Below are 70,026 nucleotides of genomic sequence, written 5' to 3'. Positions count from 1 at the left end.
AGTGTCCTTCGTTTGGGAGAAAAATGCAAAGGTACAAGACAGCTTATCCTTGCCAATATCTCTCTTTTGCAAAGAGCTGCGCATTGGAAAATTCAGGGCTATGCCGTGTAGATGATGGCCTAACAGGAGGCTTTAAAATTTTCTTTCTAGTGTCCTTCGTTTGGGAGAAAAATGCAAAGGTACAAGACAGCTTTTCCTTGCCAATATCTCTCTTTTGCAAAGAGCTGCGCATTGGAAAATTCAGGGCTATGCCGTGTAGATGATGGCCTAACAGGAGGCTTTAAAATTTTCTTTCTAGTGTCCTTCGTTTGGGAGAAAAATGCAAAGGTACAAGACAGCTTATCCTTGCCAATATCTCTCTTTTGCAAAGAGCTGCGCATTGGAAAATTCAGGGCTATGCCGTGTAGATGATGGCCTAACAGGAGGCTTTAAAAAAATTTTCTAGTGTCCTTCGTTTGGGAGAAAAATGCAAAGGTACAAGACAGCTTTTCCTTGCCAATATCTCTCTTTTGCAAAGAGCTGCGCATTGGAAAATTCAGGGCTATGCCGTGTAGATGATGGCCTAACAGGAGGCTTTAAAATTTTCTTTCTAGTGTCCTTCGTTTGGGAGAAAAATGCAAAGGTACAAGACAGCTTTTCCTTGCCAATATCTCTCTTTTGCAAAGAGCTGCGCATTGGAAAATTCAGGGCTATGCCGTGTAGATGATGGCCTAACAGGAGGCTTTAAAATTTTCTTTCTAGTGTCCTTCGTTTGGGAGAAAAATGCAAAGGTACAAGACAGCTTTTCCTTGCCAATATCTCTCTTTTGCAAAGAGCTGCGCATTGGAAAATTCAGGGCTATGCCGTGTAGATGATGGCCTAACAGGAGGCTTTAAAATTTTCTTTCTAGTGTCCTTCGTTTGGGAGAAAAATGCAAAGGTACAAGACAGCTTATCCTTGCCAATATCTCTCTTTTGCAAAGAGCTGCGCATTGGAAAATTCAGGGCTATGCCGTGTAGATGATGGCCTAACAGGAGGCTTTAAAAAAAAAATTCTAGTGTCCTTCGTTTGGGAGAAAAATGCAAAGGTACAAGACAGCTTTTCCTTGCCAATATCTCTCTTTTGCAAAGAGCTGCGCATTGGAAAATTCAGGGCTATGCCGTGTAGATGATGGCCTAACAGGAGGCTTTAAAATTTTCTTTCTAGTGTCCTTCGTTTGGGAGAAAAATGCAAAGGTACAAGACAGCTTTTCCTTGCCAATATCTCTCTTTTGCAAAGAGCTGCGCATTGGAAAATTCAGGGCTATGCCGTGTAGATGATGGCCTAACAGGAGGCTTTACAATTTTATTTCTAGTGTCCTTCGTTTGGGAGAAAAACGCAAAGGTACAAGACAGCTTTTCCTTGCCAATATCTCTCTTTTGCAAAGAGCTGCGCATTGGAAAATTCAGGGCTATGCCGTGTAGATGATGGCCTAACAGGAGGCTTTACAATTTTATTTCTAGTGTCCTTCGTTTGGGAGAAAAATGCAAAGGTACAAGACAGCTTTTCCTTGCCAATATCTCTCTTTTGCAAAGAGCTGCGCATTGGAAAATTCAGGGCTATGCCGTGTAGATGATGGCCTAACAGGAGGCTTTAAAATTTTCTTTCTAGTGTCCTTCGTTTGGGAGAAAAATGCAAAGGTACAAGACAGCTTATCCTTGCCAATATCTCTCTTTTGCAAAGAGCTGCGCATTGGAAAATTCAGGGCTATGCCGTGTAGATGATGGCCTAACAGGAGGCTTTAAAATTTTCTTTCTAGTGTCCTTCGTTTGGGAGAAAAATGCAAAGGTACAAGACAGCTTTTCCTTGCCAATATCTCTCTTTTGCAAAGAGCTGCGCATTGGAAAATTCAGGGCTATGCCGTGTAGATGATGGCCTAACAGGAGGCTTTAAAATTTTCTTTCTAGTGTCCTTCGTTTGGGAGAAAAATGCAAAGGTACAAGACAGCTTATCCTTGCCAATATCTCTCTTTTGCAAAGAGCTGCGCATTGGAAAATTCAGGGCTATGCCGTGTAGATGATGGCCTAACAGGAGGCTTTAAAAAAAATTCTAGTGTCCTTCGTTTGGGAGAAAAATGCAAAGGTACAAGACAGCTTTTCCTTGCCAATATCTCTCTTTTGCAAAGAGCTGCGCATTGGAAAATTCAGGGCTATGCCGTGTAGATGATGGCCTAACAGGAGGCTTTAAAATTTTCTTTCTAGTGTCCTTCGTTTGGGAGAAAAATGCAAAGGTACAAGACAGCTTTTCCTTGCCAATATCTCTCTTTTGCAAAGAGCTGCGCATTGGAAAATTATGGGCTATGCCGTGTAGATGATGGCCTAACAGGAGGCTTTAAAATTTTCTTTCTAGTGTCCTTCGTTTGGGAGAAAAATGCAAAGGTACATGACAGCTTTTCCTTGCCAATATCTCTCTTTTGCAAAGAGCTGCGCATTGGAAAATTCAGGGCTATGCCGTGTAGATGATGGCCTAACAGGAGGCTTTAAAATTTTCTTTCTAGTGTCCTTCGTTTGGGAGAAAAATGCAAAGGTACAAGACAGTTTTTCCTTGCCAATATCTCTCTTTTGCAAAGAGCTGCGCATTGGAAAATTCAGGGCTATGCCGTGTAGATGATGGCCTAACAGGAGGCTTTAAAATTTTCTTTCTAGTGTCCTTCGTTTGGGAGAAAAATGCAAAGGTACAAGACAGCTTTTCCTTGCCAATATCTCTCTTTTGCAAAGAGCTGCGCATTGGAAAATTCAGGGCTATGCCGTGTAGATGATGGCCTAACAGGAGGCTTTAAAATTTTCTTTCTAGTGTCCTTCGTTTGGGAGAAAAATGCAAAGGTACAAACAGCTTATCCTTGCCAATATCTCTCTTTTGCAATGAGCTGCGCATTGGAAAATTCAGGGCTATGCCGTGTAGATGATGGCCTAACAGGAGGCTTTAAAAAAAAAATTCTAGTGTCCTTCGTTTGGGAGAAAAATGCAAAGGTACAAGACAGCTTTTCCTTGCCAATATCTCTCTTTTGCAAAGAGCTGCGCATTGGAAAATTCAGGGCTATGCCGTGTAGATGATGGCCTAACAGGAGGCTTTAAAATTTTCTTTCTAGTGTCCTTCGTTTGGGAGAAAAATGCAAAGGTACAAGACAGCTTTTCCTTGCCAATATCTCTCTTTTGCAAAGAGCTGCGCATTGGAAAATTCAGGGCTATGCCGTGTAGATGATGGCCTAACAGGAGGCTTTAAAATTTTCTTTCTAGTGTCCTTCGTTTGGGAGAAAAATGCAAAGGTACAAGACAGCTTATCCTTGCCAATATCTCTCTTTTGCAAAGAGCTGCGCATTGGAAAATTCAGGGCTATGCCGTGTAGATGATGGCCTAACAGGAGGCTTTAAAAAAAAAATTCTAGTGTCCTTCGTTTGGGAGAAAAATGCAAAGGTACAAGACAGCTTTTCCTTGCCAATATCTCTCTTTTGCAAAGAGCTGCGCATTGGAAAATTCAGGGCTATGCCGTGTAGATGATGGCCTAACAGGAGGCTTTAAAATTTTCTTTCTAGTGTCCTTCGTTTGGGAGAAAAATGCAAAGGTACAAGACAGCTTTTCCTTGCCAATATCTCTCTTTTGCAAAGAGCTGCGCATTGGAAAATTCAGGGCTATGCCGTGTAGATGATGGCCTAACAGGAGGCTTTAAAATTTTCTTTCTAGTGTCCTTCGTTTGGGAGAAAAACGCAAAGGTACAAGACAGCTTTTCCTTGCCAATATCTCTCTTTTGCAAAGAGCTGCGCATTGGAAAATTCAGGGCTATGCCGTGTAGATGATGGCCTAACAGGAGGCTTTACAATTTTATTTCTAGTGTCCTTCGTTTGGGAGAAAAATGCAAAGGTACAAGACAGCTTTTCCTTGCCAATATCTCTCTTTTGCAAAGAGCTGCGCATTGGAAAATTCAGGGCTATGCCGTGTAGATGATGGCCTAACAGGAGGCTTTAAAATTTTCTTTCTAGTGTCCTTCGTTTGGGAGAAAAATGCAAAGGTACAAGACAGCTTATCCTTGCCAATATCTCTCTTTTGCAAAGAGCTGCGCATTGGAAAATTCAGGGCTATGCCGTGTAGATGATGGCCTAACAGGAGGCTTTAAAATTTTCTTTCTAGTGTCCTTCGTTTGGGAGAAAAATGCAAAGGTACAAGACAGCTTTTCCTTGCCAATATCTCTCTTTTGCAAAGAGCTGCGCATTGGAAAATTCAGGGCTATGCCGTGTAGATGATGGCCTAACAGGAGGCTTTAAAATTTTCTTTCTAGTGTCCTTCGTTTGGGAGAAAAATGCAAAGGTACAAGACAGCTTATCCTTGCCAATATCTCTCTTTTGCAAAGAGCTGCGCATTGGAAAATTCAGGGCTATGCCGTGTAGATGATGGCCTAACAGGAGGCTTTAAAAAAAATTTTCTAGTGTCCTTCGTTTGGGAGAAAAATGCAAAGGTACAAGACAGCTTTTCCTTGCCAATATCTCTCTTTTGCAAAGAGCTGCGCATTGGAAAATTCAGGGCTATGCCGTGTAGATGATGGCCTAACAGGAGGCTTTAAAATTTTCTTTCTAGTGTCCTTCGTTTGGGAGAAAAATGCAAAGGTACAAGACAGCTTTTCCTTGCCAATATCTCTCTTTTGCAAAGAGCTGCGCATTGGAAAATTATGGGCTATGCCGTGTAGATGATGGCCTAACAGGAGGCTTTAAAATTTTCTTTCTAGTGTCCTTCGTTTGGGAGAAAAATGCAAAGGTACATGACAGCTTTTCCTTGCCAATATCTCTCTTTTGCAAAGAGCTGCGCATTGGAAAATTCAGGGCTATGCCGTGTAGATGATGGCCTAACAGGAGGCTTTAAAATTTTCTTTCTAGTGTCCTTCGTTTGGGAGAAAAATGCAAAGGTACAAGACAGTTTTTCCTTGCCAATATCTCTCTTTTGCAAAGAGCTGCGCATTGGAAAATTCAGGGCTATGCCGTGTAGATGATGGCCTAACACGAGGCTTTAAAATTTTCTTTCTAGTGTCCTTCGTTTGGGAGAAAAATGCAAAGGTACAAGACAGCTTTTCCTTGCCAATATCTCTCTTTTGCAAAGAGCTGCGCATTGGAAAATTCAGGGCTATGCCGTGTAGATGATGGCCTAACAGGAGGCTTTAAAATTTTCTTTCTAGTGTCCTTCGTTTGGGAGAAAAATGCAAAGGTACAAGACAGCTTATCCTTGCCAATATCTCTCTTTTGCAATGAGCTGCGCATTGGAAAATTCAGGGCTATGCCGTGTAGATGATGGCCTAACAGGAGGCTTTAAAAAAAAAATTCTAGTGTCCTTCGTTTGGGAGAAAAATGCAAAGGTACAAGACAGCTTTTCCTTGCCAATATCTCTCTTTTGCAAAGAGCTGCGCATTGGAAAATTCAGGGCTATGCCGTGTAGATGATGGCCTAACAGGAGGCTTTAAAATTTTCTTTCTAGTGTCCTTCGTTTGGGAGAAAAATGCAAAGGTACAAGACAGCTTTTCCTTGCCAATATCTCTCTTTTGCAAAGAGCTGCGCATTGGAAAATTCAGGGCTATGCCGTGTAGATGATGGCCTAACAGGAGGCTTTAAAATTTTCTTTCTAGTGTCCTTCGTTTGGGAGAAAAACGCAAAGGTACAAGACAGCTTTTCCTTGCCAATATCTCTCTTTTGCAAAGAGCTGCGCATTGGAAAATTCAGGGCTATGCCGTGTAGATGATGGCCTAACAGGAGGCTTTACAATTTTATTTCTAGTGTCCTTCGTTTGGGAGAAAAATGCAAAGGTACAAGACAGCTTTTCATTGCCAATATCTCTCTTTTGCAAATAGCTACGCATTGGAAAATTCAGGGCTATACCATGTAGATGAAGCACTAACAGGAGGCTTTAAAATTTTCATTCTAGTGTCCTTCGTTTGGGAGAAAAATCCAATGGTACAAGACAGTTTTTCCTTGCCAATATCTCTCTTTTACAAAGAGCTGCGCATTGGAAAATTCAGGGCTATGCCGTGTAGATGATGGCCTAACAGGAGGCTTTAAAATTTTCTTTCTAGTTTCCTTCGTTTGGGAGAAAAATGCAAAGGTACAAGACAGCTTTTCCTTGCCAATATCTCTCTTTTGCAAAGAGCTGCGCATTGGAAAATTCAGGGCTATGCCGTGTAGATGATGGCCTAACAGGAGGCTTTAAAATTTTCTTTGTAGTGTCCTTCGTTTGGGAGAAAAATGCAAAGGTACAAGACAGCTTTTCCTTGCCAATATCTCTCTTTTGCAAAGAGCTACGCATTGGAAAATTCAGGGCTATACCGTGTAGATGAAGCACTAACAGGAGGCTTTAAAATTTTCATTCTAGTGTCCTTCATTTGGGAGAAAAATCCATTGGTACAAGACAGCTTTTCCTTGCCAATATCTCTCTTTTGCACAAAGCTGCGCATTGGAAAATTCAGGGCTATGCCGTGTAGATGATGGCCTAACAGGAGGCTTTAAAATTTTCTTTGTAGTGTCCTTCGTTTGGGAGAAAAATGCAAAGGTACAAGACAGCTTTTCCTTGCCAATATCTCTCTTTTGCAAAGAGCTGCGCATTGGAAAATCCAGGGCTATGCCGTGTAGATGATGGCCTAACTGGAGGCTTTAAAATTTTCTTTCTAGTGTCCTTCGTTTGGGAGAAAAATGCAAAGGTACAAGACAGCTTTTCCTTGCCAATATCTCTCTTTTGCAAAGAGCTACGCATTGGAAAATTCAGGGCTATACCGTGTAGATGAAGCACTAACAGGAGGCTTTAAAATTTTCATTCTAGTGTCCTTCGTTTGGGAGAAAAATCCAATGGTACAAGACAGCTTTTCCTTGCCAATATCTCTCTTTTGCAAAGAGCTGTGCATTGGAAAATTCAGGGCTATGCCGTGTAGATGATGGCCTAACAGGAGGCTTTAAAATTTTCTTTCTAGTGTCCTTCGTTTGGGAGAAAAATGCAAAGGTACAAGACAGCTTTTCCTTGCCAATATCTCTCTTTTGAAAGAGCTGCGCTTTGGAAAATTCAGGGCTATGCCGTGTAGATGATGGCCTAACAGGAGGTTTTAAAATTTTCTTTCTAGTGTCCTTCGTTTGGGAGAAAAATGCAAAGGTACAAGACAGCTTTTCCTTGCCAATATCTCTCTTTTGCAAAGAGCTGCGCATTGGAAAATTCAGGGCTATGCCGTGTAGATGATGGCCTAACAGGAGGCTTTACAATTTTATTTCTAGTGTCCTTCGTTTGGGAGAAAAATGCAAAGGTACAAGACAGCTTTTCCTTGCCAATATCTCTCTTTTGCAAAGAGCTGCGCATTGGAAAATTCAGGGCTATGCCGTGTAGATGATGGCCTAACAGGAGGCTTTAAAATTTTCTTTCTAGTGTCCTTCGTTTGGGAGAAAAATGCAAAGGTACAAGACAGCTTATCCTTGCCAATATCTCTCTTTTGCAAAGAGCTGCGCATTGGAAAATTCAGGGCTATGCCGTGTAGATGATGGCCTAACAGGAGGCTTTAAAATTTTCTTTCTAGTGTCCTTCGTTTGGGAGAAAAATGCAAAGGTACAAGACAGCTTTTCCTTGCCAATATCTCTCTTTTGCAAAGAGCTGCGCATTGGAAAATTCAGGGCTATGCCGTGTAGATGATGGCCTAACAGGAGGCTTTAAAATTTTCTTTCTAGTGTCCTTCGTTTGGGAGAAAAATGCAAAGGTACAAGACAGCTTATCCTTGCCAATATCTCTCTTTTGCAAAGAGCTGCGCATTGGAAAATTCAGGGCTATGCCGTGTAGATGATGGCCTAACAGGAGGCTTTAAAAAAAAATTTCTAGTGTCCTTCGTTTGGGAGAAAAATGCAAAGGTACAAGACAGCTTTTCCTTGCCAATATCTCTCTTTTGCAAAGAGCTGCGCATTGGAAAATTCAGGGCTATGCCGTGTAGATGATGGCCTAACAGGAGGCTTTAAAATTTTCTTTCTAGTGTCCTTCGTTTGGGAGAAAAATGCAAAGGTACAAGACAGCTTTTCCTTGCCAATATCTCTCTTTTGCAAAGAGCTGCGCATTGGAAAATTATGGGCTATGCCGTGTAGATGATGGCCTAACAGGAGGCTTTAAAATTTTCTTTCTAGTGTCCTTCGTTTGGGAGAAAAATGCAAAGGTACATGACAGCTTTTCCTTGCCAATATCTCTCTTTTGCAAAGAGCTGCGCATTGGAAAATTCAGGGCTATGCCGTGTAGATGATGGCCTAACAGGAGGCTTTAAAATTTTCTTTCTAGTGTCCTTCGTTTGGGAGAAAAATGCAAAGGTACAAGACAGCTTTTCCTTGCCAATATCTCTCTTTTGCAAAGAGCTGCGCATTGGAAAATTCAGGGCTATGCCGTGTAGATGATGGCCTAACAGGAGGCTTTAAAATTTTCTTTCTAGTGTCCTTCGTTTGGGAGAAAAACGCAAAGGTACAAGACAGCTTTTCCTTGCCAATATCTCTCTTTTGCAAAGAGCTGCGCATTGGAAAATTCAGGGCTATGCCGTGTAGATGATGGCCTAACAGGAGGCTTTACAATTTTATTTCTAGTGTCCTTCGTTTGGGAGAAAAATGCAAAGGTACAAGACAGCTTTTCATTGCCAATATCTCTCTTTTGCAAATAGCTACGCATTGGAAAATTCAGGGTTATACCATGTAGATGAAGCACTAACAGGAGGCTTTAAAATTTTCATTCTAGTGTCCTTCGTTTGGGAGAAAAATCCAATGGTACAAGACAGTTTTTCCTTGCCAATATCTCTCTTTTACAAAGAGCTGCGCATTGGAAAATTCAGGGCTATGCCGTGTAGATGATGGCCTAACAGGAGGCTTTAAAATTTTCTTTCTAGTTTCCTTCGTTTGGGAGAAAAATGCAAAGGTACAAGACAGCTTTTCCTTGCCAATATCTCTCTTTTGCAAAGAGCTGCGCATTGGAAAATTCAGGGCTATGCCGTGTAGATGATGGCCTAACAGGAGGCTTTAAAATTTTCTTTGTAGTGTCCTTCGTTTGGGAGAAAAATGCAAAGGTACAAGACAGCTTTTCCTTGCCAATATCTCTCTTTTGCAAAGAGCTACGCATTGGAAAATTCAGGGCTATACCGTGTAGATGAAGCACTAACAGGAGGCTTTAAAATTTTCATTCTAGTGTCCTTCATTTGGGAGAAAAATCCATTGGTACAAGACAGCTTTTCCTTGCCAATATCTCTCTTTTGCACAAAGCTGCGCATTGGAAAATTCAGGGCTATGCCGTGTAGATGATGGCCTAACAGGAGGCTTTAAAATTTTCTTTGTAGTGTCCTTCGTTTGGGAGAAAAATGCAAAGGTACAAGACAGCTTTTCCTTGCCAATATCTCTCTTTTGCAAAGAGCTGCGCATTGGAAAATTCAGGGCTATGCCGTGTAGATGATGGCCTAACTGGAGGCTTTAAAATTTTCTTTCTAGTGTCCTTCGTTTGGGAGAAAAATGCAAAGGTACAAGACAGCTTTTCCTTGCCAATATCTCTCTTTTGCAAAGAGCTACGCATTGGAAAATTCAGGGCTATACCGTGTAGATGAAGCACTAACAGGAGGCTTTAAAATTTTCATTCTAGTGTCCTTCGTTTGGGAGAAAAATCCAATGGTACAAGACAGCTTTTCCTTGCCAATATCTCTCTTTTGCAAAGAGCTGCGCATTGGAAAATTCAGGGCTATGCCGTGTAGATGATGGCCTAACAGGAGGCTTTAAAATTTTCTTTCTAGTGTCCTTCGTTTGGGAGAAAAATGCAAAGGTACAAGACAGCTTTTCCTTGCCAATATCTCTCTTTTGAAAGAGCTGCGCATTGGAAAATTCAGGGCTATGCCGTGTAGATGATGGCCTAACAGGAGGTTTTAAAATTTTCTTTCTAGTGTCCTTCGTTTGGGAGAAAAATGCAAAGGTACAAGACAGCTTTTCCTTGCCAATATCTCTCTTTTGCAAAGAGCTGCGCATTGGAAAATTCAGGGCTATGCCGTGTAGATGAAGCACTAACAGGAGGCTTTAAAATTTTCATTCTAGTGTCCTTCATTTGGGAGAAAAATCCATTGGTACAAGACAGCTTTTCCTTGCCAATATCTCTCTTTTGCAAAGAGCTGCGCATTGGAAAATTCAGGGCTATGCCGTGTAGATGATGGCCTAACTGGAGGCTTTAAAATTTTCTTTCTAGTGTCCTTCGTTTGAGAGAAAAATGCAAAGGTACAAGACAGCTTTTCCTTGCCAATATCTCTCTTTTGCAAAGAGCTACGCATTGGAAAATTCAGGGCTATACCGTGTAGATGAAGCACTAACAGGAGGCTTTAAAATTTTCATTCTAGTGTCCTTCGTTTGGGAGAAAAATCCAATGGTACAAGACAGCTTTTCCTTGCCAATATCTCTCTTTTGCAAAGAGCTGCGCATTGGAAAATTCAGGGCTATGCCGTGTAGATGATGGCCTAACAGGAGGCTTTAAAATTTTCTTTCTAGTGTCCTTCGTTTGGGAGAAAAAAGCAAAGGTACAAGACAGCTTTTCCTTGCCAATATCTCTCTTTTGAAAGAGCTGCGCATTGGAAAATTCAGGGCTATGCCGTGTAGATGATGGCCTAACAGGAGGTTTTAAAATGTTCTTTCTAATGTCCTTCGTTTGGGAGAAAAATGCAAAGGTACAAGACAGCTTTTCCTTGCCAATATCTCTCTTTTGCAAAGAGCTGCGCATTGGAAAATTCAGGGCTATGCCGTGTAGATGATGGCCTAACAGGAGGCTTTAAAATTTTCTTTCTAGTGTCCTTCGTTTGGGAGAAAAACGCAAAGGTACAAGACAGCTTTTCCTTGCCAATATCTCTCTTTTGAAAGAGCTGCGCATTGGAAAATTCAGGGCTATGCCGTGTAGATGATGGCCTAACAGGAGGTTTTAAAATTTTCTTTCTAATGTCCTTCGTTTGGGAGAAAAATGCAAAGGTACAAGACAGCTTTTCCTTGCCAATATCTCTCTTTTGCAAAGAGCTGCGCATTGGAAAATTCAGGGCTATGCCGTGTAGATGATGGCCTAACAGGAGGCTTTACAATTTTATTTCTAGTGTCCTTCGTTTGGGAGAAAAATGCAAAGGTACAAGACAGCTTTTCCTTGCCAATATCTCTCTTTTGCAAAGAGCTACGCATTGGAAAATTCAGGGCTATACCATGTAGATGAAGCACTAACAGGAGGCTTTAAAATTTTCATTCTAGTGTCCTTCGTTTGGGAGAAAAATCCAATGGTACAAGACAGTTTTTCCTTGCCAATATCTCTCTTTTACAAAGAGCTGCGCATTGGAAAATTCAGGGCTATGCCGTGTAGATGATGGCCTAACAGGAGGCTTTAAAATTTTCTTTCTAGTGTCCTTCGCTTGGGAGAAAAATGCAAAGGTACAAGACAGCTTTTCCTTGCCAATATCTCTCTTTTGCAAAGAGCTGCGCATTGGAAAATTCAGGGCTATGCCGTGTAGATGATGGCCTAACAGGAGGCTTTAAAATGTTATTTCTAGTGTCCTTCGTTTGGGAGAAAAATGCAAAGGTACAAGACAGCTTTTCCTTGCCAATATCTCTCTTTTGCAAAGAGCTACGCATTGGAAAATTCAGGGCTATACCGTGTAGATGAAGCACTAACAGGAGGCTTTAAAATTTTCATTCTAGTGTCCTTCATTTGGGAGAAAAATCCATTGGTACAAGACAGCTTTTCCTTGCCAATATCTCTCTTTTGCACAAAGCTGCGCATTGGAAAATTCAGGGCTATGCCGTGTAGATGATGGCCTAACAGGAGGCTTTAAAATTTTCTTTGTAGTGTCCTTCGTTTGGGAGAAAAATGCATAGGTACAAGACAGCTTTTCCTTGCCAATATCTCTCTTTTGCAAAGAGCTGCGCATTGGAAAATTCAGGGCTATGCCGTGTAGATGATGGCCTAACTGGAGGCTTTAAAATTTTCTTTCTAGTGTCCTTCGTTTGGGAGAAAAATGCAAAGGTACAAGACAGCTTTTCCTTGCCAATATCTCTCTTTTGCAAAGAGCTGCGCATTGGAAAATTCAGGGCTATGCCGTGTAGATGATGGCCTAACAGGAGGCTTTAAAATTTTCTTTCTAGTATCCTTCGTTTGGGAGAAAAATGCAAAGGTACAAGACAGCTTTTCCTTGCCAATATCTCTCTTTTGCAAAGAGCTACGCATTGGAAAATTCAGGGCTATACCGTGTAGATGAAGCACTAACAGGAGGCTTTAAAATTTTCATTCTAGTGACCTTCATTTGGGAGAAAAATCCATTGGTACAAGACAGCTTTTCCTTGCCAATATCTCTCTTTTGCACAAAGCTGCGCTTTGGAAAATTCAGGGCTATGCCGTGTAGATGATGGCCTAACAGGAGGCTTTAAAATTTTCTTTGTAGTGTCCTTCGTTTGGGAGAAAAATGCAAAGGTACAAGACAGCTTTTCCTTGCCAATATCTCTCTTTTGCAAAGAGCTGCGCATTGGAAAATTCAGGGCTATGTCGTGTAGATGATGGCCTAACTGGAGGCTTTAAAATTTTATTTCTAGTGTCCTTCGTTTGGGAGAAAAATGCAAAGGTACAAGACAGCTTTTCTTTGCCAATATCTCCCTTTTGCAAAGAGCTGCGCATTGGAAAATTCAGGGCTATGCCGTGTAGATGATGGCCTAACAGGAGGCTTTAAAATTTTCTTTCTAGTGTCCTTCGTTTGGGAGAAAAACGCAAAGGTACAAGACAGCTTTTCCTTGCCAATATCTCTCTTTTGCAAAGAGCTGCGCATTGGAAAATTCTGGGCTATGCCGTGTAGATGATGGCCTAACAGGAGGCTTTACAATTTTATTTCTAGTGTCCTTCGTTTGGGAGAAAAATGCAAAGGTACAAGACAGCTTTTCCTTGCCAATATCTCTCTTTTGCAAAGAGCTACGCATTGGAAAATTGAGGGCTATACCATGTAGATGAAGCACTAACAGGAGGCTTTAAAATTTTCATTCTAGTGTCCTTCGTTTTGGAGAAAAATCCAATGGTACAAGACAGTTTTTCCTTGCCAATATCTCTCTTTTACAAAGAGCTGCGCATTGGAAAATTCAGGGCTATGCCGTGTAGATGATGGCCTAACAGGAGGCTTTAAAATGTTCTTTCTAGTTTCCTTCGTTTGGGAGAAAAATGCAAAGGTACAAGACAGCTTTTCCTTGCCAATATCTCTCTTTTGCAAAGAGCTACGCATTGGAAAATTCAGGGCTATACCGTGTAGATGAAGCACTAACAGGAGGCTTTAAAATTTTCATTCTAGTGTCCTTCATTTGGGAGAAAAATCCATTGGTACAAGACAGCTTTTCCTTGCCAATATCTCTCTTTTGCACAAAGCTGCGCATTGGAAAATTCAGGGCTATGCCGTGTAGATGATGGCCTAACAGGAGGCTTTAAAATTTTCTTTGTAGTGTCCTTCGTTTGGGAGAAAAATGCAAAGGTACAAGACAGCTTTTCCTTGCCAATATCTCTCTTTTGCAAAGAGCTGCGCATTGGAAAATTCAGGGCTATGCCGTGTAGATGATGGCCTAACAGGAGGCTTTAAAATTTTCTTTCTAGTGTCCTTCGTTTGGGAGAAAAATGCAAAGGTACAAGACAACTTTTCCTTGCCAATATCTCTCTTTTGCAAAGAGCTGCGCATTGGAAAATTCAGGGCTATGCCGTGTAGATGATGGCCTAACAGGAGGCTTTAAAATTTTATTTCTAGTGTCCTTCGTTTGGGAGAAAAATGCAAAGGTACAAGACAGCTTTTCCTTGCCAATATCTCTCTTTTGCAAAGAGCTACGCATTGGAAAATTCAGGGCTATACCGTGTAGATGAAGCACTAACAGGAGGCTTTAAAATTTTCATTCTAGTGTCCTTCGTTTGGGAGAAAAATCCAATGGTACAAGACAGCTTTTCCTTGCCAATATCTCTCTTTTGCAAAGAGATGCGCATTGGAAAATTCAGGGCTATGCCGTGTAGATGATGGCCTAACAGGAGGCTTTAAAATTTTCTTTCTAGTGTCCTTCGTTTGGGTGAAAAATGCAAAGGTACAAGACAGCTTTTCCTTGCCAATATCTCTCTTTTGCAAAGAGCTGCGCATTGGAAAATTCAGGGCTATGCCGTGTAGATGATGGCCTAACAGGAGGTTTTAAAATTTTCTTTCTAGTGTCCTTCGTTTGGGAGAAAAATGCAAAGGTACAAGACAGCTTTTCCTTGCCAATATCTCTCTTTTGCAAAGAGCTGCGCATTGGAAAATTCAGGGCTATGCCGTGTAGATGATGGCCTAACAGGAGGCTTTAAAATTTTCTTTCTAGTGTCCTTCGTTTGGGAGAAAAACGCAAAGGTACAAGACAGCTTTTCCTTGCCAATATCTCTCTTTTGCAAAGAGCTGCGCATTGGAAAATTCAGGGCTATGCCGTGTAGATGATGGCCTAACAGGAGGCTTTACAATTTTATTTCTAGTGTCCTTCGTTTGGGAGAAAATGCAAAGGTACAAGACAGCTTTTCCTTGCCAATATCTCTCTTTTGCAAAGAGCTACGCATTGGAAAATTCAGGGCTATACCATGTAGATGAAGCACTAACAGGAGGCTTTAAAATTTTCATTCTAGTGTCCTTCGTTTGGGAGAAAAACGCAAAGGTACAAGACAGCTTTTCCTTGCCAATATCTCTCTTTTGCAAAGAGCTGCGCATTGGAAAATTCAGGGCTATGCCGTGTAGATGATGGCCTAACAGGAGGCTTTACAATTTTATTTCTAGTGTCCTTCGTTTGGGAGAAAATGCAAAGGTACAAGACAGCTTTTCCTTGCCAATATCTCTCTTTTGCAAAGAGCTACGCATTGGAAAATTCAGGGCTATACCATGTAGATGAAGCACTAACAGGAGGCTTTAAAATTTTCATTCTAGTGTCCTTCGTTTGGGAGAAAAATCCAATGGTACAAGACAGTTTTTCCTTGCCAATATCTCTCTTTTACAAAGAGCTGCGCATTGGAAAATTCAGGGCTATGCCGTGTAGATGATGGCCTAACAGGAGGCTTTAAAATTTTCATTCTAGTTTCCTTCGTTTGGGAGAAAAATGCAAAGGTACAAGACAGCTTTTCCTTGCCAATATCTCTCTTTTGCAAAGAGCTGCTCATTGGAAAATTCAGGGCTATGCCGTGTAGATGATGGCCTAACAGGAGGCTTTAAAATTTTATTTCTAGTGTCCTTCGTTTGGGAGAAAAATGCAAAGGTACAAGACAGCTTTTCCTTGCCAATATCTCTCTTTTGCAAAGAGCTGCGCATTGGAAAATTCAGGGCTATGCCGTGTAGATGATGGCCTAACAGGGGGGCAGATGTATTAACCTGGAGAAGGCATAAGGAAGTTATAAACCAGTGATATGTGCAAGGTGATAAAGGCACCAGCCAATCAGATCCTAACTGTTAATTTACATATTGGAGCTGATTGGCTGGTGCCTTTATCACCTTGCACATATCACTGGTTTATCACTTCCTTATGCCTCCTCCAGGTTAATACATCTGCCCCAGGAGGCTTTAAATTTTTCTTTCTAGTGTCCTTCGTTTGGGAGAAAAATGCAAAGGTACAAGACAGCTTTTCCTTGCCAATATCTCTCTTTTGCAAAGAGCTGCGCATTGGAAAATTCAGGGCTATGCCGTGTAGATGATGGCCTAAGAGGAGGCTTTAAAATTTTCTTTCTAGTGTCCTTCGTTTGGGAGAAAAATGCAAAGGTACAAGACAGCTTTTCCTTGCCAATATCTCTCTTTTGCAAAGAGCTACGCATTGGAAAATTCAGGGCTATACCGTGTAGATAAAGCACTAACAGGAGGCTTTAAAATTTTCATTCTAGTGTCCTTCGTTTGGGAGAAAAATGTAAAGGTACAAGACAGCTTTTCCTTGCCAATATCTCTCTTTTGCAAAGAGCTGCGCATTGGAAAATTCAGGGCTATGCCGTGTAGATGATGGCCTAACAGGAGGCTTTAAAATTTTCTTTCTAGTGTCCTTCGTTTGGGAGAAAAATGCAAAGGTACAAGACAGCTTTTCCTTGCCAATATCTCTCTTTTGCAAAGAGCTGCGCATTGGAAAATTCAGGGCTATGCCGTGTAGATGATGGCCTAACAGAAGGCTTTAAAATTTTCTTTCTAGTGTCCTTCGTTTGGGAGAAAAATGCAAAGGTACAAGACAGCTTTTCCTTGCCAATATCTCTCTTTTGCAAAGAGCTGCGCATTGGAAAATTCAGGGCTATGCCGTGTAGATGATGGCCTAACTGGAGGCTTTAAAATTTTCTTTCTAGTGTCCTTCGTTTGGGAGAAAAATGCAAAGGTACAAGACAGCTTTTCCTTGCCAATATCTCTCTTTTGCAAAGAGCTGCGCATTGGAAAATTCAGGGCTATGCCGTGTAGATGATGGCCTAACAGGAGGCTTTAAAATTTTCTTTCTAGTGTCCTTCGTTTGGGAGAAAAATGCAAAGGTACAAGACAGCTTTTCCTTGCCAATATCTCTCTTTTGCAAAGAGCTGCGCATTGGAAAATTCAGGGCTATGCCGTGTAGATGATGGCCTAACAGGAGGCTTTAAAATTTTCTTTCTAGTGTCCTTCGTTTGGGAGAAAAATGCAAAGGTACAAGACAGCATTTCCTTGCCAATATCTCTCTTTTGCAAAGAGCTGCGCATTGGAAAATTCAGGGCTATGCCGTGTAGATGATGGCCTAACAGGAGGCTTTAAAATTTTCTTTCTAGTGTCCTTCGTTTGGGAGAAAAATGCAAAGGTACAAGACAGCTTTTCCTTGCCAATATCTCTCTTTTGCAAAGAGCTGCGCATTGGAAAATTCAGGGCTATGCCGTGTAGATGATGGCCTAACAGGAGGCTTTAAAATTTTCTTTCTAGTGTCCTTCGTTTGGGAGAAAAATGCAAAGGTACAAGACAGCATTTCCTTGCCAATATCTCTCTTTTGCAAAGAGCTACGCATTGGAAAATTCAGGGCTATACCGTGTAGATGAAGCACTAACAGGAGGCTTTAAAATTTTCATTCTAGTGTCCTTCGTTTGGGAGAAAAATCCATTGGTACAAGACAGCTTTTCCTTGCCAATATCTCTCTTTTGCACAAAGCTGCGCATTGGAAAATTCAGGGCTATGCCGTGTAGATGATGGCCTAACAGGAGGCTTTAAAATTTTCTTTGTAGTGTCCTTCGTTTGGGAGAAAAATGCAAAGGTACAAGACAGCTTTTCCTTGCCAATATCTCTCTTTTGCAAAGAGCTGCGCATTGGAAAATTCAGGGCTATGCCGTGTAGATGATGGCCTAACTGGAGGCTTTAAAATTTTCTTTCTAGTGTCCTTCGTTTGGGAGAAAAATGCAAAGGTACAAGACAGCTTTTCCTTGCCAATATCTCTCTTTTGCAAAGAGCTGCGCATTGGAAAATTCAGGGCTATGCCGTGTAGATGATGGCCTAACAGGAGGCTTTAAAATTATCTTTCTAGTGTCCTTCGTTTGGGAGAAAAATGCAAAGGTACAAGACAGCTTTTCCTTGCCAATATCTCTCTTTTGCAAAGAGCTACGCATTGGAAAATTCAGGGCTATACCGTGTAGATGAAGCACTAACAGGAGGCTTTAAAATTTTCATTCTAGTGTCCTTCGTTTGGGAGAAAAATCCAATGGTACAAGACAGCTTTTCCTTGCCAATATCTCTCTTTTGCAAAGAGCTGCGCATTGGAAAATTCAGGGCTATGCCGTGTAGATGATGGCCTAACAGGAGGCTTAACAATTTTCTTTCTAGTGTCCTTCGTTTGGGAGAAAAACGCAAAGGTACAAGACAGCTTTTCCTTGCCAATATCTCTCTTTTGCAAAGAGCTACGCATTGGAAAATTCAGGGCTATACCCTGTAGATGAAGCACTAACAGGAGGCTTTAAAATTTTCATTCTAGTGTCCTTCGTTTGGGAGAAAAATCCAATGGTACAAGACAGCTTTTCCTTGCCAATATCTCTCTTTTGCAAAGAGCTGCGCATTGGAAAATTCAGGGCTATGCCGTGTAGATGATGGCCTAACAGGAGGCTTTAAAATTTTCTTTCTAGTGTCCTTCGTTTGGGAGAAAAATGCAAAGGTACAAGACAGCTTTTCCTTGCCAATATCTCTCTTTTGCAAAGAGCTGCGCATTGGAAAATTCAGGGCTATGCCGTGTAGATGATGGCCTAACAGGAGGTTTTAAAATTTCTTTCTAGTGTCCTTCTTTTGGGAGAAAAATGCAAAGGTACAAGACAGCTTTTCCTTGCCAATATCTCTCTTTTGCAAAGAGCTGCGCATTGGAAAATTCAGGGCTATGCCGTGTAGATGATGGCCTAACAGGAGGCTTAACAATTTTCTTTCTAGTGTCCTTCGTTTGGGAGAAAAACGCAAAGGTACAAGACAGCTTTTCCTTGCCAATATCTCTCTTTTGCAAAGAGCTACGCATTGGAAAATTCAGGGCTATACCATGTAGATGAAGCACTAACAGGAGGCTTTAAAATTTTCATTCTAGTGTCCTTCGTTTGGGAGAAAAATCCAATGGTACAAGACAGTTTTTCCTTGCCAATATCTCTCTTTTACAAAGAGCTGCGCATTGGAAAATTCAGGGCTATGCCGTGTAGATGATGGCCTAACAGGAGGCTTTAAAATTTTCTTTCTAGTTTCCTTCGTTTGGGAGAAAAATGCAAAGGTACAAGACAGCTTTTCCTTGCCAATATCTCTCTTTTGCAAAGAGCTGCGCATTGGAAAATTCAGGGCTATGCCGTGTAGATGATGGCCTAACAGGAGGCTTTAAAATTTTATTTCTAGTGTCCTTCGTTTGGGAGAAAAATGCAAAGGTACAGGACAGCTTTTCCTTGCCAATATCTCTCTTTTGCAAAGAGCTACGCATTGGAAAATTCAGGGCTATACCGTGTAGATGATGGCCTCACAGGAGGCTTTAAAATTTTCTTTCTAGTGTCCTTCGTTTGGGAGAAAAATGCAAAGGTACAAGACAGCTTTTCCTTGCCAATATCTCTCTTTTGCAAAGAACTGCGCATTGGAAAATTCAGGGCTATGCCGTGTAGATGATGGCCTAACAGGAGGCTTTAAAATTTTCTTTGTAGTGTCCTTCGTTTGGGAGAAAAATGCAAAGGTACAAGACAGCTTTTCCTTGCCAATATCTCTCTTTTGCAAAGAGCTGCTCATTGGAAAATTCAGGGCTATGCCGTGTAGATGATGGCCTAACAGGAGGCTTTAAAATTTTATTTCTAGTGTCCTTCGTTTGGGAGAAAAATGCAAAGGTACAAGACAGCTTTTCCTTGCCAATATCTCTCTTTTGCAAAGAGCTGCGCATTGGAAAATTCAGGGCTATGCCGTGTAGATGATGGCCTAACAGGGGGGCAGATGTATTAACCTGGAGAAGGCATAAGGAAGTGATAAACCAGTGATATGTGCAAGGTGATAAAGGCACCAGCCAATCAGATCCTAACTGTTAATTTACATATTGGAGCTGATTGGCTGGTGCCTTTATCACCTTGCACATATCACTGGTTTATCACTTCCTTATGCCTCCTCCAGGTTAATACATCTGCCCCAGGAGGCTTTAAATTTTTCTTTCTAGTGTCCTTCGTTTGGGAGAAAAATGCAAAGGTACAAGACAGCTTTTCCTTGCCAATATCTCTCTTTTGCAAAGAGCTGCGCATTGGAAAATTCAGGGCTATGCCGTGTAGATGATGGCCTAACAGGAGGCTTTAAAATTTTCTTTCTAGTGTCCTTCGTTTGGGAGAAAAATGCAAAGGTACAAGACAGCTTTTCCTTGCCAATATCTCTCTTTTGCAAAGAGCTGCGCATTGGAAAATTCAGGGCTATGCCGTGTAGATGATGGCCTAACAGAAGGCTTTAAAATTTTCTTTCTAGTGTCCTTCGTTTGGGAGAAAAATGCAAAGGTACAAGACAGCTTTTCCTTGCCAATATCTCTCTTTTGCAAAGAGCTGCGCATTGGAAAATTCAGGGCTATGCCGTGTAGATGATGGCCTAACTGGAGGCTTTAAAATTTTCTTTCTAGTGTCCTTCGTTTGGGAGAAAAATGCAAAGGTACAAGACAGCTTTTCCTTGCCAATATCTCTCTTTTGCAAAGAGCTGCGCATTGGAAAATTCAGGGCTATGCCGTGTAGATGATGGCCTAACAGGAGGCTTTAAAATTTTCTTTCTAGTGTCCTTCGTTTGGGAGAAAAATGCAAAGGTACAAGACAGCTTTTCCTTGCCAATATCTCTCTTTTGCAAAGAGCTGCGCATTGGAAAATTCAGGGCTATGCCGTGTAGATGATGGCCTAACAGGAGGCTTTAAAATTTTCTTTCTAGTGTCCTTCGTTTGGGAGAAAAATGCAAAGGTACAAGACAGCATTTCCTTGCCAATATCTCTCTTTTGCAAAGAGCTGCGCATTGGAAAATTCAGGGCTATGCCGTGTAGATGATGGCCTAACAGGAGGCTTTAAAATTTTCTTTCTAGTGTCCTTCGTTTGGGAGAAAAATGCAAAGGTACAAGACAGCTTATCCTTGCCAATATCTCTCTTTTGCAAAGAGCTGCGCATTGGAAAATTCAGGGCTATGCCGTGTAGATGATGGCCTAACAGGAGGCTTTAAAATTTTCTTTCTAGTGTCCTTCGTTTGGGAGAAAAATGCAAAGGTACAAGACAGCATTTCCTTGCCAATATCTCTCTTTTGCAAAGAGCTACGCATTGGAAAATTCAGGGCTATACCGTGTAGATGAAGCACTAACAGGAGGCTTTAAAATTTTCATTCTAGTGTCCTTCGTTTGGGAGAAAAATCCATTGGTACAAGACAGCTTTTCCTTGCCAATATCTCTCTTTTGCACAAAGCTGCGCATTGGAAAATTCAGGGCTATGCCGTGTAGATGATGGCCTAACAGGAGGCTTTAAAATTTTCTTTGTAGTGTCCTTCGTTTGGGAGAAAAATGCAAAGGTACAAGACAGCTTTTCCTTGCCAATATCTCTCTTTTGCAAAGAGCTGCGCATTGGAAAATTCAGGGCTATGCCGTGTAGATGATGGCCTAACTGGAGGCTTTAAAATTTTCTTTCTAGTGTCCTTCGTTTGGGAGAAAAATGCAAAGGTACAAGACAGCTTTTCCTTGCCAATATCTCTCTTTTGCAAAGAGCTGCGCATTGGAAAATTCAGGGCTATGCCGTGTAGATGATGGCCTAACAGGAGGCTTTAAAATTTTCTTTCTAGTGTCCTTCGTTTGGGAGAAAAATCCAATGGTACAAGACAGCTTTTCCTTGCCAATATCTCTCTTTTGCAAAGAGCTGCGCATTGGAAAATTCAGGGCTATGCCGTGTAGATGATGGCCTAACAGGAGGCTTAACAATTTTCTTTCTAGTGTCCTTCGTTTGGGAGAAAAACGCAAAGGTACAAGACAGCTTTTCCTTGCCAATATCTCTCTTTTGCAAAGAGCTACGCATTGGAAAATTCAGGGCTATACCCTGTAGATGAAGCACTAACAGGAGGCTTTAAAATTTTCATTCTAGTGTCCTTCGTTTGGGAGAAAAATCCAATGGTACAAGACAGCTTTTCCTTGCCAATATCTCTCTTTTGCAAAGAGCTGCGCATTGGAAAATTCAGGGCTATGCCGTGTAGATGATGGCCTAACAGGAGGCTTTAAAATTTTCTTTCTAGTGTCCTTCGTTTGGGAGAAAAATGCAAAGGTACAAGACAGCTTTTCCTTGCCAATATCTCTCTTTTGCAAAGAGCTGCGCATTGGAAAATTCAGGGCTATGCCGTGTAGATGATGGCCTAACAGGAGGTTTTAAAATTTCTTTCTAGTGTCCTTCTTTTGGGAGAAAAATGCAAAGGTACAAGACAGCTTTTCCTTGCCAATATCTCTCTTTTGCAAAGAGCTGCGCATTGGAAAATTCAGGGCTATGCCGTGTAGATGATGGCCTAACAGGAGGCTTAACAATTTTCTTTCTAGTGTCCTTCGTTTGGGAGAAAAACGCAAAGGTACAAGACAGCTTTTCCTTGCCAATATCTCTCTTTTGCAAAGAGCTACGCATTGGAAAATTCAGGGCTATACCATGTAGATGAAGCACTAACAGGAGGCTTTAAAATTTTCATTCTAGTGTCCTTCGTTTGGGAGAAAAATCCAATGGTACAAGACAGTTTTTCCTTGCCAATATCTCTCTTTTACAAAGAGCTGCGCATTGGAAAATTCAGGGCTATGCCGTGTAGATGATGGCCTAACAGGAGGCTTTAAAATTTTCTTTCTAGTTTCCTTCGTTTGGGAGAAAAATGCAAAGGTACAAGACAGCTTTTCCTTGCCAATATCTCTCTTTTGCAAAGAGCTGCGCATTGGAAAATTCAGGGCTATGCCGTGTAGATGATGGCCTAACAGGAGGCTTTAAAATTTTATTTCTAGTGTCCTTCGTTTGGGAGAAAAATGCAAAGGTACAGGACAGCTTTTCCTTGCCAATATCTCTCTTTTGCAAAGAGCTACGCATTGGAAAATTCAGGGCTATACCGTGTAGATGATGGCCTCACAGGAGGCTTTAAAATTTTCTTTCTAGTGTCCTTCGTTTGGGAGAAAAATGCAAAGGTACAAGACAGCTTTTCCTTGCCAATATCTCTCTTTTGCAAAGAACTGCGCATTGGAAAATTCAGGGCTATGCCGTGTAGATGATGGCCTAACAGGAGGCTTTAAAATTTTCTTTGTAGTGTCCTTCGTTTGGGAGAAAAATGCAAAGGTACAAGACAGCTTTTCCTTGCCAATATCTCTCTTTTGCAAAGAGCTGCGCATTGGAAAATTCAGGGCTATGCCGTGTAGATGATGGCCTAACTGGAGGCTTTAAAATTTTCTTTCTAGTGTCCTTCGTTTGGGAGAAAAATGCAAAGGTACAAGACAGCTTTTCCTTGCCAATATCTCTCTTTTGCAAAGAGCTACGCATTGGAAAATTCAGGGCTATACCGTGTAGATGAAGCACTAACAGGAGGCTTAAAAATTTTCATTCTAGTGTCCTTCGTTTGGGAGAAAAATCCAATGGTACAAGACAGCTTTACCTTGCCAATATCTCTCTTTCGCAAAGAGCTGCGCATTGGAAAATTCAGGGCTATGCCGTGTAGATGATGGCCTAACAGGAGGCTTTAAAATTTTCTTTCTAGTGTCCTTCGTTTGGGAGAAAAATGCAAAGGTACAAGACAGCTTTTCCTTGCCAATATCTCTCTTTTGCAAAGAGCTGCGCATTGGAAAATTCAGGGCTATGCCGTGTAGATGATGGCCTAACAGGAGGTTTTAAAATTTTCTTTTTAGTGTCCTTCGTTTGGGAGAAAAATGCAAAGGTACAAGACAGCTTTTCCTTGCCAATATCTCTCTTTTGCAAAGAGCTGCGCATTGGAAAATTCAGGGCTATGCCGTGTAGATGATGGCCTAACAGGAGGCTTTAAAATTTTCTTTCTAGTGTCCTTCGTTTGGGAGAAAAATGCAAAGGTACAAGACAGCTTTTCCTTGCCAATATCTCTCTTTTGCAAAGAGCTGCGCATTGGAAAATTCAGGGCTATGCCGTGTAGATGATGGCCTAACAGGAGGCTTTAAAATTTTCTTTCTAGTGTCCTTCGTTTGGGAGAAAAATGCAAAGGTACAAGACAGCTTTTCCTTGCCAATATCTCTCTTTTGCAAAGAGCTACGCATTGGAAAATTCAGGGCTATACCGTGTAGATGAAGCACTAACAGGAGGCTTAAAAATTTTCATTCTAGTGTCCTTCGTTTGGGAGAAAAATCCAATGGTACAAGACAGCTTTACCTTGCCAATATCTCTCTTTCGCAAAGAGCTGCGCATTGGAAAATTCAGGGCTATGCCGTGTAGATGATGGCCTAACAGGAGGCTTTAAAATTTTCTTTCTAGTGTCCTTCGTTTGGGAGAAAAATGCAAAGGTACAAGACAGCTTTTCCTTGCCAATATCTCTCTTTTGCAAAGAGCTGCGCATTGGAAAATTCAGGGCTATGCCGTGTAGATGATGGCCTAACAGGAGGTTTTAAAATTTTCTTTTTAGTGTCCTTCGTTTGGGAGAAAAATGCAAAGGTACAAGACAGCTTTTCCTTGCCAATATCTCTCTTTTGCAAAGAGCTGCGCATTGGAAAATTCAGGGCTATGCCGTGTAGATGATGGCCTAACAGGAGGCTTTACAATTTTATTTCTAGTGTCCTTCGTTTGGGAGAAAAATGCAAAGGTACAAGACAGCTTTTCCTTGCCAATATCTCTCTTTTGCAAAGAGCTACGCATTGGAAAATTCAGGGCTATACCGTGTAGATGAAGCACTAACAGGAGGCTTTAAAATTTTCTTTCTAGTGTCCTTCATTTGGGAGAAAAATCCATTGGTACAAGACAGCTTTTCCTTGCCAATATCTCTCTTTTGCACAAAGCTGCGCATTGGAAAATTCAGGGCTATGCCGTGTAGATGATTGCCTAACAGGAGGCTTTAAATTTTTCTTTGTAGTGTCCTTCGTTTGGGAGAAAAATGCAAAGGTACAAGACAGCTTTTCCTTGCCAATATCTCTCTTTTGCAAAGAGCTGCGCATTGGAAAATTCAGGGCTATGCCGTGTAGATGATGGCCTAACTGGAGGCTTTAAAATTTTCTTTCTAGTGTCCTTCGTTTGGGAGAAAAATGCAAAGGTACAAGACAGCTTTTCCTTGCCAATATCTCTCTTTTGCAAAGAGCTGCGCATTGGAAAATTCAGGGCTATGCCGTGTAGATGATGGCCTAACTGGAGGCTTTAAAATTTTCTTTCTAGTGTCCTTCGTTTGGGAGAAAAATGCAAAGGTACAAGACAGCTTTTCCTTGCCAATATCTCTCTTTTGCAAAGAGCTACGCATTGGAAAATTCAGGGCTATACCGTGTAGATGAAGCACTAACAGGAGGCTTTAAAATTTTCAGTCTAGTGTCCTTCGTTTGGGAGAAAAATGCAAAGGTACAAGACAGCTTTTCCTTGCCAATATCTCTCTTTTGCAAAGAGCTGCGCATTGGAAAATTCAGGGCTATGCCGTGTAGATGATGGCCTAACAGGAGGCTTTAAAATTTTCTTTCTAGTGTCCTTCGTTTGGGAGAAAAATGCAAAGGTACAAGACAGCTTTTCCTTGCCAATATCTCTCTTTTGCAAAGAGCTGCGCATTGGAAAATTTAGGGCTATGCCGTGTAGATGATGGCCTAACAGGAAGCTTTACAATTTTATTTCTAGTGTCCTTCGTTTGGGAGAAAAATGCAAAGGTACAAGACAGCTTTTCCTTGCCAATATCTCTCTTTTGCAAAGAGCTGCGCATTGGAAAATTCAGGGCTATGCCGTGTAGATGATGGCCTAACTGGAGGCTTTAAAATTTTCTTTCTAGTGTCCTTCGTTTGGGAGAAAAATGCAAAGGTACAAGACAGCTTTTCCTTGCCAATATCTCTCTTTTGCAAAGAGCTGCGCATTGGAAAATTCAGGGCTATGCCGTGTAGATGATGGCCTAACAGGAGGCTTTAAAATTATCTTTCTAGTGTCCTTCGTTTGGGAGAAAAATGCAAAGGTACAAGACAGCTTTTCCTTGCCAATATCTCTCTTTTGCAAAGAGCTACGCATTGGAAAATTCAGGGCTATACCGTGTAGATGAAGCACTAACAGGAGGCTTTAAAATTTTCATTCTAGTGTCCTTCGTTTGGGAGAAAAATCCAATGGTACAAGACAGCTTTTCCTTGCCAATATCTCTCTTTTGCAAAGAGCTGCGCATTGGAAAATTCAGGGCTATGCCGTGTAGATGATGGCCTAACAGGAGGCTTAACAATTTTCTTTCTAGTGTCCTTCGTTTGGGAGAAAAACGCAAAGGTACAAGACAGCTTTTCCTTGCCAATATCTCTCTTTTGCAAAGAGCTACGCATTGGAAAATTCAGGGCTATACCCTGTAGATGAAGCACTAACAGGAGGCTTTAAAATTTTCATTCTAGTGTCCTTCGTTTGGGAGAAAAATCCAATGGTACAAGACAGCTTTTCCTTGCCAATATCTCTCTTTTGCAAAGAGCTGCGCATTGGAAAATTCAGGGCTATGCCGTGTAGATGATGGCCTAACAGGAGGCTTTAAAATTTTCTTTCTAGTGTCCTTCGTTTGGGAGAAAAATGCAAAGGTACAAGACAGCTTTTCCTTGCCAATATCTCTCTTTTGCAAAGAGCTGCGCATTGGAAAATTCAGGGCTATGCCGTGTAGATGATGGCCTAACAGGAGGTTTTAAAATTTCTTTCTAGTGTCCTTCTTTTGGGAGAAAAATGCAAAGGTACAAGACAGCTTTTCCTTGCCAATATCTCTCTTTTGCAAAGAGCTGCGCATTGGAAAATTCAGGGCTATGCCGTGTAGATGATGGCCTAACAGGAGGCTTAACAATTTTCTTTCTAGTGTCCTTCGTTTGGGAGAAAAACGCAAAGGTACAAGACAGCTTTTCCTTGCCAATATCTCTCTTTTGCAAAGAGCTACGCATTGGAAAATTCAGGGCTATACCATGTAGATGAAGCACTAACAGGAGGCTTTAAAATTTTCATTCTAGTGTCCTTCATTTGGGAGAAAAATCCAATGGTACAAGACAGTTTTTCCTTGCCAATATCTCTCTTTTACAAAGAGCTGCGCATTGGAAAATTCAGGGCTATGCCGTGTAGATGATGGCCTAACAGGAGGCTTTAAAATTTTCTTTCTAGTTTCCTTCGTTTGGGAGAAAAATGCAAAGGTACAAGACAGCTTTTCCTTGCCAATATCTCTCTTTTGCAAAGAGCTGCGCATTGGAAAATTCAGGGCTATGCCGTGTAGATGATGGCCTAACAGGAGGCTTTAAAATTTTATTTCTAGTGTCCTTCGTTTGGGAGAAAAATGCAAAGGTACAGGACAGCTTTTCCTTGCCAATATCTCTCTTTTGCAAAGAGCTACGCATTGGAAAATTCAGGGCTATACCGTGTAACTGATGGCCTCACAGGAGGCTTTAAAATTTTCTTTCTAGTGTCCTTCGTTTGGGAGAAAAATGCAAAGGTACAAGACAGCTTTTCCTTGCCAATATCTCTCTTTTGCAAAGAACTGCGCATTGGAAAATTCAGGGCTATGCCGTGTAGATGATGGCCTAACAGGAGGCTTTAAAATTTTCTTTGTAGTGTCCTTCGTTTGGGAGAAAAATGCAAAGGTACAAGACAGCTTTTCCTTGCCAATATCTCTCTTTTGCAAAGAGCTGCGCATTGGAAAATTCAGGGCTATGCCGTGTAGATGATGGCCTAACTGGAGGCTTTAAAATTTTCTTTCTAGTGTCCTTCGTTTGGGAGAAAAATGCAAAGGTACAAGACAGCTTTTCCTTGCCAATATCTCTCTTTTGCAAAGAGCTACGCATTGGAAAATTCAGGGCTATACCGTGTAGATGAAGCACTAACAGGAGGCTTAAAAATTTTCATTCTAGTGTCCTTCGTTTGGGAGAAAAATCCAATGGTACAAGACAGCTTTACCTTGCCAATATCTCTCTTTCGCAAAGAGCTGCGCATTGGAAAATTCAGGGCTATGCCGTGTAGATGATGGCCTAACAGGAGGCTTTAAAATTTTCTTTCTAGTGTCCTTCGTTTGGGAGAAAAATGCAAAGGTACAAGACAGCTTTTCCTTGCCAATATCTCTCTTTTGCAAAGAGCTGCGCATTGGAAAATTCAGGGCTATGCCGTGTAGATGATGGCCTAACAGGAGGTTTTAAAATTTTCTTTTTAGTGTCCTTCGTTTGGGAGAAAAATGCAAAGGTACAAGACAGCTTTTCCTTGCCAATATCTCTCTTTTGCAAAGAGCTGCGCATTGGAAAATTCAGGGCTATGCCGTGTAGATGATGGCCTAACAGGAGGCTTTAAATTTTTCTTTCTAGTGTCCTTCGTTTGGGAGAAAAACGCAAAGGTACAAGACAGCTTTTCCTTGCCAATATCTCTCTTTTGCAAAGAGCTGCGCATTGGAAAATTCAGGGCTATGCCGTGTAGATGATGGCCTAACAGGAGGCTTTACAATTTTATTTCTAGTGTCCTTCGTTTGGGAGAAAAATGCAAAGGTACAAGACAGCTTTTCCTTGCCAATATCTCTCTTTTGCAAAGAGCTACGCATTGGAAAATTCAGGGCTATACCGTGTAGATGAAGCACTAACAGGAGGCTTTAAAATTTTCTTTCTAGTGTCCTTCATTTGGGAGAAAAATCCATTGGTACAAGACAGCTTTTCCTTGCCAATATCTCTCTTTTGCACAAAGCTGCGCATTGGAAAATTCAGGGCTATGCCGTGTAGATGATTGCCTAACAGGAGGCTTTAAATTTTTCTTTGTAGTGTCCTTCGTTTGGGAGAAAAATGCAAAGGTACAAGACAGCTTTTCCTTGCCAATATCTCTCTTTTGCAAAGAGCTGCGCATTGGAAAATTCAGGGCTATGCCGTGTAGATGATGGCCTAACTGGAGGCTTTAAAATTTTCTTTCTAGTGTCCTTCGTTTGGGAGAAAAATGCAAAGGTACAAGACAGCTTTTCCTTGCCAATATCTCTCTTTTGCAAAGAGCTGCGCATTGGAAAATTCAGGGCTATGCCGTGTAGATGATGGCCTAACTGGAGGCTTTAAAATTTTCTTTCTAGTGTCCTTCGTTTGGGAGAAAAATGCAAAGGTACAAGACAGCTTTTCCTTGCCAATATCTCTCTTTTGCAAAGAGCTACGCATTGGAAAATTCAGGGCTATACCGTGTAGATGAAGCACTAACAGGAGGCTTTAAAATTTTCATTCTAGTGTCCTTCGTTTGGGAGAAAAATGCAAAGGTACAAGACAGCTTTTCCTTGCCAATATCTCTCTTTTGCAAAGAGCTGCGCATTGGAAAATTCAGGGCTATGCCGTGTAGATGATGGCCTAACAGGAGGCTTTAAAATTTTCTTTCTAGTGTCCTTCGTTTGGGAGAAAAATGCAAAGGTACAAGACAGCTTTTCCTTGCCAATATCTCTCTTTTGCAAAGAGCTGCGCATTGGAAAATTTAGGGCTATGCCGTGTAGATGATGGCCTAACAGGAAGCTTTACAATTTTATTTCTAGTGTCCTTCGTTTGGGAGAAAAATGCAAAGGTACAAGACAGCTTTTCCTTGCCAATATCTCTCTTTTGCAAAGAGCTGCGCATTGGAAAATTCAGGGCTATGCCGTGTAGATGATGGCCTAACAGGAGGCTTTAAAATTTTCTTTCTAGTGTCCTTCGTTTGGGAGAAAAATGCAAAGGTACAAGACAGCTTTTCCTTGCCAATATCTCTCTTTTGCAAAGAGCTGCGCATTGGAAAATTTAGGGCTATGCCGTGTAGATGATGGCCTAACAGGAGGCTTTACAATTTTATTTCTAGTGTCCTTCGTTTGGGAGAAAAATGCAAAGGTACAAGACAGCTTTTCCTTGCCAATATCTCTCTTTTGCAAAGAGCTGCGCATTGGAAAATTCAGGGATATGCCGTGTAGATGATGGCCTAACTGGAGGCTTTAAAATTTTCTTTCTAGTGTCCTTCGTTTGGGAGAAAAATGCAAAGGTACAAGACAGCTTTTCCTTGCCAATATCTCTCTTTTGCAAAGAGCTGCGCATTGGAAAATTCAGGGCTATGCCGTGTAGATGATGGCCTAACTGGAGGCTTTAAAATTTTCTTTCTAGTGTCCTTCGTTTGGGAGAAAAATGCAAAGGTACAAGACAGCTTTTCCTTGCCAATATCTCTCTTTTGCAAAGAGCTACGCATTGGAAAATTCAGGGCTATACCGTGTAGATGATGGCACTAACAGGAGGCTTTAAAATTTTCATTCTAGTGTCCTTCGTTTGGGAGAAAAATGCAAAGGTACAAGACAGCTTTTCCTTGCCAATATCTCTCTTTTGCAAAGAGCTGCGCATTGGAAAATTCAGGGCTATGCCGTGTAGATGATGGCCTAACAGGAGGCTTTAAAATGTTATTTCTAGTGTCCTTCGTTTGGGAGAAAAATGCAAAGGTACAAGACAGCTTTTCCTTGCCAATATCTCTCTTTTGCAAAGAGCTACGCATTGGAAAATTCAGGGCTATACCATGTAGATGAAGCACTAACAGGAGGCTTTAAAATTTTCATTCTAGTGTCCTTCGTTTGGGAGAAAAATCCAATGGTACAAGACAGTTTTTCCTTGCCAATATCTCTCTTTTACAAAGAGCTGCGCATTGGAAAATTCAGGGCTATGCCGTGTAGATGATGGCCTAACAGGAGGCTTTAAAATTTTCTTTCTAGTTTCCTTCGTTTGGGAGAAAAATGCAAAGGTACAAGACAGCTTTTCCTTGCCAATATCTCTCTTTTGCAAAGAGCTGCGCATTGGAAAATTCAGGGCTATGCCGTGTAGATGATGGCCTAACAGGAGGCTTTAAAATTTTATTTCTAGTTTCCTTCGTTTGGGAGAAAAATGCAAAGGTACAAGACAGCTTTTCCTTGCCAATATCTCTCTTTTGCAAAGAGCTGCGCATTGGAAAATTCAGGGCTATGCCGTGTAGATGATGGCCTAACTGGAGGCTTTAAAATTTTCTTTCTAGTGTCCTTCGTTTGGGAGAAAAATGCAAAGGTACAAGACAGCTTTTCCTTGCCAATATCTCTCTTTTGCAAAGAGCTACGCATTGGAAAATTCAGGGCTATACCGTGTAGATGAAGCACTAACAGGAGGCTTTAAAATTTTCATTCTAGTGTCCTTCGTTTGGGAGAAAAATGCAAAGGTACAAGACAGCTTTTCCTTGCCAATATCTCTCTTTTGCAAAGAGCTGCGCATTGGAAAATGCAGGGCTATGCCGTGTAGATGATGGCCTAACAGGAGGCTTTAAAATTTTCTTTCTAGTGTCCTTCGTTTGGGAGAAAAATGCAAAGGTACAAGACAGCTTTTCCTTGCCAATATCTCTCTTTTGCAAAGAGCTGCGCATTGGAAAATTTAGGGCTATGCCGTGTAGATGATGGCCTAACAGGAGGCTTTACAATTTTATTTCTAGTGTCCTTCGTTTGGGAGAAAAATGCAAAGGTACAAGACAGCTTTTCCTTGCCAATATCTCTCTTTTGCAAAGAGCTACGCATTGGAAAATTCAGGGCTATACCGTGTAGATGAAGCACTAACAGGAGGCTTTAAAATTTTCATTCTAGTGTCCTTCATTTGGGAGAAAAATCCATTGGTACAAGACAGCTTTTCCTTGCCAATATCTCTCTTTTGCACAAAGCTGCGCATTGGAAAATTCAGGGCTATGCCGTGTAGATGATGGCCTAACCGGAGGCTTTAAAATTTTCTTTGTAGTGTCCTTCGTTTGGGAGAAAAATGCAAAGGTACAAGACAGCTTTTCCTTGCCAATATCTCTCTTTTGCAAAGAGCTGCGCATTGGAAAATTCAGGGCTATGCCGTGTAGATGATGGCCTAACTGGAGGCTTTAAAATTTTCTTTCTAGTGTCCTTCGTTTGGGAGAAAAATGCAAAGGTACAAGACAGCTTTTCCTTGCCAATATCTCTCTTTTGCAAAGAGCTGCGCATTGGAAAATTCAGGGCTATGCCGTGTAGATGATGGCCTAACAGGAGGCTTTAAAATTTTCATTCTAGTGTCCTTCGTTTGGGAGAAAAATCCAATGGTACAAGACAGTTTTTCCTTGCCAATATCTCTCTTTTACAAAGAGCTGCGCATTGGAAAATTCAGAGCTATGCCGTGTAGATGATGGCCTAACAGGAGGCTTTAAAATTTTCTTTCTAGTTTCCTTCGTTTGGGAGAAAAATGCAAAGGTACAAGACAGCTTTTCCTTGCCAATATCTCTCTTTTGCAAAGAGCTACGCATTGGAAAATTCAGGGCTATACCATGTAGATGAAGCACTAACAGGAGGCTTTAAAATTTTCATTCTAGTGTCCTTCGTTTGGGAGAAAAATCCAATGGTACAAGACAGTTTTTCCTTGCCAATATCTCTCTTTTACAAAGAGCTGCGCATTGGAAAATTCAGGGCTATGCCGTGTAGATGATGGCCTAACAGGAGGCTTTAAAATTTTCTTTCTAGTTTCCTTCGTTTGGGAGAAAAATGCAAAGGTACAAGACAGCTTTTCCTTGCCAATATCTCTCTTTTGCAAAGAGCTGCGCATTGGAAAATTCAGGGCTATGCCGTGTAGATGATGGCCTAACAGGAGGCTTTAAAATTTTATTTCTAGTGTCCTTCGTTTGGGAGAAAAATGCAAAGGTACAAGACAGCTTTTCCTTGCCAATATCTCTCTTTTGCAAAGAGCTACGCATTGGAAAATTCAGGGCTATACCGTGTAGATGAAGCACTAACAGGAGGCTTTAAAATTTTCATTCTAGTGTCCTTCATTTGGGAGAAAAATCCATTGGTACAAGACAGCTTTTCCTTGCCAATATCTCTCTTTTGCACAAAGCTGCGCATTGGAAAATTCAGGGCTATGCCGTGTAGATGATGGCCTAACAGGAGGCTTTAAAATTTTCTTTGTAGTGTCCTTCGTTTGGGAGAAAAATGCAAAGGTACAAGACAGCTTTTCCTTGCCAATATCTCTCTTTTGCAAAGAGCTGCGCATTGGAAAATTCAGGGCTATGCCGTGTAGATGATGGCCTAACTGGAGGCTTTAAAATTTTCTTTCTAGTGTCCTTCGTTTGGGAGAAAAATGCAAAGGTACAAGACAGCTTTTCCTTGCCAATATCTCTCTTTTGCAAAGAGCTGCGCATTGGAAAATTCAGGGCTATGCCGTGTAGATTATGGCCTAACAGGAGGCTTTAAAATTTTCATTCTAGTGTCCTTCGTTTGGGAGAAAAATCCAATGGTACAAGACAGTTTTTCCTTGCCAATATCTCTCTTTTACAAAGAGCTGCGCATTGGAAAATTCAGAGCTATGCCGTGTAGATGATGGCCTAACAGGAGGCTTTAAAATTTTCTTTCTAGTTTCCTTCGTTTGGGAGAAAAATGCAAAGGTACAAGACAGCTTTTCCTTGCCAATATCTCTCTTTTGCAAAGAGCTACGCATTGGAAAATTCAGGGCTATACCGTGTAGATGAAGCACTAACAGGAGGCTTTAAAATTTTCATTCTAGTGTCCTTCATTTGGGAGAAAAATCCATTGGTACAAGACAGCTTTTCCTTGCCAATATCTCTCTTTTGCACAAAGCTGCGCATTGGAAAATTCAGGGCTATGCCGTGTAGATGATGGCCTAACAGGAGGCTTTAAAATTTTCTTTGTAGTGTCCTTCGTTTGGGAGAAAAATGCAAAGGTACAAGACAGCTTTTCCTTGCCAATATCTCTCTTTTGCAAAGAGCTGCGCATTGGAAAATTCAGGGCTATGCCGTGTAGATGATGGCCTAACTGGAGGCTTTAAAATTTTCTTTCTAGTGTCCTTCGTTTGGGAGAAAAATGCAAAGGTACAAGACAGCTTTTCCTTGCCAATATCTCTCTTTTGCAAAGAGCTACGCATTGGAAAATTCATGGCTATACCGTGTAGATGAAGCACTAACAGGAGGCTTTAAAATTTTCATTCTAGTGTCCTTCGTTTGGGAGAAAAATCCAATGGTACAAGACAGCTTTTCCTTGCCAATATCTCTCTTTTACAAAGAGCTGCGCATTGGAAAATTCAGGGCTATGCCGTGTAGATGATGGCCTAACAGGAGGCTTTAAAATTTTCTTTCTAGTTTCCTTCGTTTGAGAGAAAAATGCAAAGGTACAAGACAGCTTTTCCTTGCCAATATCTCTCTTTTGCAAAGAGCTGCGCATTGGAAAATTCAGGGCTATGCCGTGTAGATGATGGCCTAACAGGAGGCTTTAAAAATTTATTACTAGTGTCCTTCGTTTGGGAGAAAAATGCAAAGGTACAAGACAGCTTTTCCTTGCCAATATCTCTCTTTTGCAAAGAGCTACGCATTGGAAAATTCAGGGCTATACCGTGTAGATGAAGCACTAACAGGAGGCTTTAAAATTTTCATTCTAGTGTCCTTCATTTGGGAGAAAAATCCATTGGTACAAGACAGCTTTTCCTTGCCAATATCTCTCTTTTGCACAAAGCTGCGCATTGGAAAATTCAGGGCTATGCCGTGTAGATGATGGCCTAACAGGAGGCTTTAAAATTTTCTTTGTAGTGTCCTTCGCTTGGGAGAAAAATGCAAAGGTACAAGACAGCTTTTCCTTGCCAATATCTCTCTTTTGCAAAGAGTTGCGCATTGGAAAATTCAGGGCTATGCCGTGTAGATGATGGCCTAACTGGAGGCTTTAAAATTTTCTTTCTAGTGTCCTTCGTTTGGGAGAAAAATGCAAAGGTACAAGACAGCTTTTCCTTGCCAATATCTCTCTTTTGCAAAGAACTGCGCATTGGAAAATTCAGGGCTATGCCGTGTAGATGATGGCCTAACAGGAGGCTTTAAAATTTTCTTTCTAGTGTCCTTCGTTTGGGAGAAAAATGCAAAGGTACAAGACAGCTTTTCCTTGCCAATATCTCTCTTTTGCAAAGAGCTGCGCATTGGAAAATTCAGGGCTATGCCGTGTAGATGATGGCCTAACAGGAGGCTTTAAAATTTTCTTTCTAGTGTCCTTCGTTTGGGAAAAAAATGCAAAGGTACAAGACAGCTTTTCCTTGCCAATATCTTTCTTTTGCAAAGAGCTACGCATTGGAAAATTCAGGGCTATACCGTGTAGATGAAGCACTAACAGGAGGCTTTAAAATTTTCATTCTAGTGTCCTTCGTTTGGGAGAAAAATGCAAAGGTACAAGACAGCTTTTCCTTGCCAATATCTCTCTTTTGCAAAGAGCTGCGCATTGGAAAATTCAGGGCTATGCCGTGTAGATGATGGCCTAACAGGAGGCTTTAAAATTTTCTTTCTAGTGTCCTTCGTTTGGGAGAAAAATGCAAAGGTACAAGACAGCTTTTCCTTGCCAATATCTCTCTTTTGCAAAGAGCTGCGCATTGGAAAATTCAGGGCTATGCCGTGTAGATGATGGCCTAACAGGAGGCTTTAAAATTTTCTTTCTAGTGTCCTTCGTTTGGGAGAAAAATTCAATGGTACAAGACAGCTTTTCCTTGCCAATATCTCTCTTTTGCACAAAGCTGCGCATTGGAAAATTCAGGGCTATGCCGTGTAGATGATGGCCTAACAGGAGGCTTTAAAATTTTCTTTCTAGTGTCCTTAGTTTGGGAGAAAAATGCAAAGGTACAAGACAGCTTTTCCTTGCCAATATCTCTCTTTTGCAAAGAGCTGCGCATTGGAAAATTCAGGGCTATGCCGTGTAGATGATGGCCTAACAGGAGGCTTTAAAATTTTCTTTCTAGTGTCCTTCGTTTGGGAGAAAAATGCAAAGGTACAAGACAGCTTTTCCTTGCCAATATCTCTCTTTTGCAAAGAGCTGCGCATTGGAAAATTCAGGGCTATGCCGTGTAGATGATGGCCTAACAGGAGCCTTTAAAAAAAATGTTCTAGTGTCCTTCGTTTGGGAGAAAAATGCAAAGGTACAAGACAGCTTTTCCTTGCCAATATCTCTCTTTTGCAAAGAGCTGCGCATCGGAAAATTCAGGGCAATGCCGTGTAGATGATGTCCTAACAGGAGGCTTTAAAATTTTCTTTCTAGTGTCCTTCGTTTGGGAGAAAAATGCAAAGGTACAAGACAGTTTTTCCTTGCCAATATCTCTCTTTTGCAAAGAGCTGCGCATTGGAAAATTCAGGGCTATGCCGTGTAGATGATGGCCTAACAGGAGGCTTTAAAATTTTCTTTCTAGTGTCCTTCGTTTGGGAGAAAAATGCAAAGGTACAAGACAGCTTTTCCTTGCCAATATCTCTCTTTTGCAAAGAGCTGCGCATTGGAAAATTCAGGGCTATGCCGTGTAGATGATGGCCTAACAGGAGGCTTTAAAATTTTCTTTCTAGTGTCCTTCGTTTGGGAGAAAAATGCAAAGGTACAAGACAGCTTTTCCTTGCCAATATCTCTCTTTTGCAAAGAGCTGCGCATTGGAAAATTCAGGGCTATGCCGTGTAGATGATGGCCTAACAGGAGGCTTTAAAAAAAATTTCTAGTGTCCTTCGTTTGGGAGAAAAATGCAAAGGTACAAGACAGCTTTTCCTTGCCAATATCTCTCTTTTGCAAAGAGCTGCGCATTGGAAAATTCAGGGCTATACCGTGTAGATGATGGCCTAACTGGAGGCTTTAAAATTTTCTTTCTAGTGTCCTTCGTTTGGGAGAAAAATGCAAAGGTATAAGACAGCTTTTCCTTGCCAATATCTCTCTTTTGCAAAGAGCTACGCATTGGAAAATTCAGGGCTATACCGTGTAGATGAAGCACTAACAGGAGGCTTTAAAATTTTCATTCTAGTGTCCTTCGTTTGGGAGAAAAATGCAAAGGTACAAGACAGCTTTTCCTTGCCAATATCTCTCTTTTGCAAAGAGCTGCGCATTGGAAAATTCAGGGCTATGCCGTGTAGATGATGGCCTAACAGGAGGCTTTAAAAAAAATTTCTAGTGTCCTTCGTTTGGGAGAAAAATGCAAAGGTACAAGACAGCTTTTCCTTGCCAATATCTCTCTTTTGCAAAGAGCTGCGCATTGGAAAATTCAGGGCTATGCCGTGTAGATGATGGCCTAACTGGAGGCTTTAAAAAAATGTTCTAGTGTCCTTCGTTTGGGAGAAAAATGCAAAGGTACAAGACAGCTTTTCCTTGCCAATATCTCTCTTTTGCAAAGAGCTGCGCATTGGAAAATTCAGGGCTATGCCGTGTAGATGATGGCCTAACAGGGCTGGGGAGGGCCGCTGCTCAGGCACATCTCTGTCAAGTAAAGAAGATTCAACTGAGGCAGCACAAGGGAACTCTCATCTGGGGACAACAACTGCAGGGAGAACACATATTTTCAGATGAACATGGGAGGGCAGAAGGCTGCCTAATACTGAAGCACCCCCAAACAACAAACCAAATGCAACAACTAGTGCAAGCATTCCTGGGGGAAGGCTGCAGCAGATGGATTTGCATATGGTGATGTCATCCAAGCAGTGGGTCAAAGTTGGCTTCAACCTTCGTCTGCATATGAAAAGAGAAAAGGGGCGTGCAGGGCATGGCGGCCTTTTGCGGCGATTGGATGACCCCTAGTTCGCATTAAACACATCCACCCTCCTTCGGTGTGGGGCTCATGTTGGCTATGCCCCAGCCCCTGAAGCATTCAAGCTGATTTCTTGCAGCAGCTAGGCACTGTAACAGCTCCAGAGCTGCTCTGTAAGGCAAGTAAAAGGGCGTGGGCCCTGCAGCACTACCTGTAGTTCGCATTGTGCGTTGGAAGGCACAAATTAAGCAGACGGGAGAAGTCAGGATAGTGCACAAGGGCATAGAAGGGAGCGGCTCAAGAAAAAAGAAGTGGAAATAGACAGCAAACTAGGCTGGAGAGAGACCTGAGACAAAGAGATCTGAATTATACGAGAGCCGACCAGGGGAAACACAAATTATGCAGTCAAGTTTCCCACATTTGGGGAAATCGCAGGAGCAGCACACCCAGAGTGCAATGGGTGAGACTTGCCCTGGGAGAAGCACCTTCATGATCATAGTATCTCACCTGGCAGGTAAGTAGGATTTGGGATAGTTCTGGGGAGGGTCGCTGCTCGGGCTGTCAAGTGAAGTAGATCCAACTGAGGCAGCACAAGGAAACTCTCGATAGAAGAACAAGGCTAGAGGAAGATCTGAGACAAATAAATCTGACTTTTACCAGAGCTGACCAGAGGAAAGCACAAACACAGTCCCCCACTACCACAAATAATGCAGTCGAGTTTCCCACATTTGGGGAAATCATAGGGGTCAGCATACCCAGAATGCAATGAATGAACCTCACCCTGGGAGAACAATCTTCATGACCATGGTATCTCCTATGCAAAATAAGTATGACTTAGGATAGGGCTGGGGAGGGCCGCTGCTAAGGCACATCTCTGTCAAGTAAAGGAGATTCAACTGAGGCAGCACAAGGGAACTCTCATCTGGGGACAACAACTGCAGGGAGAACACATATTTTCAGATGAACATGGGAGGGCAGAAGGCTGCCTAATACTGAAGCACCCCCAAACAACAAACCAAATGCAACAACTAGTGCAAGCATTCCTGGGGGAAGGCCTGCAGCAGATGGATTTGCATATGGTGATGTCATCCAAGCAGTGGGTCAAAGTTGGCTTCAACCCTCGTCTGCATATGAAAAGAGAAAAGGGGCGTGCAGGGCATGGCGGCCTTTTGCGGCGCTTGGATGACCCCTAGTTCGCATTAAACACCTCCATCCTACTTCGGTGTGGGGCTATGCCCCAGCCCCTGAAGCATTCAAGCTGATTTCTTGCAGCAGCTGGGCACTGTAACAGCTCCAGAGCTGCTCTGTAAGGCAAGTAAAAGGGTGTGGGCCCTGCAGCACTACCTGTAGTTTGCATTGTGCGTTGGAAGGCACAAAGTAAGCAGACGGGAGAAGTCAGGATAGTGCGCAAGGGCATAGAAGGGAGCAACTCAAGAAAAGAGAAGTGGAAACAGACAGCAAACTAGGCTGGAGAGAGACCTGAGACAAAGAGATCTGAATTATACGAGAGCCGACCAGGGGAAACACAAATTATGCAGTCAAGTGTCCAACATTTGGGGAAACCGCAGGAGCAGCACACCCAGAGTGCAATGGGTGAGCCTTGCCCTGGGAGAAGCACCTTCATGATCATAGTATCTCACCTGGCAGGTAAGTAGGAGTTGGGCTAGAGCTGGGGAGGGTCGCTGCTCGGGCACCCCCCTGTCAAGTGAAGGAGATCCAACTGAGGCAGCACATGGAAACTCTCGAAAGAAGAACAAGGCTAGAGGAAGATCTGAGACAAATAAATCTGACTTTTACCAGAGCTGACCAGAGGAAAGCACAAACACAGTCCCCCACTACCACAAATAATGCAGTCGAGTTTCCCACATTTGGGGAAATCACAGGGGTCAGCATACCCAGAATGCAATGAATGAACCTCACCCTGGGAGAACAATCTTCATGACCATGGTATCTCCTATGCAAAATAAGTATGATTTGGGATAGGGCTGGGGAGGGCCGCTGCTCAGGCACATCTCTGTCAAGAATTTATAAAGTCTATACATATATATAACCAAATGTCAATATATATATATAGAACCCAGCGCTCCTATCAAAACTTATCTATTTCACCAATTTGTTGCTTATTTAATCTTTATACATCTATTAATTTTCACCATATATTATAAAATGCTGCTCCCATAGGTAGTACTGTTCTACCAATAATAAACCAAATTTTAAAGATAATCACACTTGTTATCAAGGGAGCGCAAAAAATAAAATATACAAGCTCCTTATTTTTAAAAAATATATATAGACAGAAGAAACCCACATTCAATAAAATACAATGGAGTCAACATATATAGGCACCACTATCCATATCTAAATGTAATCAGGATCTATTTCATATTGCCCTTGATAACAACGGAATGTTTATTAAAGGGTCCAAAAAATCCTACTGGATACAGCTGTTGTAATTTAATCGTTTGTAACCCTACCTTGAACGAGAGCTGTCTATGTATTCTATTAAGGGATGGTTACCTAATAGCTGTGCCTCCACTCAAGCTATGTGTAGTATTTAACTACCGTTAAGGCTTGCTTGAGTAAGCCTGATCTCTATCCTTAGGGGATGATTCCCTTATATCATAGATATATTATCTAATATACCTGTCTCTTTCTTCCAGGATCTTCAGATCAACTTCCAGACGGACCAGACACACATGGAAAGTATAACACTTTAATGACCAGTACCAAATGGATTAAGTATACATTAACATTTCATCAATTACACATTCCCCTTTAAATCATTAATCCATGCTAACCCCCTGTCAATTAGGCCTATACACAGTACCTGCATGCAATACAACAAATCCTTTTTCTTTTCAAGACACCCTTAGGTGTTAGAGTGACCCGGGTACTCTTAATATGATAGTGCACTATAAGGGCCCATAAACTTCCTAAAAATAACAGCAGTTAATACAGAATGTCTGACACTATGTTTTAGTATCAACTATCAGTTCTCCCTTCAGTTAAAGAGAAAGATGTTTGGCTCAGTCTACTTATGGTAGCGATTACTTTCTCCTATAAGGTTACTTATAGTTCCTCCTTGGCAGATAACAGAAAGTATCTATTTAGCTCATAGATAGTAACATCAACAGTTGATTACCAAGGAATCTGTATCCTTTCCTCAGTAAAAATGTTACTGTAGTTGTCCAGTATTAAACTAAACTCCTAAGAAGCTGGTATGATAAACCTTTGTTATGCTGCGTCCTTGTGTCCATTTGAAGTAGCTGATGCTTTCTATATTTCAGAGCATATATAGCTTTTCGATTCCTGTATGCCTCAAATTATTGTTGTCTCTTAGGATGAGTCTATATTAAATATATCTGCAAGAGATGGTTTCTCTTATCATAGTCACAGCGAGCTCAAATCCTTTAACTTTATAACTAATAGTCTCTTACGTGTCAGTCCTTCTTACGGGTTCACGAATATACATATAACACAGTTGTATTAAAGTGCCACAAGCTAGTCTTCGAATCGGGATGATATTCTAATCCTTTGTGGCTAAGAGGCTTTAACATCCATCCAATGTCACTGTAGTATGGCTACCTTTAATGTCCTTGACTCTAATTCTGCTAATTCAGGGGCATAAATACACACATTAGGTGGCAGCTTTAGGGTGTTACTTTCTATTTAGCGCTGCGGAACAATGTCTCTGGCTCTCCTTTGACTGATGTGATGCTGATATATGGGGGAGTTTTAAAACTATTTATGAAGCGTTAAACAGTTCAAGTTTCACTCCACTCCTCCTGTTACATATATATACCCAGTGCTTTCTACCTTCTCCTTAGCACTATGATTAAGCCATACATGGAACTGTAATTATAGGTCACTCTGACTACTGTGACCCATTACTATCCTCCTGCTTAATAGCCATTATTGCGGCCTAGCCCTGGAGTACTTAGTCCCAATATGAAATTGACTATGTACAATAGTCACCTATGGCTTGCTGTGCTTAGTGTAGGGGTAATATAAATGGCTGGATTATGCACTCACACTTCTACCATCTAGTGATGCTGCTGCCGGATGCTCCCCCGACTCCTCCCTTACACTTACAGCCACACAGAATGGAGCCTCTGCTGCTGGTCCTGGCTTCTTTGTTGTGGCTGTCAGAGTCTGTGCCGGTAATAGGTAGGAAGGAACCCTCTCTGTGTCCCTGTCACAGATGTGCCCTTCCAATACTGCTGGGTGAGTTGACTAGCGCTGATCTTGGGTTCTATGAACAGTTCTGAGTCTCAATGCTGCTGTCACCACCTTTACAGTAAGGAAGCCCTGTTCTGGCTTCACACACTAAGCCCCCTCCGGCCGCCGCAATGTATACCGCTCAGCTCTAATGCGGGCGACGGCCGGAGCAGCAAAAAACTATGTCCTCTCACCAAGGGATATGCAGTCTCTATCTCAGCTACACTCACAGCACCTCTCCACTCCTCTCTAGTAGTCACATGACCCACTCTGAGGTGATGCCCCGCCCACTGGCAATCACCTCACTAGGTGATTGACAGTTAGGAGCACAAGGACATTAACCCTTTAGATACACTGTGAAACCATAAAATAAGCCTTCATTGTATTCACCACTACATTTACATCAATGTACATACAATTACATATATGTGAACTGTATTATTTACCTCACAACATGCATACAGTATTACAACATCCATTAACTTTTATATGAATAATATATATGCTTATACTCCATTTTAGTCACCATATTATAACTACCTCAGTATAAGTGTTGTTTAAACCCTAAATCAGGGTTACACGTTACTTTCCAATTGTAATTGATACATTAAATTCCTTCTTGTGGATGAACAGCAACAGTTGTAACCAACGCCTCTTTTCTCTAACGTCCTAAGTGGATGCTGGGGACTCCGTAAGGACCATGGGGAATAGCGGCTCCGCAGGAGACTGGGCACATCTAAAGAAAGCTTTAGGACTATGTGGTGTGCACTGGCTCCTCCCCCTATGACCCTCCTCCAAGCCTCAGTTAGATTTCTGTGCCCGACGAGAAGGGTGCACACTAGGGGCTCTCCTGAGCTTCTTAGTGAAAGTTTTAGTTTAGGTTTGTTATTTTCAGTGAGACCTGCTGGCAACAGGCTCACTGCATCGAGGGACTAAGGGGAGAAGAAGCGAACTCACCTGCGTGCAGAGTGGATTGGGCTTCTTGGCTACTGGACATTAGCTCCAGAGGGACGATCACAGGCCCAGCCTGGATGGGTCCCGGAGCCTCGCCGCCGGCCCCCTTACAGAGCCAGAAGAGCGAAGAGGTCCGGATAAATCGGCGGCAGAAGACGTTCCTGTCTTCAATAAGGTAGCGCACAGCTGTGCGCCATTGCTCTCAGCACACTTCATACTCCGGTCACTGAGGGTGCAGGGCGCTGGGGGGGGCGCCCTGAGACGCAATAAAACATGATAAAAATACCTTACATGGCAAAAAATACATCACATATAGCTCCTGGGCTATATGGATGCATTTAACCCCTGCCAGAATATACAGAAAAACGGGAGATAAGGCCGCCGAAAAGGGGGCGAAGACTATCTCCTCAGCACACTGGCGCCATTTTCCCTCACAGCTCAGTTGGACGGAAGCTCCCTGGCTCTTCCCTGCAGTCACTACACTACAGAAAGGGTTAAAAAAAGAGAGGGGGGCACTAATTAGGCGCAGTATTAAAACATACAGCAGCTATAAGGGGAAAAACACTTATATAAGGTTATCCCTGTATATATATATATATAGCGCTCTGGTGTGTGCTGGCATACTCTCCCTCTGTCTCCCCAAAGGGCTAGTGGGGTCCTGTCCTCTATCAGAGCATTCCCTGTGTGTGTGCTGTGTGTCGGTACGTTTGTGTCGACATGTATGAGGAGAAAAATGATGTGGAGACGGAGCAGAGTGTCTGTAACAGTGATGTCACCACCTAGGGGGTCGACACCTGAGTGGATGTACTGTTGAAAATTACATGACAGTGTCAGCTCTGTATAAAAAAACAAAAAAAAAAAAACAGTGGTTGACATGAGACAGCCGGCTACTCAGCTTGTGCCTGTCCAGACGTCTCATAGGCCGTCAGGGGCTCTAAAGCGCCCGTTACCTCAGATGGCAGATACAGACGCCGACACGGATACTGACTCCTGTGTCGACGGTGAAGAGACAACCGTGATTTCCAGTAGGGCCACACGTTACATGATTGAGACAATGGAAAATGTTTTATACATTTCTGATAATACGAGTACCACCAAAAAGGGGTATTATGTTCGGTGAGGGAAAAACTACCTGTAGTTTTCCTGAATCTGAGAAATAAAATGAGGTGTGTGATGATGCGTGGGTTTCCCCCCGATAACAATTGATCATTTCTTAAAAAGTATTGGCTGTATACCCTTTCCGGCCAGAGGTTAGGGTGCGTTGGGAAACACCCCCTAGGGGGGATAAGGCGCTCACACGCTTGTAAGAACAAGGGCTCTACCCTCTCATGAGATGGCCGCCCTTAAGGATCCTGCTGATAGAAAGCAGGAGGGTATCCAAAAATGTATTCACACACATACTGGTGTTATACTGCGACCAGCAATCGCCTCAGCCTGGAGGTGCAGTGCTGGGTTGGCATGGTCGGATTCCCTGACTGGAAATATTGATATCCTAGATAAGGATAGTATATTATTGCCTATAGAGCATTTAAAAGATGCATTTCTATATATGCATGATGCACAGCGGAATATTTGCCGACTGGCATCAAGTATAAGTGCGTTGTCCAATTCTACCAGTAAAATGGTCAGGTGATGCGGATTCCAAACGGCATTTGGAAGTATTGCCTTTGAAAGGGGACATTTGGGGTCGGTATTTTAGACCTGGTGGCCACGGCAACAACTGGGAAATCCACGTTTGTACCCCAGGTCGCCTCTCAAAATAAGACGCCGTATTATCAGGCGCAGTCCTTTGTTGGCAAGCGGACAAAAGGTTCCTCTTTTCTGCTCGTGACAGAGGGAGAGGAAAAAGGCTGAAGAGATTAGCCAGTTCCCAGGAACAGAAACCCTTTCCCGCCTCTGCCAAGCCCTCAGTATGACGCTAGGGCCTTACAAGCTCAGGCACGGTGGGGGCCCGTTCTCAATGAATTTCAGTGCGCAGTGGGCTCACTCGCAAGTAGACCCCTGGATCCTTCAGGTAATATCTCAAGGGTACATATTGGAATTCGAGACGTCTCCCCCTCGCCGTTTCCAAAAGTCGGCTTTACCGACGTCTCCCTCTGACAGGGAGGCAGTTTTGGAAGCCATTCACAAGCTGTATTCCCAGCAGGTGATAATCAAGGTACCCCTCCTGCAACAGGGAACGGGGTATTATTCCACACTATTGTGGTACCGAAGCCAGACGGCTCGGTGAGACCGATTCTAAATCTAAAATCTAAAATCTTTGAACACTTACATACAGAGGTTCAAATTCAAGATTGAGTCACTCAGAGCAGTGATTGCGAACCTGGAAGAAGGGGACTACATGATGTCTCGGGACATCAAGGATGCTTACCTTCATGTCAAAATTTACCCTTCTCACCAAGGGTACCTCAGGTTATGGTACAGAACTGTCACTATCAGTTCAGACGCTGCCGTAGGGATGGTCCACGGCACCCCGGGTCTTTACCAAGGTAATGGCCGAAATGATATCCCTTCGAAGGAAGGGAATTTTAGTTATCCCTTACTTGGACGATTCCCTGATAAGGGTAAGATCCAGGGAACAGTTGGAAGTCGGTGTAGCACTATCTCAGGTAGTGTTGCGGCAGCACGATTGGATTCTCAATATTCCAAAATCGCAGCTGGTTCCGACGACTTGTCTTCTGTTTACTAGGGATGTTCCTGGACACAGTCCAGAAAAAAGGTGTTTCTCCCGGAAGAGAAAGCCAGGGAGTTATCCGAGCTAGTCAGGAACCTCCTAAAACCGAACCAAGTCTCAGTGCATCAATGCACAAGGGTTCTGGGTAAAAATGGTGGCTTCCTACGAAGCAATCCCATTCGTTAGATTCCACGCAAGAACTTTCCAGTGGAACCTACTGGACAAATGGTCCGGGTCGCATTTTCAGATGCATCAGCGGATAACCCTGTCACCAAGGACAAGGGTATCCATCCTGTGGTGGTTGCAGAGTGCTCATCTTCTAGAGGGCCGCAGATTCGGCATTCAGGACTGGGTCCTGGTGACCACGAATGCCAGCCTGCGAGGCTGGTGAGCAGTCACACAGGGAAGGAATATCCAGGGCTTAGGGTCAAGCCTGGATACATCACTTCACATAAATATCCTGAAGCTAAGGGCCATTTACAATGCTCTAAGCTTAGCAAGACCTCTGCTTCAAGGTCAGCCGGTGTTGATCCAGTCGGACAACATCATGGCAGTCACCCACGTAAACAGACAGGGTGGCACAAGAAGCAGGAGGGCAATGGCAGAAGCTGCAGGGATTCTTCGCTGGGCGGAAAATCATGTGATAGCACTGTCAACAGTATTCATTCCGGGAGTGGACAACTGGGAAGCAGACTTCCTCAGCACGACCTCCACCCGGGAGAGTGGGGACTTCACCCAGAAGTCGTCCACATGATTAAAAAACTCGACAGGTATTGCGCCAGGTCAAGAGACCCTCAGGCAATAGTTGTAGACGCTCTGGTAACACCGTGGGTGTACCAGTCAGTGTATGTGTTCCCTCCTCTGCCTCTCATACCCAAGGTACTGAGATTGATAAGATGGAGAGGAGAAAGCACTATATTCGTGGCTCCGGATTGGCCAAGAAGGACTTGGTAACCGGAACTTCAAGAGATGCTCACGGAGGATCCGTGGCCTCTACCTCTAAGAAGGGACCTGCTCCAGCAAGGACCCTGTCTGTTCCAAGACTTACCGCGGCTGCGTTTGACGGCATGCCGGTTGAACACCGGATCCTGAAGGAAAAAAGGCATTCCGGATGAAGTCATCCATATCCTGATCTAAAGCCAGGAAGGATGTAACCGCAAAAACATTATCACCGCAATTGGCGAAAATATGTTGCGTAGTGCGAGGCCAGTAAGGCCCGATGGAGGAAATTCAACTGGGTCGATTCCTACATTTCCTGCAAACAGGAGTGTCTATGGGCCTGAAATTGGGGTCCATTAAGGTTCAGATTTCGGCCCTGTCAATTTTCTTCCAAAAAAGAACTAGCTTCAGTCCCTGAAGTTTAGACGTTTGTAAAAGGGGTACTGCATATACAGCCTCCTTTTGTGCCTCCAGTGGCAATTTGGGATCTCAATGTAGTTTGGGTTCCAAAAGTCACATTGGTTTGAACCACTTAAATCTGTGGAGTTAAAATATCTCACATGGAAAGTGGTCATGCTGTTGGCCCTGGCCTGGGCCAGGCGCGTGTCAGAATTGGCGGCTTTATCCTGTAAAAGCCCTTATCTGATTTTCCATTCGGACAGGGCGGAATTGAGGATTCGTCCTCAGTTTCTCCCTAAGGTGGTTCCAGCGTTTTCACCTGAACCAACCTATTGTGGTGCCTGCGGCTACTAGGGACTTGGAGGAATCCAAGTTGCTGGATGTTGTCAGGGCCCTGAAAATATGTTTCCAGGACGGCTGGAGTCAGGAAATCTGACTCGCTGTTTATCCTGTATGCACCCAACAAGCTGGGTGCTCCTGCTTCTAAGCAGACTATTGCTCGTTGGATTTGTAGTACAATTCAGCTTGCACATTCTGTGGCAGGCCTGCCACAGCTAAAATCTGTTAAAGCCCGTTCCACAAGGAAAGTGGGCTCATCTTGGGCGGCTGCCCGAGGGGTCTCGGCTTTACAACTTTGCCGGGCAGCTACATGGTCAGGGGCAAACACGTTTGCTAAATTCTACAAATTTGATACCCTGGCTGAGGAGGACCTGGAGTTCTCTCATTCGGTGCTGCAGAGTCATCCGCACTCTCCCGCCCGTTTGGGAGCTTTGGTATAATCCCCATGGTCCTTACGGAGTCCCCAGCATCCACTTAGGACGTCAGAGAAAATAAGAATTTACTTACCGATAATTCTATTTCTCATAGTCCGTAGTGGATGCTGGGCGCCCATCCCAAGTGCGGATTGTCTGCAATACTTGTACATAGTTATTGTTACAAAAATCGGGTTATTATTGTTGGGAGCCATCTTTTCAGAGGCTCCTCTGTTATCATGCTGTTAACTGGGTTCAGATCACAGGTTGTACGGTGTGATTGGTGTGGCTGGTATGAGTCTTACCCGGGATTCAAAATCCTTCCTTATTGTGTACGCTCGTCCGGGCAAAGTATCCTAACTGAGGCTTGGAGGAGGGTCATAGGGGGAGGAGCCAGTGCACACCACATAGTCCTAAAGCTTTCTTTAGATGTGCCCAGTCTCCTGCGGAGCCGCTATTCCCCATGGTCCTTACGGAGTCCCCAGCATCCACTACGGACTATGAGAAATAGAATTATCGGTAAGTAAATTCTTATTATTTACTGCAGTTAAAGTTCATATGTAACTCACGTGAGTAATGAAAGAAAACAGGGGGAGAGCGCTGTGATGGTTGGTGAAACACAGCGGTATGCTTACGACCCCCGTTAACCGTGGCTGGATCTTATTGGCACTCGCGGTCGGGATATTTCTCCCTGCCGTGGGGTAGAGACCTCCTTTTGCTCGGTCTCAAATTGCTTTTTCCCCTTCACCGCTGTCTTTACATCAGACGTCCGCCGTGATGTAGCTCGTTCATGAACGGGCTTATATCTCAGCAATCAGAGTGTCCGGTAATCACCTTTCTTACGCGTTTCTCCGCTGTTATCCAAGAGCGGTTTCGTCAGAGGATACATCAGCAGCCTAGCAGGCTCTTTTTAAAATGCACCGGACCAATAGCATTACTAATTAGTTGATTGGATACATACATGTACTAATTGGATGCATACATGTAATGACTCACATATGGAACAACTTTCTAATTGCAATTGCACATATAAAGGCATTTCATAATATAAAAATAAGCAACATGGTGATTAAAAATAATAATAAAATAAGCAACAAGGTGGTTTAAAAAATAACAGAAAATATATAATCTATATACAGATTAACCTATAATCTTTCAATCAATACCTCATATCTATAATCACATATACATAATTCAGAGACTCAGCACTAAGGATCCCCATTTACTTATATAAAACCTTTTAGGGTAACATAAATCCATGCCACTACTAAAGCAGTTCTTGTGGCGCAGGGGAAACATCAAATGCACTCTATGCAGCTAGTCCCATGTTCGAATCCAACACGCTCAGCTTAACATCCATATTATTTATTTACTTTTAATGGGATCATTCTATCAATTCATTTTTACCTTTAATTTTTGTTAATATTATTTCTATATTTCATTATTTTAACCCCTGGAATAACTACATTGCTGTTTAAACAACAAAAAGAATTGAAGAAAAAATAAATATTAAACAGACAATTTAAGGATTCGAAGATTTAAATATTTAAAGATTTTAAAATTTAAAACAGGGAGGGGGGGGGGAGGGAGGGGGGCCTTTTGGGAGAAGGAGGGGGGAAAAATAAAAATAGAAAAAAAAAATATATATAGAACCAAGAGAAAGTGTAAAAAGAGGATGGAGGAAGAAATCTGATGTTCATCATTACTAGTGGATTTTACTAAAGAACTTTAAAGGAACACACACAACAGGATTATACAGTTTCATCCTAAGAGGAAAGCTGTTTCCAAAATAGCTACTTCTAATAATTTTGTTTATTTATTAAACATACAATAAATGGATATTCAATAAATAATATATTAGGTAAATCAATAGATAAAATCTTCAGAGACTGCAAATGTTGTTCAGTTCGATGCTCTCATTCAGACCATCAGGTGTAAGGGTACCCAAAGAAAAAATCCAAAATGCCTCCCTTGTCAAGTAAAGGAGATTCAACTGAGGCAGCACAAGGGAACTCTCATCTGGGGACAACAACTGCAGGGAGAACACATATTTTCAGATGAACATGGGAGGGCAGAAGGCTGCCTAATACTGAAGCACCCCCAAACAACAAACCAAATGCAACAACTAGTACAAGCATTCCTGGGGGAAGGCCTGCAGCAGATGGATTTGCATATGGTGATGTCATCCAAGCAGTGGGTCAAAGTTGGCTTCAACCCTCGTCTGCATATGAAAAGAGAAAAGGGGCGTGCAGGGCATGGCGGCCTTTTGCGGCGCTTGGATGACCCCTAGTTCGCATTAAACACCTCCACCCTACTTCGGTGTGGGGCTCATGTTGGCTATGCCCCAGCCCCTGAAGCATTCAAGCTGATTACTTGCAGCAGCTGGGCACTGTAATAGCTCCAGAGCTGCTCTGTAAGGCAACTAAAAGGGTGTGGGCCCTGCAGCACTACCTGTAGTTCGCATTGTGCGTTGGAAGGCACAAAGTAAGCAGACGGGAGAAGTCAAGATAGTGCGCAAGGGCATAGAAGGGAGTGGCTCAAGAAAAGAGAAGTGTAAACAGACAGCAAACTAGGCTGGAGAAAGACATGAGACAAAGAGATCTGAATTATACGAGAGCCGACCAGGGGAAACACAAATTATGCAGTCAAGTTTCCCACATTTGGGGATATCGCAGGAGCAGCACACCCAGAGTGCAATTGGTGAGCCTTGCCCTGGGAGAAGCACCTTCATGATCATAGTATCTCACCTAGCAGGTAAGTAGGAGTTGGGCTAGAGCTGGGGAGGGTCGCTGCTCGGGCACCCCCCTGTCAAGTGAAGGAGATCCAACTGAGGCAGCACAAGGGAACTCTCGAAAGAAGAACAAGGCTAGAGGAAGATCTGAGACAAAGAAATCTGACTTTTACCAGAGCTGACCAGAGGAAAGCACAAACACAGTCCCCCACTACCACAAATAATGCTGTCAAGTTTACCACATTTGGGAAAATAACAGGGGTCAGCATACCCAGAATGCAATGAATGAACCTCACCCTGGGAGAACAATCTTCATGACCATGGTATCTCCTATGCAAAATAAGTATGATTTGGGATAGGGCTGGAGAGGGCCGCTGCTCAGGCACATCTCTGTCAAGTAAAGGAGATTCAACTGAGGCAGCACAAGGGAACTCTCATCTGGGGACAACAACTGCAGGAGGTACACATATTTTCAGATGAACATGGGAGGGCAGAAGGCTGCCTAATACTGAAGCACCCCCAAACAACAAACCAAATGCAACAACTAGTGCAAGCATTCCTGGGGGAAGGCCTGCAGCATATGGATTTGCATATGGTGATGTCATCCAAACAGTGGGTCAAAGTTGGCTTCAACACTCATCTGCATATGAATAGAGAAGAGGGGCGTGCAGGGCATGGCGGCCTTTTGCGGCGCTTGGATGACCCCTAGTTCGCATTAAACACCTCCACCCTCCTTCGGTGTGGGGCTCATGTTGGCTATGCCCCAGCCCCTGAAGCATTCAAGCTGATTTCTTGCAGCAGCTGGGCACTGTAACAGCTCCAGAGCTGCTCTGTAAGGCAAGTAAAAGGGTGTGGGCCCTGCAGCACTACCTGTAGTTCGCATTGTGCGTTGGAAGGCACAAAGTAAGCAGACGGGAGAAGTCAGGATAGTGCGCAAGGGCATAGAAGGGAGCGGCTCAAGAAAAGAGAAGTGGAAACAGACAGCAAACTAGGCTGGAGAGAGACCTGAGACAAATACATCTGAATTATACGAGAGCCGACCAGGGGAAACACAAATTATGCAGTCAAGTTTCCCACATTTGGGGAAATCACAGGGGCAGCACACCCAGAGTGCGATGGGTGAGCCTTGCCCTGGGAGAAGCACCTACATGATCATAGGATCTCACCTGGCAGGTAAGTAGGAGTTGGGCTAGAGCTGGGGAGGGTCGCTGCTCGGGCACCCCCCTGTCAAGTGAAGGAGATCCAACTGAGGCAGCACAAGGGTACTCTCGAAAGAAGAACAAGGCTAGAGGAAGATCTGAGACAAAGAAATCTGACTTTTACCAGAGCTGACCAGAGGAAAGCACAAACACAGCCCCCCACTACCACAAATAATGCAGTCGAGTTTCCAACATTTGGGGAAATCACAGGGGTCAGCATAAACAGAATGCAATGAATGAACCTCACCATGGGAGAACAATCTTCATGACCATGGTATCTCCTATGCAAAATAAGTATGATTTGGGATAGGGCTGGGGAGGGCCGCTGCTCAGGCACATCTCTGTCAAGTAAAGGCGATTCAACTGAGGCAGCACAAGGGAACTCTCATCTTGGGACAACAACTGCAGGGAGAACACATATTTTCAGATGAACATGGGAGGGCAGAAGGCTGCCTAATACTGAAGCACCCCCAAACAACAAACCAAATGCAACAACTAGTGCAAGCATTCCTGGGGAAGGCCTGCAGCAGATGGATTTGCATATGGTGATGTCATCCAAGCAGTGGGTCAAAGTTGGCTTCAACCCTCGTCTGCATATGAAAAGAAAAAAGGGATGTGCAGGGAATGGCGGCCTTTTGCGGCGCTTGGATGACCCCTAATTCGCATTAAACATCTCCACCCTCCTTCGGTGTGGGGCTCATGATGGCTATGCCCCAGCCCCTGAAGCATTCAAGCTGATTTCTTGCAGCAGCTGGGCACTGTAACAGCTCCAGAGCTGCTCTGTAAAGCATGTAAAAGGGTGTGGGCCCTGCAGCACTACCTGTAGTTTGCATTGTGCGTTGGAAGGCACAAAGTATACAGACAGGAGAGGTCAGAATAGTGCGCAAGGGCATAGAAGGGAGCGGCTCAAGAAAAGAGAAGTGGAAACAGACAGCAAACTAGGCTGGAGAGAGACCTGAGACAAAGAGATCTGAATTATACGAGAGCCGACCAGGGGAAACACAAATTATGCAGTCAAGTTTCCCACATTTGGGGAAATCACAGGGGCAGCACACCCAGAGTGCAATGGGTGAGCCTTGCCCTGGGAGAAGCACCTACATGATCATAGTATCTCACCTGGCAGGTAAGTAGGAGTTGGGCTAGAGCTGGGGAGGGTCGCAGCTCGGGCACCCCCCTGTCAAGTGAAGGAGATCCAACTGAGGCAGCACAAGGGAACTCTCGAAAGAAGAACAAGGCTAGAGGAAGATCTGAGACAAAGAAATCTGACTTTTACCAGAGCTGACCAGAGGAAAGCACAAACACAGTCCCCCACTACCACAAATAATGCAGTCAAGTTTCCCACATTTGGGGAAATCACAGGGGTCAGCATACCCAGAATGCAATGAATGAACCTCAACCTGGGAGAACAATCTTCATGAGCATGGTATCTCCTATGCAAAATAAGTATGATTTGTGATAGAGCTGGGGAGGGCCGCTGCTCAGGCACATCTCTGTCAAGTAAAGGAGATTCAACTGAGGCAGCACAAGGGAACTCTCATCTCGGGACAACAACTGCAGGGAGAACACATATTTTCAGATGAACATGGGAGGGCAGAAGGCTGCCTAATACTGAAGCACCCCCAAACAATAAACCAAATGCAACAACTAGTGCAAGCATTCCTGGGGGAAGGCCTGCAGCAGATGGATTTGCATATGGTGATGTCATCCAAGCAGTGGGTCAAAGTTGGCTTCAACCCTCGTCTGCATATGAAAAGAAAAAAGGGATGTGCAGGGCATGGCGGCCTTTTGCGGCGCTTGGAGGACCCCTAATTCACATTAAACACCTCCACCCTCCTTCGGTGTGGGGCTCATGTTGGCTATGCCCCAGCCCCTGAAGCATTCAAGCTGATTTCTTGCAGCAGCTGGGCACTGTAACAGCTCCAGAGCTGCTCTGTAAAGCATGTAAAAGGGTGAGGGCCCTGCAGCACTACCTGTAGTTTGCATTGACGTTGGAAGGCACAAAGTAAGCAGACAGGAGAGGTCATAATAGTGCGCAAGGGCATAGAAGGGAGCGGCTCAAGAAAAGAGAAGTGGAAACAGACAGCAAACTAGGCTGGAGAGAGACCTGAGACAAAGAGATCTGAATTATACGAGAGCCGACCAGGGGAAACACAAATTATGCAGTCAAGTTTCCCACATTTGGGGAAATCGCAAGAGCAGCACACCCAGAGTGCAATGGGTGAGCCTTGCCCTGGGAAAAGCACCTTCATGATCATAGTATCTCACCTGGCAGGTAAGTAGGAGTTGGGCTAGAGCTGGGTAGGGTCACTGCTCGGGCACTTCCCTGTCAAGTGAAGGAGATCCAAGTGAGTCAGCACAAGGGAACTCTCGAAAGAAGAACAAGGCTAGAGGAAGATCTGAGACAAATAAATCTGACTTTTACCAGAGCTGACCAGAGGAAAGCACAAACACAGTCCCCCACTACCACAAATAATGAAGTCGAGTTTCCCACATTTGGGGAAATCACAGGGGTCAGCATACCCAAAATGCAATGAATGAACCTCACCCTGGGATAACAGTCTTCATTACCATGATATCTCCTATGCAAAATAAGTATGATTTGGGATAGGGCTGGGGAGGGCCGCTGCTCAGGCACATCTCTGTCAAGTAAAGGAGATTCAACTGAGGCAGCACAAGGGAACTCTCATCTGGGGACAACAACTGCAGGGAGAACACATATTTTCAGATGAACATGGGAGGGCAGAAGGCTGCCTAATACTGAAGCACCCCCAAACAACAAACCAAATGCAACAACTAGTACAAGCATTCCTGGGGGAAGGTCAGCAGAAGACGGATTTGCATACAGTGATGTCATCCAAGCAGTGGGCCAAAGTTGGCTGGAACCCTCATCTGCATATGAAAAGAGAAAAGGGGTATGCAGGGAATGGCGGCCTTTTGCGGCGCTTGGATGACCCTTAGTTCGCATTAAACACCCCCACCCTCCTTCGGTGTGGGGCTCATGTTGGCAATGCCCCAGCCCCTGAAGCATTCAAGCTGATTTCTTGCAGCAGCTTGGCACTGTAACAGCTCCAGAGCTGCTCTGTAATGCAAGTAAAAGTTTGTGGGCCCTGCAGCACTACCTGTAGTTTGCATTGTGCATTGGAAGGCACAAAGTAAGCAGACAGGAGAAGTCAGGATAGTGCACAAGGGTATAGAAGGGAGGGGCTCAAAAAAAGAAGAAGTGGAAACAGACTGCAAACTAGGCTGGAGAGAGACCTGAGACAAAGAGATCTGAATTATATAAAAGCCGACCAGTGGAAACACAAATTATGCAGTCAAGTTTCCCATATTTGGGGAAATCACAGGGGCAGCACACCCAGAGTGCAATGGGTGAGCCTTGCCCTGGGAGAAGCACCTTCATGATCATAGTATCTCACCTGGCAGGTAAGTAGGAGTTGGGCTAGAGCTGGGGAGGGTCGCTGCTTGGGCACCCCCCTGTCAAGTAAAGGAGATCCAACTGAGGCAGCACAAGGGAACTCTCGAAAGAAGAACAAGGCTAGAGGAAGATCTGAGATAAAGAAATCTGACTTTTACCAGAGCTGACCAGAGGAAAGCACAAACACAGTCCCCCACTACCACAAATAATGCAGTCAAGTTTCCCACATTTGGGGAAATCACAGGGGTCAGCATACCCAGAATGCAATGAATGAACCTCACCCTGGGAGAACGATCTTCATGACCATGGTATCTCCTATGCAAAATAAGTATGATTTGGGATAGGGCTGGGGAGGGCCGCTGCTCAGGCACATCTCTGTCAAGTAAAGAAGATTCAACTGAGGCAGCACAAGGGAACTCTCATCTGGGGACAACAACTGCAGGGAGAACACATATTTTCAGATGAACATGGGAGGGCAGAAGGCTGCCTAATACTGAAGCACCCCCAAACAACAAACCAAATGCAACAACTAGTGCAAGCATTCCTGGGGGAAGGCCTGCAGCAGATGGATTTGCATATGGTGATGTCATCCAAGCAGTTGGTCAAATTTGGCTTCAACCCTCGTCTGCATATGAAAAGAGAAAAGGGGCGTGCAGGGCATGGCGGCCTTTTGCGGCGCTTGGATGACCCCTAGTTCGCATTAAACACCTCCACCCTCCTTCGGTGTGGGGCTCATGTTGGCTATGCCCCAGCCCCTGAAGCATTCAAGCTGATTTCTTGCAGAAGCTGGGCACTGTAACAGCTCCAGAGCTGCTCTGTATGGCAAGTAAAAGGGTGTGGGCCCTGCAGCACTACCTGTAGTTCGCATTGTGCGTTGGAAGGCACAAAGTAAGCAGATGGGAGAAGTCAGGATAGTGCGCAAGGGCATAGAAGGGAGCGGCTCAAGAAAAGAGAAGTGGAAACAGACAGCAAACTAGGCTGGAGAGCTCTTCTGTCTATATTTTGCAATCCTGCTCTTGTCCTCTCCAGCTGCTCCATGTAGATTTGACGTCTGGAAAGGTGCATAACCCACTGACAAGCAGGCACACTCCTGCATGAGTTTTCTCTCTCACTAGCTGGATGATACACAATCATTTGCATGTGCTCCACCTCCGACACACCACCCACCCAACCACCCAGTGACCAGAGCCACCCACAAGCCAACTGGCTCCTTGATTTAATTTGCACAGTGTAGTCATCCAGGCAGCATGTCCTTCTCAATGGAAGGATCTCTGGTTCCATGGAATCTTCCACATTGGAATGCTGCGGAATAAAAAGGATTTAAATATTCAGCTTGCTAGCATTCAATGTACCTGCGGCTTGGCTTTAGCACATGGGTCTTCATCCTGTGGCCCTCCAGCTGCTGTGAAACTACACATCCCAGCATGCCCTGCCACAGTTTTGCTATTAAGGTATGCTAAAACTGAGGCAGGGCATGCTGGGATGTGTAGTTCCACAGCAGCTGGAGGGTCGCAGGTTGAAGACCCATGTTCTAGCATGCCTGTTCTATGATGCATGTACCGTGGTGTCACAATCAGCTTGGAATGGGGTGTCTAGCAGGCATTTGCTGACAGCCACTTGAGGGAGACACACATCAGGAGATGCAGCATATCGGAGGTCTTCGATGCCTTTCCAGCAAATGCACACCACCTGCTGCTGGTCTGGACACAAAACAATGCCCACAATCGAAGTCCCAAAATGCCCAACTACAGGATTCATGTAAGTAGTGAATTTAGGAATGAATTTAGAAGTAGGAAATGAAGTTAGTTCACAAGTACATTCAAATTCAGATCTAAAGTCTAGGTAGGCCTCACGTCCTGGCAGCCCCCAGCACTTATAAATGCCTTGATTAGAGGTAGAGAATTAAATGTAGATAAAAAGTAGACACAAAATAAGACTCCACAGAGCAGTTATCAGGTGTCTTTATCAATTGTTGCATTTAAAAAATCAAGCAATTAGGGAACACAATGTTGCAACAATGTAACCCTATTTGCAAAATAGTACTAAATAAGTTTGTCGATGTAAGACATTTGCAAAGGCGCATCCAAAACACGCTGGAAAATGCAACTGAATCTGTTTTTGGAGGCTAGAATAGGAAATGTGCATCGGTCCTACAAGTACTGAAAGCTCTTCTACCATCTCCCTTTTCTGAAAAGCCATTTAATATATGGTTCCCAGATAGGGGACATATCAGATATTGCCTTTCAAAAGCAGCAAATATCATACCACTTCTATTGCCATCAAAGATAAACATTGATTGTTTTCAGATATTGGATTGAAAAAGCAGTCTTTATTGACATAAAGAAGCAAAAAAACATACATAAACATTACACACATAAGTACTGTGTTGCAGCACAGATAAAACACAATACAAATGCTGTCGGTATAGTACAGTTCAAGAACTACAGCACAGGCCAGCCTACACTATAAATCATGAACTGCACTATACATTTAAACAATACAATAATACAACAGTTAATAAGGCTATGGGTGTGGAGTGTAAGAGGGTGAGGGAATCACAAGCCCGAAGCTTTATTGAAAGACAGACACATATAAAGGGAGGATTAATAAATACAAAGATATCCTTTACTATAGAATGTAGTCCAATCCGGTCTTTCAACTCTTCCACAACTTAAAAACGGATAGTGTTCCCAAGCCTTCCATCCTGGAATATCTTCAGTCTCTCGCCAATGAAGAAAACAATCCCTCCAGCAGACTCTTCAACCACGATACAAGATCACAGCCAAAAGGGCGAGAAGCAACTACACTTGCGTTTAACCAAAACAGCTAAAACTTAGTGGAGGAAAGTGCAGTGCACCAAAACATAAGCTGACACAATCATGGAGAATGCGCCAGCATATATGCTCTTCTATCTATATTTTGCAAACCTGCTCTTGTCCCCTCCAGCTGCTCCATGTAGATTTGACGTCTGGCAAGGTGCATAACCCACTGACAAGCAGGCACACTCCTGCATGAGTTTTCACTCTCACTAGCTGGATGATACACATTCATTTGCATGTGCTCCACCTCCGACACACCGCCCACCCAACCACCCAGTCACCAGAGCCACCCACAAGCCAACTGGCTCCGTAACTTAATTTGCACAGTGCAGTCATCCAGGCAGCATGTCCTTCTCAATGGAATAATCTCTGGTTCCATGGAATCTTCCGCATTGGAATGCTGCGGAACAAAAAGGATTTAAACATTCAGCTTGCTAGCATTCAATGTACCTGCGGCTTGGCTCTAGCACATGGGTCTTCATCCTGTGGCCCTCCAGCTGCTGTGAAACTACACATCCCAGCATGCCCTGCCACAGTTTTGCTATTAAGGTATGCTAAAACTGAGGCAGGGCATGCTGGGATGTGTAGTTCCACAGCAGCTGGAGGGTCGCAGGTTGAAGACCCATGTTCTAGCATGCCTGTTCTATGATGCATGTTCCGTGAAGTCACAATCAGCTTGGAATGGGGTATCTAGCAGGCATTTGCTGACAGCCACTTGAGGTAGACACACATCAGGAGATGCAGCATATCGGAGGTCTTCGATGCCTTTCCAGCAAATGCACACCACCTGCTGCTGGTCTGGACACAAAACAATGCCCACAATCGAAGTCCCAAAATGCCCAACTACAGGATTCATGTAAGTAGTGAATTTAGGAATGAATTTAGAAGTAGGAAATTAAGTTAGTTCACAAGTACATTCAAATTCAGATCTAAAGTCTAGGTAGGCCTCACGTCCTGGCAGCCCCCAGCATTTAAAAATGCCTTGATTAGAGGTAGGGAATTAAATGTAGATAAGAAGTAGACGCAAAATAAGACTCCACAGAGCAGTTATCAGGTGTCTTTATCAATTGTTGCATTTAAAAAATCAAGCAATTAGGGAACACAATGTTGCAACAATGTAACCCTATTTGCAAAATAGTACTAAATAAGTTTGTCGATGTAAGACATTTGCAAAGGCGCATTTAAAACACACTGGAAAATGCAACTGAATCTGTTTTTGGAGGCTAGAATAGGAAATGTGCATCGGTCCAACGAGTACTGAAAGCTCTTCTACCATCTTCCTTTTCTGAAAAGCCATTTAATATATGGTTCCCAGATAGGGGACATATCAGATATTGCCTTTCAAAAGCAGCAAATATCATACCACTTCTATTGCCATCAAAGATAAACATTGATTGTTTTCAGATATTGGATTGAAAAAGCAGTCTTTATTGACATAAAGAAGCAAAAAAACATACATAAACATTACACACATAAGTACTGTGTTGCAGCACAGCCAAAACACAATACAAATGCTGTCGGTATAGTACAGTTCAAGAACTACAGCACAGGCCAGCCTACACCAGTGTTGCCAACTCTGAAATGGAAAACAAGCAACCGATGACTGAAAAATAAGCCCAAAACAAGCCCAAACCAATCCTAAAAAGCCCCAAAAAAAGCCCAACTCAAGGTTGTTGTTTTTTATATATATATATATATATATATATATATATATATAAACAGACATTATTGTTTGTCTTATTAAAATACATATAATTATTTATATAATCTGCCTTTAAGGTCTTTACAATGATATTTATCAGCACAAAACTGGCTTTTAAAGAATACTGGAATTTTTATAAATATTATAGTTAGAGTTGTGAATTTAAGATACTATGCTTTCATGTTTCCTCTAAAGAAAAATCTCAAGTGAAAATTGCCAACTGTATATACTGTATCTGTGGTCATTTGTATTCACTGTGAAATATTTATTCTATGGAAAGATAAAACAAATAATCTTACAACATCCAACTTTGTACTTCTATTAAATAAATTAAGAGGCCAAATCAAGGTAACAAAACAAAAGATTATTAAGACAATTCAAAATAATAAATGCATATATAAATATTAAATAGTAACTCAATTCAATAAATAACAAAGGAATTACTGAGAGGTAAAGTGCATTGCAGATGGCACACTGTGAGGTAAAGTGCATGGTACACTGTGTGAAGTAAAGTGCATTGCAGATGGCATACTATGTGAGGTAAAGTGCATGGCACACTGTGTGAAGTATAGTGTATTGCAGATAGCACACTGGGGGTCATTCCGAGTTGTTCGCTCGTTGCCGATTTTTGCAACGGAACGATTAAGGCAAAAATGCGCATGCGTATGGTACGCAGTGCGCATGCGCTAAGTAATTTAGAACAAAACTTAGTAGATTTACTCACGTCCGAACGAAGAATTTTCATCATTGAAGTGATCGGAGTGTGATTGACAGGAAGTGGGTGTTTCTGGGCGGAAATTTACCGTTTTCTGGGAGTGTGCAGGATAAAACGCAGGAGTGTCTGGAGAAACGGGGGAGTGGCTGTCCGAACGCAGGGCGTGTTTGTGACTTCAAACCAGGAACGAAACGGGCTGAGCTGATCGCAGTGTAGGAGTAAGTCTCGAGCTACTCAGAAACTGAAAATAATTATTTATTCGCAATTCTGCTAATCTTTCGTTCGCAATTCTGCTAAGCGAAGATACACTCCCAGAGGGCGGCGGTCTAGCGTGTGCAATGCTGCTAAAAGCAGCTAGCGAGCGAACTCGGAATGACCCCCACTGTGTGAGGTAAAGTGCATGGCACACTGTGTGAAGTAAAGTGCATTGCAGATGGCATACTGCGAGGTAAAGTACATAGCACACTGAATTACAAAGGTTTTATGTAAAATGGATATAAGCAAATTCATCTGAGCTGTCTCCATCGTCTATAGAAGCTTCCATGTTATATATTCCTGAGTTGAAGCGCTGAAGCATATTGGTAGTTGGTTTAAAAATCCTTGCAACAAATACCCAAGCGTCTTAAACCATATCTGACATAAAGAATACCACATAAAGTGGTCCTAAATTGCTTCACTGTTGTGTGTCTGGTCAGTGTCTTTGTTGTTGTCATTGTTAAAAACAAATTAGCCCTACTGAATACACACAACCGGCAGTCGGCAACAATAGACATAATGAATGACTCATCATTTCTTTAAGACTCTATTCATCCACAACGTCTCACCTACAGTATGTCTGTGTGAGGATCTGTGTTATATGGATGAATGACTAATTATCTCTGGAAGTCGGTATCAGTGATACCTAAAAACAAAAGAAGCCCAAAAACAAGCAGCAAAAAAAATTATAAGCCCAAAAACAAGCAACAAGCAACCACCCCAAAAAATAAGCAACCAGAAGAAAAAACAAGCCCAATTCCGCTTGTTATAAACTGAATTGGCAACTATGGCCTACACTATAAATCATGAACTGCACTATACATTTAAACTATACAATAATACAACAGTTAATAAGGCTATGTGTGTGGAGTGTAAGAGGGTGAGGGAATCACAAGACCGAAGCTTTATTGTAACACAGACACATATAAGGGGAGGGGCAATAATTAGAAAGGTATCCTTTACTATAGAATGTAGTCCAATCCGACCTCTGTGCTCTTCCACAACTGAAAAACGGATAGTGTTCCCAAGCCTTCCATCCTGGAATATCTTTGGTCTTTCGCCAATGAAGAAAACAATCCCTCCCTCCAGCAGACCCTTCAACCACGATACAAGATCACAGCCAAAAGGCAGAGAAGCAACTACACTTGAGCTTAACAAAAATGGCTAAAACTTAGTGGAGGAAAGTGCAGTGCACCAAAACATAAGCTGTCACAATCATGGAGAATGTGCCAGCATATATGCTCTTCTATCTATATTTTGCAAACCTGCTCTTGTCCCCTCCAGCTGCTCTATGTAGATTTGACGTCTGGCAAGGTGCATAACCCACTGACAAGCAGGCACACTCCTGCATGAGTTTTCTCTCTCACTAGCTGGATGATACACAATCATTTGCATGTGCTCCACCTCCGACACACCACCCACCCAACCACCCAGTCACCAGAGCCACCCACAAACCAACTGGCTCCGTGATTTAATTTGCACAGTGTAGTCATCCAGGCAGCATGTCCTTCTCAATGGAAGGATCTCTGGTTCCATGGAATCTTCCACATTGGAATGCTGCGGAACAAAAAGGATTTAAATATTCAGCTTGCTAGCATTCAATGTACCTGCGGCTTGGCTCTAGCACATGGGTCTTCATCCTGTGGCCCTCCAGCTGCTGTGAAACTACACATCCCAGCATGCCCTGCCACAGTTTTGCTATTAAGGTATGCTAAAACTGAGGCAGGGCATGCTGGGATGTGTAGTTCCACAGCAGCTGGAGGGTCGCAGGTTGAAGACCCATGTTCTAGCATGCCTGTTCTATGATGCATGTACCGTGATGTCACAATCAGCTTGGAATGGGGTGTCTAGCAGGCATTTGCTGACAGACACTTGAGGGAGACACACATCAGGAGATGCAGCATATCGGAGGTCTTCGATGCCTTTCCAGCAAATGCACACCACCTGCTGCTGGTCTGGACACAAAACAATGCCCACAATCGAAGTCCCAAAATGCCCAACTACAGGATTCATGTAAGTAGTGAATTTAGGAATGAATTTAGAAGTAGGAAATTAAGTTAGTTCACAAGTACATTCAAATTCAGATCTAAAGTCTAGGTAGGCCTCACGTCCTGGCAGCCCCCAGCATTTAAAAATGCCTTGATTAGAGGTAGAGAATTAAATGTAGATAAGAAGTAGACACAAAATAAGACTCCACAGAGCAGTTATCAGGTGTCTTTATCAATTGTTGCATTTAAAAAATCAAGCAATTAGGGAACACAATGTTGCAACAATGTAACCCTATTTGCAAAATAGTACTAAATAAGTTTGTCGATGTAAGACATTTGCAAAGGCGCATCCAAAACACGCTGGAAAATGCAACTGAATCTGTTTTTGGAGGCTAGAATAGGAAATGAGCATCGGTCCTACAAGTACTGAAAGCTCTTCTCCCATCTCCCTTTTCTGAAAAGCCATTTAATATATGGTTCCCAGATAGGGGACATATCAGATATTGCCTTTCAAAAGCAGCAAATATCATACCACTTCTATTGCCATCAAAGATAAACATTAATTGTTTTCAGATATTGGATTGAAAAAGCAGTCTTTATTGACATAAAGAAGCAAAAAAACATACATAAACATTACACACATAAGTACCGTGTTGCAGCACAGCCAAAACACAATACAAATGCTGTCGGTATAGTACAGTTCAAGAACTACAGCACAGGCCAGCCTACACTATAAATCATGAACTGCACTATACATTTAAACAATACAATAATACAACAGTTAATAAGGCTATGGGTGTGGAGTGTAAGAGGGTGAGGGAATCACAAGCCCAAAGCTTTATTGAAAGACAGACACATATAAAGGGAGGATTAATAAATACAAAGATATCCTTTACTATAGAATGTAGTCCAATCCGGTCTTTCAACTCTTCCACAACTGAAAAACGGATAGTGTTCCCAAGCCTTCCATCCTGGAATATCTTCAGTCTCTCGCCAATGAAGAAAACAATCCCTCCAGCAGACTCTTCAACCACGATACAAGATCACAGCCAAAAGGGCGAGAAGCCACTACACTTGCGTTTAACCAAAATGGCTAAAACTTAGTGAAGGAAAGTGCAGTGCACCAAAACATAAGCTGACACAATCATGGAGAATGCGCCAGCATATATGCTCTTCTATCTATATTTTGCAAACCTGCTCTTGTCCCCTCCAGCTGCTCCATGTAGATTTGACGCCTGGCAAGGTGCATAACCCACTGACAAGCAGGCACACTCCTGCATGAGTTTTCACTCTCACTAGCTGGATGATACACATACATTTGCATGTGCTTCACCTCCGACACACCGCCCACCCAACCACCCAGTCACCAGAGCCACCCACAAGCCAACTGGCTCCGTGATTTAATTTGCACAGTGCAGTCATCCAGGCAGCATGTCCTTCTCAATGGAATAATCTCTGGTTCCATGGAATCTTCCGCATTGGAATGCTGCGGAACAAAAATGATTTAAACATTCAGCTTGCTAGCATTCAATGTAGCTGCGGCTTGGCTCTAGCACATGGGTCTTCATCCTGTGGCCCTCCAGCTGCTGTGAAACTACACATCCCAGCATGCCCTGCCACAGTTTTGCTATTAATGTATGCTAAAACTGAGGCAGGGCGTGCTGGTATATGTAGTTCCACAGCAGCTGGAGGGTCGCAGGTTGAAGACCCATATTCTAGCATGCCTGTTCTATGATGCATGTTCCGTGATGTCACAATCAGCTTGGAATGGGGTGTCTAGCATGCATTTGCTGACAGCCACTTGAGGGAGACACACATCAGGAGATGCAGCATATCGGAGGTCTTCGATGCCTTTCCAGCAAATGCACACCACCAGCTGCTGGTCTGGACACAAAACAATGCCCACAATTGAAGGCTCAAAATGCCCAACTACAGGATTAATGTAAGTAGTGAATTTAGGAATGAATTTAGAAGTAGGAAATTAAGTTAGTTCACAAGTACATTCAAATTCAGATCTAAAGTCTAGGTAGGCCTCACGTCCTGGCAGCCCCCAGCATTTAAAAATGCCTTGATTAGAGGTAGGGAATTAAATGTAGATAAGAAGTAGACACAAAATAAGACTCCACAGAGCAATTATCAGGTGTCTTTATCAATTGTTGCATTTAAAAAAATCAAGCAATTAGGGAACACAATGTTGCGACAATGTAACCCTATTTGCAAAATAGTACTAAATAAGTTTGTCGATGTAAGACATTTGCAAAGGCGCAAACAAAACACGCTGGAAAATGCAACTGAATCTGTTTTTGGAGGTTAGAATAGATGCAGGATCAAGTAGCTCAATGGGTAGGGTATTTGATTAGAATTCAACAGGTTATAGGTTTGAATCCTGGGTATGATAGTTTGAGGTGTTATTTAATAAAGTATGTTTATATATTAGTCACACATGGCTTACTTGTACAAATGGCATGTCACCAGTTAGTGCTGACTGCTGATATGCCATTTGCACAAACACGCCATGTGTGACTGTATATGCATTTAAGGAGGGCACCCCGGCAATACCACAAACCATTGAGTGTCAAGTATACTAGATATATCTTCATATCTCATGTGCTTTCTCTGAGACCAATCTTGTTATGCCCCTTCCCCACAAGGCATGCGCCTTTTGTCCATATTGCAAAAATGGGGAGGGGGGGGGGGGGGGGGGCATATAATTATCTGTCACAGGGCACCAAAAAGTCTAGTTATGGCTCTGGTATGCATTATGTAATCTGGCAGACCATATCTCCAACACTGGCTGGTTGGAATAGAAATCCGGTTATCTATGTGAGCAAATGACCATCAACGATTTACTCTCAAACACTAGAAAATGGACAAAAATGGTCCCCTAAACAAATTGGTTAAATTTTGGGTTTAACCAATTTGTGTAATGACCATTTTTGACCACTTTTCTAGTGTTTGGGAGCAAATGGTTAATTGACATTTGCTCCTATACATTACCAGATTTTCATTCCATCCATCCAGACTGGATAGATAGCCTGACAGATAATTGTGTAGTGTACGCCCAGGATAACTGTCAGTTGTGCTTTCTTTTATGACGGCACATAAATGGGTGGGCAGATCCAGAGCAAGCACTGCCCACTCATGCATAGTTGTCAACTGATGTGAAGTTCCAGGGGGCAATCTCAGTTATAAAGAAAAGTATCTGGAAATTGTCCCTAGTTTAAAAAAAAATTAAAAAAAAATTGATCAACTCCATTTATTTAGTATGATATCCCAGGTGATAGGATGCCAGCAGTCAGAACAACATACTTTATTAAATAACACATCTCAAACTACCATACCCAGGATTCAAACCTATAACCTGTTGAATTCTAATCAAACCCCCTACCTATTGAGCTATTTGATCCTGCGTAAAAATTGTGAACATTATATAAAGCTATTGGCACTTTGAAAAAAAAAGTATCAGCATTACAACGCAGCAGATCCATGCAGTTTGCAGCCACACACTACATGTATCTGCTCAGCCACAATGCTGATTATTTCTTCACAAAGTACAAGGTGAGCTCCAAACAGAATTCTCTAGCTTAGAATTATGCCAAACCTAGAAGTCGGGCCCCCCACCCTGGGATCCCCCAGAGGGAGGCCTGCACCGTCATGCGGCAGGCTTGTCTGTTTTGGAAGCAGGCTGATGGGCAGCCCAGGCTTGCTTCAGTCTGGGCTTGGCAGGTCTGGAAGCATGAGCTTGCTTTGGGTATGCCTGACCTTGGGTACGCTTTACCTTGAGGATGAAAGGGCCAAGGGAAAGTACTTTTAGCCTTCTGCGTGGTAGGAGTCATACTAGGTAGGCAAGCTGTTTTAGCAGTAGCCAGATCAGCTACAATCTTATTGAGGTCTTCTCCAAAGAGAGTGTCTCCCTTGAAAGGAAGCACCTCCAGGGTTTTCTTGGAATCCATATCCACCGACCAGGATCTCAACCAGCTGTATAAAGTATTACCTTGGAACTGGCTCTCCACTCCCCATTATCTGGTTATCATGGCTTCCTCCGCCAGTGTCCAGACTCGCTTGCTGAAGCTCGGCCACTTCTTCCTAGCAGCAGGCTCCTGGATCACTGGGCAGCAGAGGTGCTTGGGAGCCGAAAGGGGGCGGAGCAATCAGGCAGGCAGTTGCAGTGCTGCCCAGCTATCTGTGGTGTGAGAAGAAGCAGGGGCACCCCACCGCTGGCAGTGCTGCAGCTAGCGGTGGTGGCAGCGGCGAGGCTGCTGGGCTGGGTCTTGAAAAAGGTGGAAAGAAGGGTGTTACGGCATGGAATGTACAAACTGCGAGACCCTGCTGGCAGCGCCTTTGTCTATTTAGTAGGAAGGGCACGTAACAGCCGGAGGGCAATGGTGGAAGCCCCTTTAGGGCTGGAGCCCGGCGGCAACTGACTCCGTTGTCTCTGGCAGTTCCGCCCCTGGACTAGAGGAATGGTCAAGAACATGGCAACATTTAATGCCAAAAAATGCAAAATCATACACGTCTCAAAAATACAAAGGCTAACTATAATATTAAGGGCATTATAATGGCAAGAGGAAAGCTATCTAAGTATTACTATTTCAGGTGAGCAATGTAACAAAGCAATAGGAAAGGCAAGTCAGATGCTTGTTTGCATAGGTAAAGAACCAGTAGCAGAAAAAAGTAATACAGGTTGAGTATCCCATATCCAAATATTCCGAAATACGGAATATTCCGAAATACGGACTTTTTTGAGTGAGACTGAGATAGTGAAACCTTTGTTTTTTGATGGCTCAGTGTACACAAACTTTGTTTAATACTCAAAAAGTTATTAAAAATATTGTATTAAATGAACTTCAGACTGTGTGTATAAGGTGTATATGACACATAAATGAATTCTGTGAATGTACACACACTTTGTTTAATGCACAAAGTTATAAAAAATATTGGCTAAAATGACCTTCAGGCTGTGTGTATATGGTATATATGAAACATAAATGCATTCTGTGCTTAGATTTAGGTCCCATCACCATAATATCTCGTTATGGTATGCAATTATTCCAAAATACAGAAAAATCCGATATCCAAAATTCCTCTGGTCCCAAGCATTTTGGATAAGGGATACTCAACCTGTAATGCCACTGTATAGGTCCTTGGTACAGCCACATTTAGAATCCTGTGTTCAGTTCCAGAAGCCATATCTCAAGCGCCTTGAGTCCTGTTGGAGAAAGAGCACTATATAAATAAATAGTATCAAAATTTGTTTCACGGCACCCCTAGGCCAAAGTTTTTTTTATTGAGAAATTCAGAAAAAAATATAAAATTAAGTAAATTGTGTTTATAGCATGTCATCCTCAGGTTCAGTTATGTTGTGAGGGAATGGTTTTGCCAATTTAATAAAGTATAAATAATTTTAATTGGTCCTGGACCACCAAACTATGCTACCAGTGCAAGAACCCCAGTTTGGAAACTACTGCCATAAAATAAACCTTTTTTGTTTTTTTTTAAACTACATGTAATACACCTTAGATCTCAGTTCCTAAAAGGTTTTAAACCCTTGCATACAGTAAACTACACATATTTAAAAATCCTACACCGGGCACAAGTGCTCACGGGCCAATTTCATGGCAGTCTCGGATAGGAGGGCATTGTGGATTCACCAAGGGAATGCTGATGCTGACTCCAAGAAGCCTCTTCAAGATCGCAGGAGCAGAGTCCTCTGCTTCTGCCAAATCCACTGCATGACGCTGGGGCTCTCTTGCAGGAGCCCACACCAGTGGGGGGCACCAGGGGCGGAACTACTGGCAGGGCAGGCAGTGCATTGCACTGGGGCCCCGCCGCACTCAAGGGCCCACAGCCGCCGGCATTACAATGAGTCACAATGACTCATTGTATCATGCCGCAGCCGCACACCAGCGCTCCCGTCGGGTCTGCGTCCTGCGACTCCCGCCGCCCGCCCGCCCGTCGTAACGAACAGATCAGGCCAGGGCACTACGGGCAGCAGCCGCAGCACCAGACACGCTGCCGCCTCTGTAACACACGAAGAGGGAGGAGGGTCGCTTGGAGATGAGAGGAGCAGCGGCACGGGGGGGAGGAGGAGGAGGAGGGAGGTGAAGGAAGGAGCCGCAGCAGCGCTTTGTTACTGGTGGAGGCGCTGCTGCTGCCCCTCTGCTTCACTATAGGCTGTCTTCCGAGAACAGCCTATAGTGAAGCAGAGGGGCAGCAGCAGCAGCGCCTCCACCAATAACACAGCGCTGCTGCGGCTCCCTCCTCCACCTCCCTCCTCCTCCTTCTCTACTGCCCGGGAATCGTCAAGCTGCACGAGGAGCCTGAGCCAGCGGAGAGGGTAAGTATAATTCTTCTTTCTTTCTTTCTTTCTTTCTTTCTTTCTTTCTTTCTTTCTTTCTTTCTTTCTTTCTTTCTTTCTTTCTTTCTTTCCTTCTTTCTTGGGACTGCCTGCCGCTATGTGTAAAAAGGGGGAATCTGCCTGCCGCTATGTGTAAAAAGGGGGAATCTGCCTGCCGCTATGTGTAAAAAGGGGGAATCTGCCTGCCGCTATGTGTAAAAAGGGGGAATCTGCCTGCAGCTATGTGTAAAAGGGGGGAATCTGCCTGCAGCTATGTGTTAAAAGGGGGAATCTGCCTGCAGCTATGTGTAAAAAGGGGGACTGCCTGCCGCAATGTGTAAAAAGGGGGAATCTGCCTGCCGCTATGTGTAAAAAGGGGGAATCTGCCTGCAGCTATGTGTAAAAAGGGGGACTGCCTGCCGCAATGTGTAAAAAGGGGGAATCTGCCTGCCGCAATGTGTAAAAAGGGGGAAGCTGCTTGCCGCAATGTGTAAAAAGGGGGAATCTGCTTGCCGCAATGTGTAACAAGGGGGAATCTGCCTGCCGTAATGTGTAACAAGGGGGATGCTGTCTGCCGTAATGTGTAACAAGGGCACGCTGTCTGCCATAATGTGTAACAAGGGCAAGCTGTCTGCTGTAATGTGTAACAAGGGCAAGCTGTCTGCTGTAATGTGTAAAAAGTGTACGATGTCTGCCATTATGTGTAACAAGGGCAGGCTGACTGCTGTTATGTGAAAAAAGTGTACGCTGTCTGCCGCTATGTTTAACAAGGGCAGGCTGTCTGCCGTTATGTGTAAAAAGTGTACGCTGTCTGCCGCTATGTGTAACAAGGGCACGCTGTCTGCCATAATGTGTAACAAGGGCAAGCTGTCTGCTGTAATGTGTAACAAGGGCAAGCTGTCTGCTGTAATGTGTAAAAAGTGTACAATGTCTGCCGTAATGTGTAACAAGGGCAGGCTATCTGCCGTTATGTGAAAAAAATTGTACGCTGTCTGCCGCTATGTGTAACAAGGGCACGTTGTCTGCCGTTGTGTAAAAAAGGGGGATGCTGTCTGCCGTAATGTGTAAAAAGGGGACGCTGTCTGCTGTAATGTGTAAAAAGAGGACGCTGTCTGCTGTAATGTGTAAAAAGAGGAATCTGTCCGCCGTAAGGTGTAAAAGGGTCTCTACCTGGTGTAGTGGTGCTACTGTGCGGCATAATTTGAATAATGGAGACTACTGTGCACCGTTTTATGAATTGGTATTATTTTGTGGCCACACCCCTTAACCACGAAGCCACGCCACTATGTTTTTTTGCGCGCGCCTACGGCGCGCACTGCCCCTGTTTTGCATGCAGGGGTGGGGCTCCAATGCCGTTTCTTGCACACACTGCTAAAATGTCTAGTTACGGCACTGTTGCTAGGTATCCACTTCCCTGAGCAGGCCCCCCTCACCAGATCCTCTCCAGGGGTGAGGGGGTGGACTTGGATGGGATGGGATGGGGGTGGGGCCCAAGCCATTTTGTCGCACATGGGCCCATTGCTCGCTAGTTCCGCCACTGGGGGGCACGTCTAAAACTCTTCAGTCAGTTCTGGATTCATTCGGACCTGGACTTGTTGGTTTTACAAATAGTGTCCCAAGGGTACAAACTGGGGTTTCAAGAAGTTCCCCCTCACCGATTGTTCAAATCAGCCTTAGTCAGCAGGGAGAAGGTTTTTATTCAAGCCTCTTCGTGGTCCCGAAGCCGGACGGCTCAGTCAGACCAATCTTAAATCTGAAATCCCTTAATTTCTACCTAAAGAAATTCAATTTCAAGATGGAATCTCTCAGGGTAGTGATCTCCAGTCCGGGGGATAAAGGAGATTTCATGGTTTTGGT

At 43.3% G+C, this 70,026-nt stretch overlaps 14 non-coding genes across 14 annotated transcripts; all 14 read right to left on the bottom strand.

Moving 5' to 3' along the window:
- Nucleotides 1-37,431: 37,431 nt before the first annotated feature.
- On the bottom strand, nucleotides 37,432-37,594 carry LOC135029220 (U1 spliceosomal RNA). Its single transcript, XR_010225391.1, has one exon. It is a non-coding gene; the product is annotated as a U1 spliceosomal RNA (small nuclear RNA).
- A 145-nt stretch (nucleotides 37,595-37,739) lies between these two features.
- LOC135029199 (U1 spliceosomal RNA) lies at nucleotides 37,740-37,903 on the bottom strand. Its single transcript, XR_010225371.1, has one exon. It is a non-coding gene; the product is annotated as a U1 spliceosomal RNA (small nuclear RNA).
- Nucleotides 37,904-38,564: 661 nt separating this feature from the next.
- On the bottom strand, nucleotides 38,565-38,727 carry LOC135029225 (U1 spliceosomal RNA). The gene has a single exon (XR_010225396.1). It is a non-coding gene; the product is annotated as a U1 spliceosomal RNA (small nuclear RNA).
- Nucleotides 38,728-38,879: 152 nt separating this feature from the next.
- On the bottom strand, nucleotides 38,880-39,043 carry LOC135029233 (U1 spliceosomal RNA). Its single transcript, XR_010225402.1, has one exon. It is a non-coding gene; the product is annotated as a U1 spliceosomal RNA (small nuclear RNA).
- Nucleotides 39,044-49,607: 10,564 nt separating this feature from the next.
- LOC135029230 (U1 spliceosomal RNA) lies at nucleotides 49,608-49,770 on the bottom strand. The gene has a single exon (XR_010225399.1). It is a non-coding gene; the product is annotated as a U1 spliceosomal RNA (small nuclear RNA).
- Nucleotides 49,771-49,922: 152 nt separating this feature from the next.
- On the bottom strand, nucleotides 49,923-50,086 carry LOC135029209 (U1 spliceosomal RNA). Its single transcript, XR_010225381.1, has one exon. It is a non-coding gene; the product is annotated as a U1 spliceosomal RNA (small nuclear RNA).
- Nucleotides 50,087-50,757: 671 nt separating this feature from the next.
- Nucleotides 50,758-50,920, bottom strand: LOC135029229 (U1 spliceosomal RNA). Its single transcript, XR_010225398.1, has one exon. It is a non-coding gene; the product is annotated as a U1 spliceosomal RNA (small nuclear RNA).
- A 152-nt stretch (nucleotides 50,921-51,072) lies between these two features.
- On the bottom strand, nucleotides 51,073-51,236 carry LOC135029212 (U1 spliceosomal RNA). The gene has a single exon (XR_010225384.1). It is a non-coding gene; the product is annotated as a U1 spliceosomal RNA (small nuclear RNA).
- A 670-nt stretch (nucleotides 51,237-51,906) lies between these two features.
- On the bottom strand, nucleotides 51,907-52,069 carry LOC135029224 (U1 spliceosomal RNA). Its single transcript, XR_010225395.1, has one exon. It is a non-coding gene; the product is annotated as a U1 spliceosomal RNA (small nuclear RNA).
- Nucleotides 52,070-52,221: 152 nt separating this feature from the next.
- On the bottom strand, nucleotides 52,222-52,385 carry LOC135029207 (U1 spliceosomal RNA). The gene has a single exon (XR_010225379.1). It is a non-coding gene; the product is annotated as a U1 spliceosomal RNA (small nuclear RNA).
- Nucleotides 52,386-53,055: 670 nt separating this feature from the next.
- LOC135029219 (U1 spliceosomal RNA) lies at nucleotides 53,056-53,218 on the bottom strand. Its single transcript, XR_010225390.1, has one exon. It is a non-coding gene; the product is annotated as a U1 spliceosomal RNA (small nuclear RNA).
- A 152-nt stretch (nucleotides 53,219-53,370) lies between these two features.
- LOC135029214 (U1 spliceosomal RNA) lies at nucleotides 53,371-53,534 on the bottom strand. The gene has a single exon (XR_010225386.1). It is a non-coding gene; the product is annotated as a U1 spliceosomal RNA (small nuclear RNA).
- Nucleotides 53,535-54,206: 672 nt separating this feature from the next.
- On the bottom strand, nucleotides 54,207-54,369 carry LOC135029223 (U1 spliceosomal RNA). The gene has a single exon (XR_010225394.1). It is a non-coding gene; the product is annotated as a U1 spliceosomal RNA (small nuclear RNA).
- A 152-nt stretch (nucleotides 54,370-54,521) lies between these two features.
- Nucleotides 54,522-54,685, bottom strand: LOC135029201 (U1 spliceosomal RNA). Its single transcript, XR_010225373.1, has one exon. It is a non-coding gene; the product is annotated as a U1 spliceosomal RNA (small nuclear RNA).
- Between the last annotated feature and the right edge of the window lie 15,341 nt (nucleotides 54,686-70,026).

Source organism: Pseudophryne corroboree, unplaced genomic scaffold (genome assembly GCF_028390025.1).
Source record: "Pseudophryne corroboree isolate aPseCor3 unplaced genomic scaffold, aPseCor3.hap2 scaffold_484, whole genome shotgun sequence".
In the NCBI taxonomy this organism is placed as follows: Eukaryota; Metazoa; Chordata; class Amphibia; order Anura; family Myobatrachidae; genus Pseudophryne; species Pseudophryne corroboree.
This window is presented reverse-complemented; position numbering and strand designations above follow the sequence as displayed.